Source organism: Coffea arabica, chromosome 7c (genome assembly GCF_036785885.1).
Source record: "Coffea arabica cultivar ET-39 chromosome 7c, Coffea Arabica ET-39 HiFi, whole genome shotgun sequence".
Taxonomy (NCBI): Eukaryota; Viridiplantae; Streptophyta; class Magnoliopsida; order Gentianales; family Rubiaceae; genus Coffea; species Coffea arabica.
The window spans coordinates 26,315,891-26,387,979 of record NC_092322.1 but is presented as its reverse complement, the minus strand read 5'-3'; the positions used below and the strand labels follow the sequence as shown (position 1 = coordinate 26,387,979).

The window sequence follows — 72,089 nt, the reverse complement described above, 5'->3', positions numbered from 1 at the left end:
TCCGAAGTCTTTGACGTATCACCTTTACCTTTTCATAAGCATCTTTGATCCATGGTATGGCAGTTGGGTCTAAAACTCTTCTTTCCCCTACTTCATTCCAGAATATTGGTGATCGGCATTTCCTTCCATAGAGAGTTTCATACGGTGCCATTTGTATGGAAGAATGATAGCTATTATTATATGCAAATTCAACTAAAGCCATGTATTGTCCCCAACTTCCACCAAAATCCAAAATACTTGTCCTCAAGTGTTTGGATAGTCCTCTCCGACTGTCCATCAGTTTGAGGATGATAAGTAGTACTAAAATTCAACTTGGTTCCCAAGGCTCCTTGTAATTGTTGCCAGAAGCGAGACACAAACCGCGGATCTCTATCAGAAATAATACTTACAGGGATCCCATGCAACCTCACGATCTCATCTATGTACAATTAGGCCAATTTCTCCAAAGAGTATCTCATATTTATAGGTAAGAAATGAGTAGACTTGGTCAAACCTGTCTACTATTACCCAAACGGCGTCATGCCCTTTCTGGGTACGGGGTAACCCTGATATAAAATCCATAGTAATATGTTCCCATTTCCATTTAGGGATTTCAAGAGGTAGCAAAAGACCTGAGGGTTTCTGATGTTCAGCTTTCACTTGTTGGCACACTAAATATTTTTGGACAAACTGAGCAATTTCCTTCTTCACTTTATCCCACCAATATATTCTCCTCAAATCTTGGTACATTTTACTGCTTCCAGGATGTACTATATATTTGGATCGATGTGCCTCTTCTAAAATATTCCTTTTTATCACTTCATCTTGCGGTTGTCGCGCCCCATTTTTTGATGAAATGAATAAATGGTTTTGAAGAATTGTGTTTTGATTTGAAAAAATGAATTTTTGATTTGAAAGAAAAGTGAGCCTCAATGGGGTTTTGAAAATGCGACGATTTGACCCAAAATTATAGTTTAAAAAGGGTTTTTGAAATGAATAACGGAGTCGCCACTTGGTAATGAGTTAAGGTGTACCAAGTCACCTAAAAAATGAATTTTTTAAGAAAAATGAGAAAAAATTAGTAAGAAACCCCTTTTAAACGACTCCTAGTCCACGTAAACCAAGAAAAAAGGTTCGGGAGTCACATTTGACAAAGGGGAAGGCAAGGATACAATCCAAGGCACCCCTTTGACCTAGCCAGGGCTAGTTGCGTGATTTAATCAAAGATTTTCTTGTTTTAACCAAAGAATTTATTACATTTGGATGTGCTACATGAAATGCAAAACCCTAGATTCTAAGATGTCTCTTGTAAGGTTTTTGGTCCCAACCACATGAATTGTGGCGGCCAATGAAAGAAAACCTTATAGAGGTCGATTAATGCAAATGATGATTCAAGTGCAAGTGTACAAGTGTATAAAAAGGTGCATGTGTGCAATTGTATGGAAATCCAAGTGTTTGTGTGCAAGTGTATGAAATATAGTGATAAGTGTATATAGGTAGGTGTAATTAAGTGCAATTTTGTGAAGTAGAAATCAAATTGAACAATAAGGAAAGGAAAAGTGATGAGGAAATGTGAATTGGAAAAAAATGAGTAAGTGATAAATGAGAATGAATGAACCTAAAGGAATGCATCAGGTCGGGTATGGGAATGACTCCTAACTTTTTCGACTTCGATTTTCCCTTTGATTAGAAAGCAAAACTAGCGTGCTAAGGCTATCGAGTAGCCACACTCGCTCGTTTCCCTTATCAGAAGGGGATTTTCACGCAAATGAACCCTAACTAGCATGAGATGCAAGTCCTAAAGTGAAGGGAAAGGGGTTTGAGGAACATACCAAATGATAAACTAAGGAAAAATGCATGATATGTGGTGATCATGCACTTAATGAAAAAGGGAAAAAAGAACCTATTGGGTCTAGCATTGGACTAGCCCATCCTATGAATTCCGACTAGCGTTGGACTAGTGGAAACGATAAAAGAAGCCACAACTAGCGTTGGACTAGTGTGGTGACGTACATTCATCCATCACATTCATTCATGACTATAAGAAGCGAGTAGGCATGCGAATCACTTATAAACACGTAGCACATAACACTTAGCATGCTTGACTAGATGCAAGGACCTAATAAAGCGATTAAACACGTAACACGTAGGCATGCAACCAAGCTAATGAACCTATTACATTCACTAACTAAAACAAAAAGGGGAAAGGGAAAATGGACCAAATTGCTCGCCACAGCCCTATCTATTACAAGCCAAGAGGTGTACACATACCCCATTAAAAGAATAACTTAATGAAAACAAAAAGTAAATGACATAAGTAAAAGGAACTAAAGAAAAGCTAGGAAAGCAAAGTAGACATGCAATTCACTTAGCACGTTGAGTCACATAGGAGAGACACAAAGAGGGATAAAAGAAATTATACCGCCCCCTTGAATTGATGCTCTAAATGGAGTGAAACCACTTATTTACCCTCCAAAAATAATAAACGAGTCAAGGCATCGCTTTATTTAACAAATAATCATAAAAAATAAAATGGTAAACTTGAAATTGAATCAATTGAATCATGTCAACAACCCACATTTAAGAAGTCAAGAGAAGAAAGGACTTGATTGCAAAGATTGGCAAAATTTTGGGGCCAAAATTAAAGAAAAATAAAGTTCAAGGACTTATTTGCAATTAAAGTAAGGACCGAATTGAAAGTAGTTGAAAATATCTAGGGCCACAGTGAAATTAAAGAAAAGTACAGGGACTGATCTGCAAATGCATTCTCTGGTTTCTTAATGGACCAGGCCATGGGGCCATTTATTATTTGTTTGGGCCAAAGCTTCCCAACCCAATGGAAATTCAGAACAAAAAGGAAATGGGCCATTTTATTTGTTCGTTTGGGCCAAACTCTTCCTAGCCCAACCGAAAACTCAAGCAAAAATAGATGGGTTAGCTTAACTCTTTTGACCCAAAATTAGCCAACCAAACAGATGGGTCATGATCCTCTGGCCCAAACCAAAACCCAAGATAATAACTTCTCAGCCCAAATCACCTTTCCACAAGCATCCCAACATGATAAAATCAATAAAAATTATTAAGCCACAGTTACATCCTAAAAACAAGAATTAATCTAGTTAAAGGACTGCTCATGCTTATTAGAAGATGATTTAAAATCTAAAGGGAGAAACAAGTTCACTTTTCCCAATTTTCCAGGTCATATCAAAACAAAGGGGTGACTTGAGGGGTTCCAGTGCAATAACAACAGGGACTTGATTGAAAGAATTATGAAAGATTTAAGGTCAAATTGTAAAGGCCTAAAACCTTGGGGCTAAATTACGAAGAAGGAGACAACAAAGGGTCTGATTTAGTAATTTTGGAGAAATTAACATCTTCTTCACCGAATTATCATCCATTACCATTTCCGTTCTTTCCAATTGGCAATACCAGATTTTTTAACTTCAATTGCAATCATTCCCAACAGTCTAAACAAAGCTTCATCCCCTAGCATTAATTCGTAGTGAAACGACAAACCAAAAACAAAACTGCAAAAACACTAATTCACAGGACTTCTCAAATGCAAGGAAGGAGCCCACGGACTTGCAAAAAATGCCGGCCAATTGTCTTTCAATTAAAACTTTCACTCGGACACTTTAACAAACAATTAATGGGCATGAAAAACTTCAGCAAATTTTGATAAATTGTCTCTAGAACCCACCCCAAAATTATCAGAAATACCCAGCAATTCAACCCAATCAATACACAAAACATGTATGTTCTGAAATTCACGAACAAACAACAAGAAAAGCAGCACGGCACAAAGGTACGGCAGACATATTCTGAAAATTTCTAGCGGCCTATGTTTGAGGGAAAACTGAATTGTAAATAAAAGGGATGACTTACAGTGACCTGCAAGTGGCGGTGCTGGATTCAGACGAGGTGGTGGTGGATTCCTCGCACGTGCAGCAGTTCGATGGCGGGGACAGTGCCGGCACCAACGGCTTCAGTGATTGCCGGCTCTGCTCGCTCCAGAGTCACCAGATAGTCTCGCTGACAGACTTATGGCCAGCCCCAGCGTCAATTGGAAGATCCTGGCACCACAGGTAGCAGGTGTACGGATTCTCCTGCCGTGCCCCTCCGCCTTGATGTGGTGGTCTTTGGGTTCTTCCTACTCTGTCCGTTTGCAGCCGTGGCCTTTTCCTCTGTTTTTCTTTTTTTCGTTCTTTGTTGCTTTGCCGACACTCCCTCTCAGCTTTCTCCTTCTGCTCCGTCTTTTAGCCCCTTTTGGTTTTTGCTCTGCTAAAAAATTCCGCCGCCACCTTTCTTCCTTTTCTCAGCCGTCCACCCCTGCCTTCCCTCCATTTCTGTTCGGACAAAACCCCTTCTCACTGGCCTTTCTTCCTGATTTCTGTTCACCGAAACCCCTTCAATTTTCCTTTTTCCTTTTCAGTCGCCCCAGTGTTTTCTCTCTCGGTGAAATTCGCAAGCAGTGGTGGCAGATTATGGTGAAGTGACGGCAGCTCCAATTCTTCCTCCGCTCCTTTGTTTTCTTCTAATTTTCCTTTTTACTTTGCAGAAACTTTCTCAAACTTCCCTTTCTGGTTTACTCCTCCGGAAAATCCCCTCTTTTCTTTCAAGCTCCGTCGCCGCCCTTTTGAATTTTCCTCCTCTGTTTTTCCCTTTTTTGTTCTCCCCCCTAGCCGCTGTTTTTCATTTTGCTTTCTGTCTCTCTCGTTTTGCCTCTCGACAGTTTCCCCAAATTTCCAGATTCAATCCCCCCCTCCTTTGTCCTTGTTCTATTTCATTTTTTAACTCCAAAAGCCTGCTCTGTTTTCCCTTTGTTCGCCGCCTCCCTGTTTTTTCTTTTGCCCTTAGCCGACCCCTTTTTTTCTTCCGTTGCAGTTTTCCTTTTTTCTTCTCTAGTCCCCCGTCCCCTCTCTCTCCATCCCCCCTCCTAAGCTAAACAAGTGTCCTCCTAAATGTTGTGTTATCAAAATAAGCAAAGGGACACTTGTCCCCAAATTCCTTAACCACTTGTCCAATGATTGTTTTGTACACTTGTTCAACATACACATTTCCACCTATTTTGCCACTTTCATTTTTCTTCAAAAATCAATTAAAAATAAATTAACAATTTTCAAACCAAATTTAAGAGAATTAAGGTCACTTTTAACATCTTACAAAAATGAAAATGATGAATCTAACCCAATTAAAAATTAAAAATAAAAATAAATAATAAATAGATAGATAAATAATAAATGATAAAAAATGAAATTAAAAATAATCAAAATTTGGTGTCTACAGCGGTACCACTATCCGTTCGCGAAATTTTAAGATACCCTCGGAACTCACATTAAAGTCTGAGATTTCCCCTTTCTGCACTTTTTCTATCCACTTTTGCATCATCTGGTCATTCTTTTGAGTTTCTTTAATTCGGTCCAACAAATCAGATCTCACCGCAATATTGCTTAAAATCACCCTCTATCGGTCCAATCGCGGGTTCCATTTACTCACCTCTTCCAATAAATTCCACTCCTTAACCATTAATCCAGCTACTTACACTTTTTGATTTAAAGCATCCGCTACAACATTGGCCTTGCTCGGGTGGTAGTTAATTGTCCAATCATAATCCTCAAGAAATTTCACCCACCGACGCTGTCTCAAATTTAACTCCTTCTGAGAGAATAGGTATTTCAAGCTCTTATGGTCGGTATACACCTCAAAAGTCATCCCATATAAGTAATGTCTCCACTACAGCGGCCAATTCTAAGTTATGAGTGGGGTAATTTCGCTCATGGGATTTTAATTTCCTAGAGGCATAGGCAATCACACTTCCATTTTTTATTAGGACACATCCCAAACCTTCCATTGAGGCATCCATATAAACAGTGAAGCTATCTTCCCTATTTGGTAAAGCTAAAACGGGTGCCGACGTTAACCATTTCTTTAATTCTCGAAAACTAGCTTCACACTTAGAATCCCAGACAAATTGACCATGCTTTTTCATCAGGTCGGTTAAAGGACCGGCTAACTTGGGGAATCTTTGATGAACCAACGGTAATACCCAGCTAAACCTAGGAAACTACGAAACTCAGTTGGGGTTTCCAGTCGTTTCTACTCAGATACGGCCTCTACTTTTATTAGATCCACAGAAATGCCATTTTTGGAAATCACATGTCCTAGAAAAGAAATTTGCTCCAACCAAAACTCACACTTGCTAAACTTAGCATATAATTGATGTTCTCTTAAAGTCTGTAAAACTATTCTCAAATACCGTTCGTGCTCCTCTCGAGTCTTAGAATACACCAAGATATCATCGATAAAACATTACGACAAATTGATCCAAATAGGGTTTAAAGACTCGATGCACCAAATTCATAAATGTGGCAGGAGCATTTGTTAAACCAAAAGGCATCACGGCGAACTCAAAATGTCCATATCTGGAATTAAAAGCAGTTTTAGGTATATCTTCTTGCCTAATTCGTAACTGATAATAACCTTGCATCAAATCCAACTTAAAGAAAACCACTGCTCCTTGCAGCTGGTCAAACAACTCATCAATGTGTGGCAAAGGATATTAATTTTTCACCGTGACATCATTTAGGCCGTGATAATCTATACAAAGTCTCAAACTACCATTCTTTTTTTTAACAAATAAAACAGCTGCTCCCCACAGTAACTCACTTTCTCGAATAAACGCTCGCTTTAATAGATCCTGTAACTGCAGTCTCAATTCCTTAAGTTCGGCAGGGGCCATTCGGTATGGTGTTTCTGCAATAGGAGTGATTCCAAGCACCATATCGATCTTAAATTCTATTTCCCTCTCTAGTGGCCTCAACTTCAACTCGTCAAGGAAGACATCGAAAAATTCATTTACTACTAACACATCCTCCAGTTTCACCTTATCTCCAAGGGTATTAATTAAGAAGGCTAAGTAATCTTGCGCCCCTATACTTAATAACTTTCTAGCTCGAATTCCCGAAACAAGTGCAGACGAGGCTAACCTACCCCTCACATCCAATCTTAGGGTTGCCTCTCTAGGTATAGAGAACTCCATGACCAGCTTTCCCAAGTTTTTTTTTCTGTTTATTAGTTTTTGAAGTTTCATCAAGAGTCCTTTAGTTTGTCAGGTTAAGCGTTTCTTTCCTTATTGAGATTTTATGCTAAACTTAAATGTATGGCCCCAAAATCTCTTTATATGTCTGCCTATGTTTTCATTACTTCCAAAATTATCGTTGCCATGTCTGCTGTAAATTCGGAGATCTAATTCACAGTAACTATGCAGGAGAACACCTGGCATCTGGTACTAATGGTATGAATAAGATTCTGGAATCAGTTTTTCATACTCAATTGTTGTTAGTTATATCCTTTCTTTTATTACCTGCCTTGGTATCTACATCTGTGATGTCAATTTCTGAGCTTAACTTTTTCTAGTATAGGTGGTGAACTTGTCCTATGGAAGTTACATTCTAATGATGCTGGAGAAACATGGAAGTTCTTGACGATATTATCGTAAGCTATCACTGATGTCATGTTTATTCCGATAGTTGACTAACTCTTGTTTCTCTTATGGATTATTTCCTTTCTATTGCTATCTCTTTTTGTGTAAAACCCACGATTTTTGGGCTCATTTTATCTTGCCCAATTTAATTAAATGGTAATTTATTATGGGTAAAAGCAAAAATAATTGCAGGTTAGGTTAAATGGTTAATTAAGGGGTAAGATGAGATAAAATAGAGTGAAAGTTCACTATAGTTAAAACTCCTATCTAAACTACCTATTAGTGGGTGGTTATTAGGATTTAGCATACTTATCAAAACAACAAAGAAAAAAAAACCTATTCCCTACCTTTCATTGTGTGACAGCCCCACCTCCCCCTAAGGTGAACCAAAGGGTTCGGCGGACCGCCTGCCCAATTCTCGCCGGGACTACGGATCTGGAACAAACGTAAACCCTACCAACCGCTCAAAAGAACTTCAAGAAGATAACATTCACTGTCCGAAAACCCAAACAAGCACAAGAACTTTATATAACCCTAGAAAAGAACATTTCCAAACCAAATCAACTCATGAACATGGTTAAACACTTTTATATACACATGGTTGCAAATTTACAATTCAAAAGGGAATTGTTTGATTAAAATACATTTATGGTTTTCCAACCATCGAGGAGCTATACAAAAAAAAAATATTAAAACTAACTCAACTCATGCTTTAAAACATCATAGTCTCCAAAAGGTGATTCCCTGTAAGGAAAACAAGGATAACGGAACGGGGTGAGCTAGAAGCTCAATGAGGTACCAAAAGTATAACAGTAGAAATCATGAGAAAACACTTATAGGACACATATACACATCACGTGAAAGAAATGAACGAACATCACAATTTAAAGGATACAGGTGGCTCTCAAGAGCCAAATCCCCGTTGCAATATTTGATCCAGTCTTGTTGACCCTCCGTCAACGTTCAAATAAAGAAACCAGTCCAGTAGAACACCACTTTAACGCCAAAATCCCATTCACCAAACATATCCCTTACCGGGCCCGAACACCAAACAGGAACAGGAATGGTAATACTCGAGTATACCGGAATCAAGAGTTTCAATACCCAAAGATTTCCCAAGAACAGGTACCCATGGATTGTCAATTATCTCGACCAAACCCTTGCTGGCTCGATTTAATTAACTCCCCATGAGATTGAGCTCAAGTTTAACAGGAAGATCGTTGGACACACTTCCAAACGATCTCATAACAAGTGCAAGTAACAAGTTCAAGTACATAACAAGTACAAGTAATAGATTCCAGTTCGTTCAGTACAGGCAAAAGAACGAGTGTGATAAAGTACACCCTCGTCTCATACAAGATAAACAGTCAGGAAAGAAATTCAAATAGCAATTTGCAAGTATAGAAAACCAGTTTAGCAATAATTCAGGGGAGTGGTGCACTCACCAGTTAAAGCAAGGATACGTCAAAAGTTTCAACCAAGGTAGGGCTCTAATCACCAAGAAACCCTAGAATAACCAAGGTAAACAATTATGGTTCCCACAGTCACAAATCCAGTAAATGGAATGCATAAATGAGACCCGACTACATGTCGTACGCCTTTCCAGGTTAAGTACTAGTACAAAAGAATAAAATATGACTTTTGAGCAAAAAGGATAACAGTTGGTCCTAGGGTTACAAACAACTCCCAAAACCCATCATTTTTACTAAGATCAGCTCAACTTGAAAGAATCGCGTAGCCCTAAAATTTTGGGCAGCATGCCCTCTGTATTTACCTATTTTTCAGCCATTTATGGCTTCATTATTTTTGTCAATCAATTCCAAAATCACACACAAAATAATCTCATTTCAATAGCCATTCAATACGCTCAAAGTGGTACAAGTACAAATTCAAGTTAGGACAATGTCCAGAAATGAAGTTTAAGTCAGAAAACAAAAGACAGATTTGACATTGTTATGCGTAACGGACACAACTGAGGCTACACTTATCGAATTGGAATGTAATTTATACCGTTTCGAAGCTAAGACAAAGGCCTACAACTTTGATGGAGACCATTCAGTCTAGTGCATAGTGTAGCTGGGTCAAAATTGCAATATACGAAACTAGAATCGCACAAATAGGTTAGCTAACTTCATTATGGTCAAACGACCATAACACAGGCTACCAAAGTCCAATTGAGGTGTATCTTATGGCGTTTTGAATCCAAGACATATACCTACATTTCTTATGAAGACCTCCAAAGCCAAATCATGCATTTTTAGGGGTAAAAATGGAAAACTCCACGAAAACAGAAATCTGGGCGCGAAATAGGGCTCATGGGCAGTCAAGGGTATTTCTGCCATTTCACATGATACAATGCTCTGATCGAGCTGAAATTTTACAGGAAGCTACTTAACACATTTTCTACAACTTTCATGTTTTAACCTAAGGCTAATTCGGCTTCTAACCTTGCCGAACAGAATCGGGCAGAACAGGGGTTAATTGAAACCCTAATCTGGAATTTCGTATCAAACCAGAAATTTTACACAACCAATCATTTCCAACATATACCAACTCCATTTTACACTATAACAAACCATCAATCCATGACTAACCAAAACTAAACATATGAAATCAGAAAAATCATGCAAAAATCAGAAATTCATCAATCTCTACCAAAAAACATGAAATCTTCCACAAAATCACCTCTTAAGCCAACACAAGTCACTAATAAACCATTATTAAGAACAAAGAATGGATTGCTAGACATGATACCTTAAAATCTCAAGAAAGGTGATGGCTTAGTCATTTCATTTCCCTTCTCTAATCACTCCACCACTACCTTCAATCTTCCTAAGCAAGTGACTTTTATGGAGGAATTTGGAATTTTAACGGTTGATTCACAAGATTGAGCAAGAAAATGGAGTTGGAGTTGAAGGCTTTCTTCTTGTTTTTCCTCCTCAAGAATTCAGCCAAGATGCTAGAAGAATGAAGATGATTTTGGTCAATTTTTGGTATTTAGTAAAGGTGATGAATATTAGGTCAAAGTCATCCTCCAATAGTTACTTGACACTTGTCCATTCCTATGCTTGATCTCATCCTTTTCTCTCTCCTTTCAAATTAATTTAACTAACATCCAATTATCTCCTAACACGTGGTAAATGAATCCCTTAATGCAAAACTTAACCTAATTGGCCGAATTAACCGCATTTAACGCACTAGTGGGTCCCACATCCGGTATATACTCTTAAAACCGCATGAACTAACTTATACTAGAAAGATAATTTAAAAACCCTATTTACTCATAAAATTATTTAGAAAATTTTTTTCCTAATAAAGAAAATGCATAAAAGGCGTTTAATCAAATAAAATAAAACCTAGAAAATAAGAAAATTCACGGGTTCTCACACATTGTCTGCCTCCCCTTAGAGCAAGAGCCGTCAGAGAGGAGAAAAGGAGAAGCAGGCAACACCGGCAATCGATCCGATGACTAGGCACCTAAACCTGTAAGTCTCGAATTCACGCAAGAAAACTTCTCTTTTAAGTTTTAGTAGTTGTATTAAGTGTTCTAGGAATTTTATGGACATATATTGTTGCTATATATATGTAGATATATATGTTTTGATATGATTCGTATTTGGATTAATGGAAATAGAGGGGTTGATTTTAATCTTGAGATTAGAGGGTGTTTGAATTTGTTTAAAAAATAAAAATAAAAATAATATATAAGGGAAAAGAAGAGCAACGGCCGCTGCCGCTGCTCTGTTTTGGCTAGGCGCTGCAACGCCACACACACACAAAAAGGAAGAGTGAGTGACCCGCCGTCACTAGCAGCAGAGAAAGGAATTGCAAGGTTGGCCGAAACAAGACCCAAACGAAAAAAAAAAAAAAAAGATGTCGCCAGCAGGCAATGGTTGGCCTTTTCGGCCAACCAATGAAGAACAAGGGGTCGCCAGAAAGTCTAGGGACCATGGTCAAAGATGGTTGGCCTTCTGGTCAACCATGGATCCCCGAGGAAGAAAAGACAGAAATAAAAAAAAATGGAGAAAAACAGTGAGAATGTGGACCAAAAATGTAATATAAAAATTTATAAATAAATTTTTAACTACAACTAGTCCATTTTTATAGTATATCGTGAATATTAAAAATCAAGACCCAATTTAAGGCAATTGTTAGAATTGAAGGGTTGGTCATGTAAAACTTATATTTAGTTAATTACGTCTAAGATAATAAAAGAAAATTTAGGATATCTTAATTTAGCCTATGAGGCTAATGTAGACGAGGTGAGATAAATTTATCATAGTCATAATAATAATAATAATAATGCTAATAATAATACTAATAATAACAACAATGATAATAATCATAGCAGTAAATAATAATGTTGACGATAACACTAATAATAATGATAATAATAATAATAGTAAATAATAAATAATAGACAATAATAGTAAGGATATTAACAATATGGACATGGAGGAAATAAATTGAGGATATGAACGAAGATAAAAATATAAATACTAGTGGGATAAACTAAGACAATAATAATTGTAATAAGCCGATATATATATATATATATATATATATATATATATATATATATATATATATATATATATATGTACATGTATGCATAAATAATAATAACGCTTACACACGCATAAAAGTAGAAATAAAAGGAAGGGTAATAGTAACTAATTAACACATATGTATATAAGTGATAATAAAGTAAATTAGCGACGACGATGACGATAATAATAATAATGAATAACTATATATTATAAATAGATAAAATAAGATAGTAGGCAAGATAATAAGCATGATTATGAATAATTATTTTCTGTTAAATTAGGAAACTTTACAAAATGAACACTTTCCAAATTAAGAAACTTTCTAAAAATAGAAACTTTCCAAAAATGGAAATCGTCCAATTTGAGGGAAATGCTAACAGGGTCCATATAATGGTTTAGATATGAATCTTGTACTTATTTAGAGGTTGTATATTTATGCATTTATAGGAAGTAGTAACTAATTAGGGAACCTATACATTTGATAGGTGCGATACAAGGACCTAAGATAGTTCCACTCGAGCAGCCAAACAGAGTCAGGTGGTACTTACCCTTCTGAGATTTAAAATGTGCAAAGTGAAATTCTTGTTTAAATCCTATTTTGTTCTATTGACTCGAAAGGTGTTTGATTAAATGTTTTGCTTGCATATTTATGAAAGTTATATTTTACTATACAAAAATGGACCATGTGACTTATTTGAAATGTTTTGATATGTTTCTTATATACAAAATGAGCTGAATCTTTTATGAAAGCAAAGATTTATGTATACGATATATGAAATGAATTTTGACAAGTAAAGCTCAGAGTAGTCATGGAATAGACGGTAGGGGCTATAGTCCTGTCTAATCGCCATGGTAGCCTGGTATAAAGCCCAATCGATTGTGAGGTCATGGTAGCTTAGTATAGAGTCCAGCCGATTGACCGATTGATAAAGTCATGGTAGCCTGGTATAAAGTCCAGTTGATTGACCAATTGATAAAGTCATGGTAGTCTGGTATAAAACCCAGCCGATTGACCCAAGAATGAAATGAGACCAATCGGTAGTCATGAAACCTATTGGTCGCCCACCTAGAGGGGGTAAAATCTCTAGGTTGAGTACTCAATAGCCGGTCATTACATGTACTTGTTATGAGATGAGCTGAAAGAAGGCTTATGAACGGATATGAAATGATTTATGAACTGTTTTCAAATTATCTATGAACGGATACGTGACGTTTTATGGGATGATTCATGAATGGATATGAAGAGATTTATGAATTGTTGCAAAGTGATTTATGACATTGCGATTTCTCATGTATGGTTGTCAATAAAGTGGTTTTAAATTCCTTGTCATTCTTTACTACTGATTTTTTTATAAATGTCGTTACTTTCAAAATTATAGAGGTGATTTATGTGCAAAGGATTTGATATGTATCTATAAAGTTATGAGTACATGGTCCAACAGAGGGGTAAATATTACCTACTGAGCGATGTGTCGCTCAACCCACTTCTTACCATTTTTGCAGATTTTGAAGAGTATGAATTGGTTTACGTAGAAGACCCTGACGATGACTTTTATTAGTTTTAAATGAATAGAAGTTGGCAGACTAGCTACTTCTAATTGTTAGTCTTGTTTACTTTTGTTTCCGCTGTTTTAATTGAAGAATAAATGTACGAACGTCTTGAATATTCGTAGACTTTCTCTTATATGTAATTCATACCGCACTTTATTTAGTTGAATTATTTAGTACTGTTAAAGTTAAATTAGTTAATGTAGCCTTGTATTCTTGAGTGAGACTTGGGAGTACGGCGGATGTCATGTGACGGGCACGTGCGGGCTCGAGGCGTGACATTTTTAGTGGTATCAGAGCTTAGGTTATATGGTTCGAAAGTATGTGAAATGGTTTTTGAGGTATTAGGGGTTTTGAGGATTGAAATGAGATGAAAGGAAAAAGAGGATTAAAGGAAATAAGAGATTCATGTGATTTTTAATGCTGTCAAAGTTTAGGTTACGTGATCTAGATGTATATTGAATGATATTGGTAATATTAGTGATTTTAGGAAATGGGAATGAGGTTGGATAGAAGATTGTGAAAGAAGAGATTTTCATAATATTTAGTGATAACAAAGCCTGAGGTATGATTTACTCTTTAGAGGAAATATACCCTAGGAAATGATTAATTGTGACTAAATAAATAGGCTTGAAAATTTGCATGTGTGAATAGTTAAAATGGTACAATTGGTGTTTTTGACGTCCTTTAATTGGATGTAATTTTGGTAGTACACTCTAAATTTAAGATGTCGGACGTGTAGGAAATATTATGTGTATTTGAAGTATTGTCTATTAGAAATTGAAAGGGAATGGGAAAAATAGATCAAAAGAAATAAGAGATTGCTATGACTTTTTAGTAGTATCAAAGCTCAAGTTGCGATAGTTGGAAGTAGTTGTAAAGATACTGAAGATATTTGTGATTTTGAGAATTGGAATGAAATGGATAAGGGATTAAAAGAAAATAAGTGACTCTATAACCTTTAATGGTATTAGAATTTTAGGTTACGAATTTACTGGAATGACTTCAGGTATTGAGATGATGATTATTTGTAGTAAGTGGTGATATATATGCATATGTTAAGTTGAAAAGGTAACTAAGCCCATCTGCCAGATATGATTGACACTTACAAAAAAAAAATTAATAAAAGGGTATTTAGGGTGTTCTTTTTGTAAGTTTTGATCTCTATAGTACATTTCAAGTTTATCATTTAGGATGTCAGATTTATGGATAATCTTATGTCTAGTTGAAGTCTAGTATAGAGATAATTGAAAATATTGAGAAAATTAGAGTGCACAATGAAAGTATGAATGATCAACAATATGATGTCATCGGAGGCAAGCAATACACGTTGGATCTTGGAATTTTGTTGACTTATTTTGAGATTTACGATAATTAGATCTTGCTCAAGCCATTTATTAAACTAGCTGATATTATTAGTTCTGGTATTATTACATCACGATCAGACAATAAATATTTTATAAATTTCTTACAATGTGCAATCTTACATACTTTTTACCTAAAAATGAATAAACGGTGAAACCAAAATTTTATTTGCACAAATAGTTTTTAATCATAATTTTAAATATGTACCTTTACCTTACAGTTGTTTGATAAATATAGTTTCTAAATATATATGTATATATCTATATAAAAAAAGAATTAATACATTGAATAATTATATCCTACAATCTTGTGCAAAATGTTCTTGTTTTTTTTATACTTATCCAATCTCAGAAAAAGCTTTAGATAAAAGTATTCTACAAAAAAAGAATTTTTTTCTTATCGTATAGAAAAATCTAACAATAATTCTTGATAAATTCTCTTTGTACTCTAAATTCTAATGCTGTAAAAAGTATAGTTAGTTGACTTATGTACTTCAAAACATTTTCAATTTCTAAACTTGTATGAGTTTGAAATTCTACACATAGATAAATATTTTACCAAAGTTATGATAAAGTTATTAATTTCCTATATGGGAATTTGGTGATAATTTGTGTATAAAATTTTATATATTTTTGTATCATCAAGAAGTTTGTGAAATGATATTTGAGATATTAATATTTTCGAAAATTGAATTGAGCTAGGAAAAAAAAATGACCAAAGGAAATAAGATTCCCATGACATTTTTAGGTTATAAGATCTGAAAATAGGAGTGATGCTATTTGAGGTACTATTGATCTCTTTGGAATTTGAAATGAGATAGATATGAAATTTGTTGGAAATAAGGGATTTCCATCACCAATTACAAATACAATGGGTAGGAACCCATATATCGAGATAAGGATTATTTTGTGATAGTTGATAAGTAAGTTGTGGTAAAATGTGTGACAAAAGAAGAAATGGTAATGTTAGAGTCTCTGGTACCTTTTCTATAGGTTGATAATTATAAAGCATTATAAGCCGATATTTAGAATGCCGGATTTGTGAGAGATATTATGTTCATCTGAGCTATATAAATATGAAGATGGAAGGTATTGAGAAAAATAAGAGTGTGCAGCAGAAGTTTGATGGAATTAAATAAGGAAATCCAATTTAGGCATTATAAGAATAATCCCAAGATGTTTTGCAAGAGCATTGAAAAATTTGTTAACTTATTTTAATGTTTGTGTCTTTTAGGTTTCGAGGACGAAACGTTTAAAGGGGGAGAGAATGTGATATCTAGTCTAAAAATGAATTGTGAAAATAGTGTCGAATTGGGATCCTAAATTCACGTCTAGATTTGATCGACATACCAAGATATTATAGGGTCTGACCAGAAATTAAGTATTGCCTTCCACCCCCAAAAGGATAGATAGTCGGAAAGGACCCTACAGACACTGGAGGACATGCTAAGAGCTTGTGTTCTAGACTTCTCGGATAATTAGAATAGGTTAGTAAAACTAATGGAATTCTCATATAACAATAGCTATCATAGCGAGATTGGCATGGCACCATTCGAGGCGTTGTATGGACGAAAGTGTGAATTTCCCTTATATTAGGATGAAATAGGTGAGAAGCTGGTCACAAGCCTCGATTTGGTGGAACGAACTTTGGAGAGAATTAAGATTATTCGAGAAAGACTAAAAGTAGCTCAGGTCCAAAATAAGAGTTGGGCGGATTCAAAAAGGAGACCTTTGGAGTTCCAATCGGGAGAAAAGATATATTTGAAGGTTTCCCCTACCAAGGGGGTGATGAGATTTGGACGAAATGGCAAGTTAAGTCCGAGATATATGGGACCTTACGAGGTACTAGATAGAGTTAGACCTCTGGCGTATCGACTGGCTCTCCCACCTGCTTTGTCAATGATACATAATGTGTTCCATGTCTCCCAACTGAGAAAGTATGTATCAGACCCGAGTCGTATTTTGGAAGACCAACCCATCGAGATGAAGGAGAACTTGTCAGTGGAGGAAGTTCCTTTTAAAATCATGGATCATAAGGATTAAGTTCCAAGGAGAAGGACCATACCCTACGTGAAGGTGCAATGGACGAACCATACACCACGAGAGGCAATGTAGGAGTTAGAAGAAAACATGCGAAATAGATATCCCTATCTTTTTATCAAGGTACATAAGTTTCGAGGACGAAACTTTTTGTAAGGAGGGTACAATGTAAAATCCATGATTTTTGGGCTCATTTTATCTTGCCCAATTTAATTAAATGGTAATTTATTATGGGTAAAAGCAAAAATAATTGCAGGTTAGGTTAAATGGTTAATTAAGGGGTAAGATGAGATAAAATAGAGTGAAAGTTCACTATAGTTAAAACTCCTATCTAAACTACCTACTAGTGGGTGGTTATTAGGGTTTAGCATACTTATCAAAACAACAAAGAAAAAAAAAAACCTATTCCCTACCTTTCATTGTCTGCCTCCCCTTAGAGCAAGAGCCGTCAGAGAGGAGAGAAGGAGAAGCAGGCGACACCGTCAATCGATCCGACGACTAGACACCTAAACCTGTAAGTCTCGAGTTCACGCAAGAAAACTTCTCTTTTAAGTTTTAGTAGTTGTATTAAGTGTTCTAGGAATTTTATGGACATATATTGTTGTTATATAGGTGTAGATATATATGTTCTGATAAGATTCGTATCTGGAGTAATAGAAATAGAGGGGTTGATTTTAATCTTGAGATTAGAGGGTGTTTGAATTTGTTTAAAAAATAAAAATAAAAATAATATATAAGGGAAAAGAAGAGCAGCGGCCGCTGCCGCTGCTCTGTTTTGGCTAGGCGTTGCTTCTGCAATGCCACACACACACACACAAAGGAAGAGTGAGTGAGCTGCCGTCACTGGCAGCAGAGAAAGGAATTGCAAAGTTGGCCGAAACAAGACCCAAATGAAAAAAAAAAAAAAAAGATGTCGCCAGCACTTGCTGGCGACAACAAGCAAAGGCAATGGTTGGCCTTTTCGGCCAACCAATGAAGAACAAGGGGTCGCCAGAAAGTCTGGCGACCATGGTCAAAGATGGTTGGCCTTCTGGCCAACCATGGGTCCCCGAGGAAGAAAAGACAGAAACAAAAAAAAAGGGAGAAAAACAATGAGGATGTTGACTAAAATGTAATATAAAAATTTATAAGTGTCTAATAAATAAATTTTTAACTACAACTACTCCATTTTTATAGTATATCGTGAATATTAAAAATCAAAACCCAATTTAAGGCAATTGTTAGAATTGAAGGGTTGGTCATGTAAAACTTATATTTAGTTAATTACGTCTAAGATAATAAAAGAAAATTTAGAATATCTTAATTTAGCCTACGAGGCTAATGTAGACGAGGTAAAATAAATTTATCATAGTTGTGAGAACCCGTAAAACCCTAATATTTTCCCTAGGGTTTATTTCCCCTTAATTGCATGTTTTCGGCATTATCTGGCTTAGAAATATTTTCTTAGTGGATTTTATGAGCAATTATGGTTTTAAGATGATTTTTCTAGCATTGGAGAATTTTTAGAAAATTAAGAGTAAATAGTGGACGTGGGACCCACTAGTGCGAAAAGTTCGAAAAAATTCGGCCAATAAGGTTAAGTTTCGGATACTGTTTAAAATTTATCGGGTGTTAAGAGATAAGTAGTGTGTGTAAAGTGATTGATGTGAGAGAGAAAAGGAATGATAAGATTGCATTTAATGTAGTGCCACTTGTCACCATGTCATTAGTCTTACTTTAAGAGTTACTATTCACCTTTTGACATTTTTTGACTTTTGACCCAAATAAGTAAATATCTTCAAAAAAATTCACCAAAAATTCTCTCATTTTCTTCCTCCATGGCCGGCCCTCCCTAAGCAAGAAGAAAGACAAAACTCTTCAATATTCTAGCCAACTCCAAGCTCAAATCAACTAAACCACTTGCTTAACTTAGTTTTTACTTCATAAATTTCTTCCTTCTAGTGCTAGCAAGTTGTTTGGTGAACTTTGTTTGAAGAGCAAAGGTGTCCTACATCCCTCTTTCTCTTGATTTCTTGGTAAGTGTTGCTTGAACACCCTACTACCTCTAATAATGGTCATATGATGCTTAGAAGTGGCATGAGTGTGTGAAAATGTGATTTATTTCTTGATTTGGCTTGTTATGGTGAAGTTTTTATTTTATTGGGAATTTTTCTGGTTTAATATGATCTTGATGTTGGGGGCTTGTATGATGAATTGTAATGGTTGGAAATGGCTCTAGTGGATGTCAAATGTGGTTAAATGCAACTAATTTTGGATTTGGATGGAAAATTGGAAAGTTAGGGTTCTTGAAGCCCCAATTCTGTCCGGTTTTAGATCACTGTGTTAGAGGCCGAATTTGACTTTGCTCAAAACATGAAAGTTGTAGGTATTGATGAGGTTGATGTGTCTGCAAAATTTCAAGTCATTTGGATTAATGTAGAATGAGTTATGACGAAATTACTGTAGCTGTTCTGCTTTGAGCAGAATGCGAAAACTGCGATAGTAATTGGCTATTTTGACTGGAATTGGTTTGGATTTTGGAGTTGGTGTCTTCTGATGAAATGTAGCTGAGTGTCTTAGCTAACATATGCCTTTGGAATTTCGGCATTTGGACTTGTAAGGACTGAGATATACTGATTACAGTTTTTTGTGTTTTGCGAACCTGTTTTAGGAATTCTGGGCTAGTATTTGGCATATTTGACCTAGTTGTGTTACGAACTGGATTGAGTGGTCTTCTACATTATTGTAGCCCTGTTTCATAGCTTCGAAACGGTGGGTCTTACACCCCCAACCGATATTTGTAGTGAGAGTTGTACCATTACCGCATAATGAGTGTAAAACAGTTTTCTATTTGGGGCCAAGACTAAGGCCATTTTCTAATTTCTGGTTTGCTATTATGCCCATTTATGCATATGAAACCCTATTAGGGTTGTGAATTGGTGTTGTTTATGGCTCGGCATGGAGTCTTATTGTATGTGTTGCATGATTCTAGGGCGTGAAGGTAGTGCACGACGGCTTGGTGATCGTGGTACATGAAATACCACTTACTTGCTTGGTGAGTATACCACTCACTAAATTGTTACTATGTGGCTTTGTTAAATGTTATGTGATGCCTTGATGGCTTATTCGAATATTGAAATTGATTAAGGTGAGGGTGTACTTGACCGCCCTCACCTCTTTTGTTATTGTCACTGAATGGCTACCGTTTTATTGCATTACTGAACTTGATATATTGGTTGATGAATTCCATTTCATGGAAACCGAATTGATGTCGTTTGGACGATGTCCAACGGCCTTACTGCATTACTGAGCTCAACCCCGTTTGGTAGTCAATTGGATCGAGCCGGCGAGGGCTTGGTCGTGAAGATTGAATCGCCACGGGGACTGTACTGGGGAACCTTGTGGTAATGAGACCCTTGGTTCCGGTAAACTCGAGTATTACCAAAAATATTACTGAATGGAGTGCGGGCCCGGTTGGGGTATGTTGGGTGGAAGGAATGGAAGTAAAGAGTTGTCTACGGTTTGGTATTTTAACATTGACGGAGAGTCAATGAGGTTGGTTCAAGATTGCAAGCGTGGAAATGGGCTCTTGAGAGCCGACCGTATCCTTTTACTATTTTGCTTCATTGCTTATTTGTGCACTTTAAATGAAGGTTCATTCTTATATGACTTTGATTGCTTATTGGGTGGTATACCACTGGGCTTTAGCTCATTCCGTGTTATTTGTTTTCCTTACAGGGTTATAATTACTTTTGAGAAGGGATTGGATAGTCAATTGCCGAATTGAGCATGTAAATGCCTTTTGTGTTGCTCTTGAAGTGAAACCCTAATGTATACCGGGTTCATTTCCTTTTGATAGGCAAATCGAATGTGTACTTCTTTATTGAATGGTTTTGGCTTGCTGTTGTGGCTTGTAAATGGCTAATGTTATGTTGTATATGTTTTTAAATGCTTGGTTGGGTTTCGGACGGGTCGGTTACCATTCATGGCCGACTCTGGAGTTCGTTTCTTTTATTTTGGGTTATTTTGCCCTTTTGCATTGTTGCGCGCGTTATAAGTTTCAAAACGTGATAGATTGCTTTATACTGCACCGTTAGTCCTGGCGAGAGCTGGGCAGGCAGTCCGCTAACCTCTTTGGTTCGCCTTAGAGGAAGGTGGGACTGTCACAGGTGGTATCAGAGCCTAGGTTTGAATTAGCCTGGGTGTAATAGAAGTGCTCGACTTGAAGGTTTTATTGATTATGGTTTTTAAGGTTATTCATGTTATTTCTTCCTTTGCTATAGGATGGATGCCAGTGGTGACCCGAGTGACCGTCCGGCAGGAGATCGTCCTCATAGCACGATGCCGCCGATTAAGTATCAACTTAGGCAGAAGGGGGCCGTGGTCCGTTGGAGCCCGGCCAGTCGAGTTCGACAGTGTGGGTGTCGTAGCAACTTTGCCTACCCAAATACACTAGTTTTATCGGTGGCAAAGGAACGCGAGGAGTTTGCTAAGGAAAATACTAAGCTTGAAGCTGTGGTTGCTGCGTTGGAAGCTGAGGTGACTCAGGCTAAGGCGACCAATGAGAAGCAAGCCTCGCGTATTAAAGAGCTAGAATATGACGTGCAAGAGGTCGAGGAAAGAGTTGATGATCTATGTGATCAGTTGAGAGATGCACGCGAGCGCGAGACTAAGCGAGCTCGTAAGGTCAGGGGTCGTGCTGAGGCGATCCTTAACCTATGCGACGACGGACTCGAGGAGTCTAGTGACGAGGCCTCGTATGCTGGGGCCGAGGCTGGGGAGGAGTCTACCCCATCGCCTGGGTCTCAGACCCCGGCAACCGACTAAGCTATGATATCTAGGCACCTTTTGGGCTAGTGGTGGTTTTTGAATATACATAGGGATAGGGATAGAGCCTTAGCTAACCGTTTTGGATGTAGAGTTAGCTACGTGTAAATCTCTTTTGATAGGCCTATCCTCAGGTGGATCTTTTGTGTACGTACGTGCTTTGGCCGTACCTGACTGACTGCTTGTATATATGTTTGGCTTGTATATATGTGTGCTTTTGATCTTGTTTGAAATGCATCGCTATGTGCTAAGTGAAAGTTTATTTGTTACTTACATGCTTTGTTACTGCTTTGGTTTAGTAATCTTGCCTAGACCAAGTATATCTTATGGAAGGAACGCGAAGTGGTCGGGGACGTGGGCGCGGTATTAGGCAACCCACACCAGTTAGGGAAACGGGAGAAGCTTCTACTGGACCGAATCCTGAACCCCAAATAGACCCTAATGTGCAAATAGCTGCTGCTATGCAGCAAATGACCAACCTACTTGCACAAGTAGTGCAACAACAGGGCCAAAACCCAAACCCTAACCCCGGAAATCCTGGTAACCACGTTGAGAGCGAGGATAGAGCTCTTGAGCGTTTTCAAAAGTTTTCCCCACCAAAGTTTATTGGGGGACCCGACCCTGACATCGCCGAGAAATGGCTGGAGAAGATGGTTGATATATTCGCGGCTTTACACTACCCGGACGAACGGCAGGTCACTTTTGTCGTGTTTCAACTGGAAGGAGCTGCCCGTTCCTGGTGGAACGTAATTAGGCAGAAATGGGAGCGAGAGCAGACACCGAGGACATGGGTGAACTTTATACGAGAGTTTAATGCCAAGTTTTTCCCTCCTCTGGTCCAGGAGAGGAAGGAAGACGAGTTTATCCGGCTCCGGCAAGGGGCTCAGACTGTGGCGGAGTATGAGAGCCAGTTTACCCGCCTGTCCAAATTTGCGCCTGAATTAATCATGACTGAGCAAAGATGAGTGAGGCGCTTCATTCAGGGCTTGAACGTTGAGATCCAGAAGGACCTCGCGGCGGCTCAAATTACCACGTTTAGCGAGGCTATGGAAAAAGCCCAACGAGTTGAGAGTGCACGGCTTCAGGTCCGAAACTTCCAGGCTAAGAAGCGTGGATTTCCTGGGAGTACGTCTGGACAAGGTGAGAAGAGCACTCCCTCCAAGTTTGGACGAGGAACTGGAGGTGGTCGTCATTCTGGACCAGGCAGAGGGACTCCGTTTAGGGGTGGACAAGCTGGGCGAGGACCAAGGGGAAGCACCCAGAGTGGCTCGGCTTCTGCACCTCGCGGTCCCTGTGGACACTGTGGGAAGACAAACCACACCGAGGACAATTGCTGGAGGAAACTGGGGAAATGTCTGCGGTGTGGAAGTGCGGACCATCAGCTGGCTACATGTCCGGTCCTGAAACAAGACGAAAAGGGGAGCCAACTACCGTCGAGAACCAATACTGGATCGGCCAAGGGAGACGGATCCAAACCAAAAGTTCCGGCTAGGGTATATTCCTTAGAGTCTCACCAGATCCCAGAGTCTTCCGAGGTGGTGGAAGGTACGATCCCTATTTTCCACCGCTTTGCCAAAGTTTTAATTGATCCTGGTGCCACTCATTCGTTTGTTAACCCTGATTTCATGTGTGGCATCGATATAAAACCTGCTAGTTTACCATATGACCTAGAAGTTAGTACACCTACGGGGAATCAACGTTTGGTGACTAGTATGGTTTATAGGGATTGCGATGTATGGGTAGGTGAAAGGAGATTTTTAGGGGACTTGATTAGCTTATCCATTAAGGGGTACGACGTGATTCTGGGTATGGACTGGTTAGCCAGATATAACGCCCAACTGGACTGTAAAACGAAAATAGTTGAATTTCGCATTCCTGGCGAGGCAACCTTAAGGTTAGATATAAGGGGTAGGTTAGCCTCATCTGCTCTCATTTCGGGCATTCGAGCTAGGAAATTGATAAGTAGAGGGGCGCAAGGATATTTGGCCTTTTTAATTAATACCCCTACGGATAAGTTAAAAGTGGAAGACGTGGCCGTAGTGAGGGAATTTCCGGATGTATTCCCTGATGAATTAGTGGCCTTACCTCCGGAAAGAGAGATAGAATTCCGTATAGACCTGTTGCCTGGAACCGCACCTATCTCGAAAACCCCTTACCGAATGGCACCTGCAGAACTAAAGGAGCTTAAGTTACAGTTACAAGATCTTTTGGAGCGGGGATTCATTCACGAGAGTGAGTCTCCTTGGGGAGCTCCTGTTCTATTCGTGAAGAAAAAGGATGGAACCTTGAGGATGTGCATTGACTATCGGGGTCTGAACAACGTGACGATCAAGAATAAATATCCACTGCCCCACATCGACGAGTTGTTTGACCAGCTGCAAGGAGCAGTGGTCTTCTCGAAGTTGGACCTCCGACAGGGATACTACCAGTTGTTGATTAGGAAGGAGGACATTCCGAAAACTGCTTTCAACTCGAGATACGGGCATTACGAGTTCGCCGTTATGCCCTTTGGACTGACTAATGCTCCCGCCGCCTTCATGGACTTAATGCATAGGGTTTTTAAACCCTACCTGGACCGATTTGTCGTTGTATTCATTGATGACATATTGGTCTACTCTAAGACACGCGAGAAGCATGAAGAGCATTTAAGAATGGTGTTGCAGACATTGAGGGAACATCAGCTATACGCCAAGTTCAGTAAATGCGAGTTTTGGTTGGAGAAAGTGGCGTTTCTAGGGCACGTGATCTCCCACGAAGGTATTGCAGTGGACCCGGCGAAGGTTGAAGCTGTGACCAATTGGAAGAGGCCAGAAACCCCCACGGAAATTCGTAGCTTTCTAGGGCTAGCTGGGTATTACCGAAGGTTTATTAAAGATTTTTCCAAACTGGCAGGACCTCTAACTGACTTGACAAAGAAGCATGGTCAGTTTATCTGGAACGGCCGATGCGAAACAAGTTTTCAGGAGTTAAAGAAAAGATTGACCATGGCTCCGGTCCTAGTGTTGCCAAATGGAGTGGACGGGTTTGCGGTGTATGCGGACGCGTCGCGAGAAGGATTGGGATGTGTTTTGATGCAGAACCGGAATGTGATTGCTTTTGCCTCTAGGAAATTGAAGCTTCACGAGCAGAACTATCCGACTCATGACCTGGAACTGGCTGCAGTTGTGTTTGCACTGAAAAAGTGGAGGCATTACCTATATGGGGTGACCTTCGAAGTGTTTTCGGATCACAAAAGCCTTAGATATCTTTTCTCCCAGAAGGAACTGAACATGAGGCAACGGCGATGGATGGAATTCCTGGAGGATTACGACTGTACGATCAATTACCATCCGGGAAAAGCGAATGTGGTAGCAGATGCCTTGAGTCGCAAGGTGCAAGTGGCAGGGCTAATGATTAAGGAGTGGGATCTACTAGAATCCGTGTGCGAGTGGAAACCCTGTCTTGGGAGTCATAAGGTGATATTTAGCAATGTCAGGGTGACCTCCACTCTACTGGAACGTATAAAAGAAGCGCAAGGCGAGGATGTGATGGTACGGAAGTGGAGAGAGAAAGTAGAAAAGGGAGAAACTACGGAATTCAATTTGAGTCCTGAGGGTATTTTGAAGTACCGAAACCGAATGGTGGTACCAAAGGACGAGTCATTGAAAGCAGAAATCCTGGAGGAAGCTCATAGGTCTAAGTACACAATCCATCCGGGTAGCAGTAAGATGTATCAAGACCTAAAAGGAACTTATTGGTGGGACAACATGAAGAAGGAAATCGCACAGTACGTGCAGAAATGTCTCATTTGCCAGCAAGTGAAGGCAGAGCATCAAAAACCATCGGGTTTGTTACAACCCTTGGAGATACCCGAGTGGAAGTGGGAAAACATCACCATGGACTTCGTTTCAGGTTTACCAAGGACGCAAAGAGGACATGATGCCGTTTGGGTGATCGTTGATCGATTAACCAAGTCGGCCCATTTCTTACCGGTGAACATGAAGTATTCAATGGACAAATTGACCCGATTGTACATGGATGAAATTGTAAGGTTACACGGCGTGCCGGTGAGCATTGTCTCAGATCGGGATCCACGGTTCGTATCTCGGTTTTGGCAGAAGTTCCAAGAAACCCTGGGGACGAAACTCAATCTGAGCACTACATATCATCCTCAGACGGATGGCCAGTCGGAACGGACGATTCAGACGCTAGAAGACATGCTACGAACCTGTATTCTGGACTTTGGAGGCAACTGGGGTCAGCACATGACCTTAGTAGAGTTCGCGTACAACAATAGCTTCCACTCGTCGATTCAAATGGCTCTGTACGAAGCTCTCTACGGACGCAAGTGTCGCTCACCGATTTACTGGGACGAAGTTGGCGAAAAGAAAGCACTGGACCCGACAACTATTCCGTGGATGGAAGAGGCTCACGAGAAGGTTAAGTTGATACGGCAACGAATCCAAACTGCCCAAAGTCGCCAAAAGAGCTACGCGGATAACCGAAGAAAAGACTTGGAGTTTGAAGTTGGGGACTACGTATTTCTCAAGATCACACCCTTACGAAGTCTTACAACGGGTAAAGGAAAGAAACTTCAACCACGGTACGTCGGACCCTACAAAATCCTTCAGAGGGTTGGAGCGGTCGCGTATCGATTGGAACTGCCATCCAGTCTATCTCGAATCCACGATGTATTTCACGTCTCGATGCTAAAGAAGTACCATCCTGACCCATCCCATGTATTACAACCGGAGGATATCGAAGTAGATGAATCACTGGCCTATGAAGAGAAACCGGTTCAAGTACTCGATCGAAAAGTCAAGGAGCTCAGAAACAAGAAGATTCCATTAGTGAAAGTGCTATGGAGAAACCACGGAGTGGAGGAAGCTACCTGGGAGATAGAAGAGGAGATGCGAAAGAAATACCCAAACCTTTTCGGGAATTAAGGTGAGAAATTTCGAGGACGAAATTCTTTTAAGGGGGGGAGAGTGTGAGAACCCGTAAAACCCTAATATTTTCCCTAGGGTTTATTTCCCCTTAATTGCATGTTTTCGGCATTATCTGGCTTAGAAATATTTTCTTAGTGGATTTTATGAGCAATTATGGTTTTAAGATGATTTTTCTAGCATTGGAGAATTTTTAGAAAATTAAGAGTAAATAGTGGACGTGGGACCCACTAGTGCGAAAAGTTCGGAAAAATTCGGCCAATAAGGTTAAGTTTCGGATACTGTTTAAAATTTATCGGGTGTTAAGAGATAAGTAGTGTGTGTAAAGTGATTGATGTGAGAGAGAAAAGGAATGATAAGATTGCATTTAATGTAGTGCCACTTGTCACCATGTCATTAGTCTTACTTTAAGAGTTACTATTCACCTTTTGACATTTTTTGACTTTTGACCCAAATAAGTAAATATCTTCAAAAAAATTCACCAAAATTCTCTCATTTTCTTCCTCCATGGCCGGCCCTCCCTAAGCAAGAAGAAAGACAAAACTCTTCAATATTCTAGCCAACTCCAAGCTCAAATCAACTAAACCACTTGCTTAACTTAGTTTTTACTCCATAAATTTCTTCCTTCTAGTGCTAGCAAGTTGTTTGGTGAACTTTGTTTGAAGAGCAAAGGTGTCCTACATCCCTCTTTCTCTTGATTTCTTGGTAAGTGTTGCTTGAACACCCTACTACCTCTAATAATGGTCATATGATGCTTAGAAGTGGCATGAGTGTGTGAAAATGTGATTTATTTCTTGATTTGGCTTGTTATGGTGAAGTTTTTATTTTATTGGGAATTTTTCTGGTTTAATATGATCTTGATGTTGGGGGCTTGTATGATGAATTGTAATGGTTGGAAATGGCTCTAGTGGATGTCAAATGTGGTTAAATGCAACTAATTTTGGATTTGGATGGAAAATTGGAAAGTTAGGGTTCTTGAAGCCCCAATTCTGTCCGGTTTTAGATCACTGTGTTAGAGGCCGAATTTGACTTTGCTCAAAACATGAAAGTTGTAGGTATTGATGAGGTTGATGTGTCTGCAAAATTTCAGGTCATTTGGATTAATGTAGAATGAGTTATGACGAAATTACTGTAGCTGTTCTGCTTTGAGCAGAATGCGAAAACTGCGATAGTAATTGGCTATTTTGACTGGAATTGGTTTGGATTTTGGAGTTGGTGTCTTCTGATGAAATGTAGCTGAGTGTCTTAGCTAACATATGCCTTTGGAATTTCGGCATTTGGACTTGTAAGGACTGAGATATACTGATTACAGTTTTTTGTGTTTTGCGAACCTGTTTTAGGAATTCTGGGCTAGTATTTGGCATATTTGACCTAGTTGTGTTACGAACTGGATTGAGTGGTCTTCTACATTATTGTAGCCCTGTTTCATAGCTTCGAAACGGTGGGTCTTACACCCCCAACCGATATTTGTAGTGAGAGTTGTACCATTACCGCATAATGAGTGTAAAACAGTTTTCTATTTGGGGCCAAGACTAAGGCCATTTTCTAATTTCTGGTTTGCTATTATGCCCATTTATGCATATGAAACCCTATTAGGGTTGTGAATTGGTGTTGTTTATGGCTCGGCATGGAGTCTTATTGTATGTGTTGCATGATTCTAGGGCGTGAAGGTAGTGCACGACGGCTTGGTGATCGTGGTACATGAAATACCACTTACTTGCTTGGTGAGTATACCACTCACTAAATTGTTACTATGTGGCTTTGTTAAATGTTATGTGATGCCTTGATGGCTTATTCGAATATTGAAATTGATTAAGGTGAGGGTGTACTTGACCGCCCTCACCTCTTTTGTTATTGTCACTGAATGGCTACCGTTTTATTGCATTACTGAACTTGATATATTGGTTGATGAATTCCATTTCATGGAAACCGAATTGATGTCGTTTGGACGATGTCCAACGGCCTTACTGCATTACTGAGCTCAACCCCGTTTGGTAGTCAATTGGATCGAGCCGGCGAGGGCTTGGTCGTGAAGATTGAATCGCCACGGGGACTGTACTGGGGAACCTTGTGGTAATGAGACCCTTGGTTCCGGTAAACTCGAGTATTACCAAAAATATTACTGAATGGAGTGCGGGCCCGGTTGGGGTATGTTGGGTGGAAGGAATGGAAGTAAAGAGTTGTCTACGGTTTGGTATTTTAACATTGACGGAGAGTCAATGAGGTTGGTTCAAGATTGCAAGCGTGGAAATGGGCTCTTGAGAGCCGACCGTATCCTTTTACTGTTTTGCTTCATTGCTTATTTGTGCACTTTAAATGAAGGTTCATTCTTATATGACTTTGATTGCTTATTGGGTGGTATACCACTGGGCTTTAGCTCATTCCGTGTTATTTGTTTTCCTTACAGGGTTATAATTACTTTTGAGAAGGGATTGGATAGTCAATTGCCGAATTGAGCATGTAAATGCCTTTTGTGTTGCTCTTGAAGTGAAACCCTAATGTATACCGGGTTCATTTCCTTTTGATAGGCAAATCGAATGTGTACTTCTTTATTGAATGGTTTTGGCTTGCCGTTGTGGCTTGTAAATGGCTAATGTTATGTTGTATATGTTTTTAAATGCTTGGTTGGGTTTCGGACGGGTCGGTTACCATTCATGGCCGACTCTGGAGTTCGTTTCTTTTATTTTGGGTTATTTTGCCCTTTTGCATTGTTGCGCGCGTTATAAGTTTCAAAACGTGATAGATTGCTTTATACTGCACCGTTAGTCCTGGCGAGAGCTGGGCAGGCAGTCCGCTAACCTCTTTGGTTCGCCTTAGAGGAAGGTGGGGCTGTCACAATAGTCATAATAATAATAATAATAATAATGCTAATAATAATACTAATAATAACAACAATGATAATAATCATAGTAGTAAATAATAATGTTGACGATAACACTAATAATAATGATAATAATAATAATAATAAATAATAGACAATAATAGTAAGGATATTAACAATATGGACATGGAGGAAATAAACTGGGGATATGAACGAAGATAAAAATATAAATACTAGTGGGATAAACTAAGACAATAATAATTGTAATAAGCTGATATATATATATATATATGTACATATGTACTTAAATAATAATAACGCTTACACGCGCATAAAAGTAGAAATAAAAGGAAAGGTAATAGTAACTAATTAACACATATGTATATAAGTGGTAATAAAGTAAATTAGCGACGACAATGACGATAATAATAATAATGAATAACTATATATTATAAATAGATAAAATAAGATAGTAGGCAAGATAATAAGCATGATTATTAATAATTATTTTCTGTTAAATTAGGAAACTTTACAAAATGAACACTTTCCAAATTAAGAAACTTTCTAAAAATAGAAACTTTCAAAATTAGGAAACTTTCCAAAAATGGAAATAATCCAATTTGAGGGAAATGCTATCAGGGTCCATATAATGGTTTAGATATGAATCTTGTGACAGCCCCACCCCCCTAAGGCGAACCAAAGGGTTCGGTGGACCTCCTGCCCAACTCTCGCCGGGACTACGGATCCGAAACGAGCGTAAACCCTACCAACCGCTCAAAAGAACTTCGAGAAGATAACATTCACTATCCGAAACCCAAACAAGCACAACAACTTTAGATATCCCTAGAAAAGAACATTTCCAAACCCAATCAATTTAGGAACATGGTTAAACACTTTTATATACACATGGTTGCAAATTTACAATTCAAAAGGCAATTGTTTAGTTAAAAATACAGTTAAGGTGTTCCAACCATCGAGGAGCTATACAAAAGAATACTAAAACTAGCTCAACTCATGCTTCAAAATATCAGAGTCTCCAAAAGATGGTTTCCTGTAAGGAAAACAAGGATAATGAAACGGGGTGAGCTAAAAGCTCAATGAGGTACCAACAGTATAAACAGTAGAATCAGTAGAATTCATGAGAAAGCACTTTGGAGGTACATATCCACGTCAAATACGAGAAATGAATGAATATCACAATGTAAAGGATACAGGTGGCTCTCAGGAGCCAAATCCCCGTTGCTATACTTGATCCAGTCTCGTTGACCCTCCGCCAACGTTCGAATAAAGAAACCAATCCAGTAGAACACCACTTTAATGCCAAAACCCCGTTCACCAAACATACCCCTTACCGGGTCCGAACGCCAAACAGGAACAGGAATGGTAATACTCGAGTATACCGGAATCAAGAGTCTCAATACCCAAAGATTCCCCAGGAACAGGTACCCATAGCTTGTCAATTATCTCGACCAAGCCCTTGCTAGCTCGATTTAATTAACTCCCCATGAGGTTGAGCTCAAGTTTAACAGGACGATCGTTGGACACACTTCCAAACGATCTCATAACAAGTGCAAGTAACAAGTTCAAGTTCATAACAAGTACGAGTAATAGATTTTAGTTGGTACAACACAGGCAAGAGAACGAGTGTGATAAAGTACACCCTCGTCTCAATCAAACTAAACAGGATTCATAGTCATTCAAGTCATAGATTTCAAGTACAGATAACTCAAATAGCAACAATGCAAGGGAGTGGTACACTCACCAGTTCAAATAAGGATAACTTCAAAAGCTTCCTTCCCAAGTGTGGCTTTAATCGTCGGCACCTCCTAGAACAATCAAGGCAAACACTTAAGACTTGACTTCAAGACCTAGTACGGAATTCGCAAGTGAGATTCGGTTACGAGCCATATGCCTAGTCAAAAGAGCCATTAATGCAAAACAAAGAGGTGACCTCGGAGTGAAAAGGTAACAATTAGTCTTAAAGGCATGAACAACCTCAAAACCCTACCTACAATGACTGACCAACTCCAAATTTGAAGTAGAAAATGAAAGTGAAGTCGATACTAGGAAAACAGGATTTTCCAGTTTCGTGCAACCCAATATGAAAAATCATATCTCAAGTTTTGTAAATCCAAAATTAGCAAAAGTTATACCGTTGGAAAATACATTCAAAGGGCTATAACTTTCCAGAGAACACCCTCATAAGATTCAGAATGCAAGTCAGTCAAATTCAAGCATCAAGTTGCTGCTTTATCCAGTGAAAGATAGAACAGATACAATATTTCAGTCAATTTTGAAAAATCACCATAAATGGTATAGACATAAACAGGGTCTGAAATTTACATGGTTTATAGCCCTATGAATCTAGTTTAAAACGCAACAAACAGAACTCAATTCTGACATTCCTACATCAAGATATATCAAATTTCCCGAGACTGTGCAGAAGCTCCGCGAAAATTTTGACAGCATTTCCCTTGTCTTTCTTTACTTTTCCAACCAAACCTCAACACCCAATCACAAACTATCAAACACCTTTAATTAGAGCCACAATACCCTTCAAAACAACCAAATGGTAGCTCAACAAAGAAACCCTAGAAAAGCCCCAATTATAAACCCTAAAACCAAAAGACAGGTTTGATGTCATTTCGCGGAACGGACACAACTGGAGCTACACTTATTGGATTGTGATGAAATTTATACTTTTTTGAAGCTAAGATAGAGAGCTATAACTTTCATGAAGACCACTCAGTCCAGTTCTCACCCTAACTAGGTCAAATTTACCAAAACAACTCCAGAATTTCCAATTCGAAGTTTACTGTGGCAGTCCTGATTCATTCAGTCATATCTCAGCATATACAACTCCAATTCAAGTGATTCCAAAGCCATTTGAAAGCTAAGATACAAGGATTTAAGTCTTAAGAAGACATCGACAACCAAATTAGTAGTATTCCTGGTCACAACAACCAATTACAGAAGCTGATTAGCATGTTCGGATAGAAACAGGGCAGCAAGGGTATTTCGATCTTTTCATAGGCTACGTTGCTCCGATTGAGCCAAAATTTTGCAGGAAACTATAAAACATCATCCTATACAAGTTTCATGTTTTAACCTAAGGCTAATTCGGCCTCTAACTATGGGTAACAGTACCAGGCAGAAGGGAAAAAAAATGGAAACCCTAATCTGGAAATTTTTGCTTCAAACCAAAAATTTTCCACTAATCATTACAATTATCATACCAAAGCTTCATTCTAACCCATACTAGACCATCATCCATGGCCACACAATATTAATCATATGAAAACAGAAAAATCATGAATAAATATGAAAATTCACCAATTTCCACCACAAGGCATGAAACAACACCTAAAACCATCTATTTAACTCTCATAAGCCATCAATTGAACATTAACAAGATTAAAGGAAAGGTTCCTTGGTCACTTACCTTGCAAACCCAAGAAAAGAAGCAACTTGGTACCTTACCCTTCCAAACCACTTCACAACCAACCTTAATACCACTAAACTAAGAGGTTTTATGGAGTAATTTGAAGATTAACCGATTGGAATGAAAGATTGAGTAGAAGAAATTTGATAGCTTTTCTTTCTTTTGCTCTCCAAGAAATTCGGCCAAGAGAGGGAAAAATAAGAGGATTTTTGGCCAATTTTTGGTATTTATTTGGTAAAGGTGATAAGATGGTCTTATGGTCAAAATGTAAGAATTAATCAACAAGTGACACTTGTCACTTCAATTAATACATGGTTATCCTTTTGTCTCTCCACTCTCATCCATATAACAACCTCTAATTATCTCTTAGCACCTGGTAAAATAAACTTGATATCCAAAACTTAACCTAGCTGGCCAAATTTTTCCGAACTTGCTGCACTAGCGGGTCCCACATCCAGTATATGCTCTTAATTTCTCAAAAACCAACCGATACTAGAAAAATCATCTAAAAACAATATTTACTCATAAAAATTATTTAGAAAATTTTCCTAATAAAGAAAATGCATAAAAGGCGTACAATTAAATAAAATAAAGCCTAGAAAATTGGAAAATTTACGGGTTCTCACAAATCTTGTACTTACTTAGAGGTTGTATATTTATGCATTTATAGGAAGTGGCAACTAATTAGGGAACATATACATTTGATAGGTGCGATACAAGGACCTAAGGTAGTTCCACTCGAGCAGCCAAACAGAGGTAGGTGGTACTTACCCTTCTGAGATTTTAAATGTGCAAAGTGAAATTCTTGTTTAAATCCTATTTTGTTGTGTTGACTCGAAAGGTGTTTGATTAAATGCTTTGCTTGGATATTTATGAAAGTTATATTTTACTATACAAAAATGGACCATGTGACTTATTTGAAATGTTTTGATATGTTTCTTATATACAAAATGAGATGAATCTTTTATGAAAGCAAAAATTTATGTATACGATATATGAAATGAATTTGGACAAGTAAAGCTCAGAGCAGTCATGGAATAGACGGCAGGGGCTATAGTCCTGTCTAATCGCCATGGTAACCTGGTATAAAGCCCAACCGATTGGTGAGGTCATGGTAGCCTGGTATAGCCCAGCCGATTGACCGATTGATAAAGTCATGGTAGCCTGGTATAAAGCCCAGCCGATTGACCAATTGAGAAAGTCATGGTAGTCTGGTATAAAGCCCAGCCGATTGACCCAAGAATGAAATGAGACCAATCTGTAGTCATGAAACCTATTGGTCACCCACCTAGAAGGGGTAAAATCTCTAGACTGAGTACTCAATAGCCGGTCATTACATGTACTTGTTTTGAGCAGAACTGAAAGAAGGTTTATGAATGGATATGAAATGATTTATGAACTGTTTTGAAATGATCTATGAACGGATATGGGATGATTCATGAATGGATATGAAGAGATTTATGAATTGTTGCAAAGTGATTTATGACATTGCGATTTCTCATGTATGGTTGTCAATAAAGTGGTTTTAAATTCCTTGTCATTCTTTACTACTGATTGTTTTATAAATGTCGTTACTTTCAAAATTATAGAGGTGATTTATGTGCAAAGGATTTGATATGTATCTATAAAGTTACGAGTACATGGTCCAACAGAGGGGTAAATATTACCCACTGAGCGATGTGTCGCTCAACCCACTTCTTACCATTTTTGCAGATTTTGAAGAGTATAAATTGGTTTACGTAGAAGACCCTGACGATGACTTTTATTAGTTTTAAATGAATAGAAGTTGGCAGACTAGCTACTTCTAGTTGTTAGTCTTGTTTGCTTTTGTTTCCGCTGTTTTAATTGGAGAATAAATGTACGAACGTCTTGAATATTCGTAGACTTTCTCTTATATGTAATTCGTACCATACTTTATTTAGTTGAATTATTTAGTATTGTTAAAGTTAAATTAGTTAATGTAGCCTTGTATTCTTGAGTGAGACTTGGGAGTACGGCGGATGTCATCTGACGGGCACGTGCGGGCTCGGGGCGTGATATTTTGTGACTTATAATTAATTTGAACCCTTCAGGGTGTATAATGGGTGGTGGGAGAATGGGAGTGTTCAATTTTATGTTTGACCTTACATTAGCCAGTTTGACGAATGCCTGGGTGCAATGTGTTAAAATAACTATGTACATGTGAATGTACTACGCAGCGGAAATTTAAATATACTTACCTCTAACCATTGTTGTCGAGCACAAGTTGATATCTTCTTGTATCTTTGATTTCTTCTTGTCTATTCTAACAATATAAAATATGTAGAAGAAGGAAAAGTAGAAAGAGAATTTAGATTAAGGATCTTCTAGCCTATGTCTAACCCAAAAGTGTACAATTGATGGAATACCACAGGCTATTTATAGGATAGGCTAGGGACCCTTACTGGCAAATACAAAAATCCCTAGGGTTTCCTTCCATCAAGGAAATCTTGCCAAAATTCATAACTGAAATTAATATTTTCTGACCAATTGGTTGATTAACTGATTGAATAAGATATCAATTAACAATAGATATCAATCAATCACTAACAAATGGAATATACTAATTAATTATTGACAAAATGTCAATCAATTAATCAGGATACCAATCACCAATCATTGCCTAATGGGAGATACCAATTAATTGTCAATCAATTAATTAGAATATCAATCAATCATGTGGGTCATAATTTGCCTCTAAAGGAGGTAAGTCTTACATTCTCCCACTTGACCCACATGCCATAGTCAGATAACTTATGAGTGACTAACTAGTTAAAAATGGCCATAAATCTTGTTTGTCACTCACCAAATTCAGCAGTTATGTAACAATTGCTTAATTAGAAAATAATAATACACGAATCATGGCGGGTATGCTCTTATGGCAAACACTTCCTTCCATGTATTACAATGTATTATACTTCCTAATCAAGTGCCTTTAAAAAAACTTTATGAATAACTTCATATAAGTTATTCAGGGTCTAACTTTATGGATCACATGATCCTTACTTTATACATGAACAACAATGTGCACAAAATCATATAAATATCTCGAGTGTCTAGACAATAACAATAGTTTGAGAATAAAAGCAAAATACGAAATGAACTATTGAGTTCCATGTGAGTTATTTGATCATTAACAATTCAGCCGGCAATCTTTAGTTGTTTGATCAATAATAATAACTCTTTACTGTATACTCAATAGTTACTTTTTGCTTTTCAAATAATTATTGTATACTTTATGTCGACTTGCCTATTTTGACTCCCACTCTTTCATGTATACATAATGAAAGGGTATAGTCAAATCAAATAACCATAATGGCTATAATACAATATCGACAAACTTTATGCCAAATAGTAGATGCTTGTGGTATAACTTCATAGCATCTTTCGTGAATTTATATTCATTCCAATGCATGATGTGAACATTATGCAATTGTTCACTATTATTACTTAAAAGTAATCAAAGAATTCTTGCATGAACGTCTTAAGATAGATTAACTATCTTTTACATTCTATTTTGTGAATATCAATGATAGAAGGATTTCACAAATATCATGATTGAGAAAAACTCTCATAGTATTACTCCCACTAACCTTAATGTATATTAATTTACTAGAAAAAATTCTTCTAAGATCAAATGAAGAATACTATTGGGAAAAAAATTTAAATTGCATTCTCTACAAATGTATTATGGTGACACATGTGTACACCTAATTATCAAGAGTCATGTTAAGGATATTTGTTTTCATATTTAATGTAACTCTAATAGTGAGTTATTAGTGTCATAATTACCCTAAATAAAATCTCTCAAACTTGGTAGAGATTTTGTGGTAATTTGTGACATTATTCCTGAATATGGAGATTTCTCCATTTGCACCTTATGAAAACATTACCCAATTCATCCTTAAACTCTTGTAGGTATACAACATAGTAACCAGAAAACTTCAATTCTCTATAGAGAACATTTTGCCTCCCACTGCGTCAAAGATAACTTAACCAGTAGGTTAAAAGTGGATTTATCTTTATGTGTTTGTTTGACAAGGAGTTTTTCAGTTGATTGCTTATCTAAAATAATTAAATAATTATTTTGAGAAAAGCTATCAATTTTTCATATGCAAAGGAGTCAATATGAATCCTTACCATTTCAAAACTCCATTCGAGAGTCAAAACACTTCCACTTACTTCATGTTCTTAAGAAATTTAAACCTCCAATTCTAATAATTCTTGAAGTGTAAAGGAATCTAAATTTCTTGAAGTAAAATAGCCTTATTTCCTTTGTACAGTTTATTTATGTGTAGGTTGATTAGCCTCACAAAACTGAACATAATATTTTAAACTTAATTTCCATCCATACCAAAATCAAAGTGGTGTTTAAACAACATTGGAGGAAATTGTTTAAGTATATACTTCAATTTCAAGGCATTACTCACAAGATATAAAGATTGTCAAAATACTATATCCACAACTATCTCATTATTTCCTTAAGATACATCATTTTGGATGTAACTAATCAAGCATTGTTTTACTCATTAGCAATGCTTCATAATTAAGGAATTTGTAAAATGAGCACATATAGGATTGTCCTCTAATTTTGTGTGCCTTCATTTTCTATCTCTCAAATTTCAAATTTCCTTTCTCGTTTGAACACTTACAAAGGTATCAAATATTGATCCTTTATCAAATAAGAAAGGAACTTTATATTTGATGAATGGTTACCTAATAATGAGATAAATATCTCTCACCAATCAAAAATGATAGAAAATAATTCACAAAATTTTAGTGTTATAAAGAAACTCTTATGGCATCCATAATGGTTGAATAGTCTGCTTTACTTATGCAGCCTACCTGAAATATTATAGTCAATAAATCTAAAATCTTTAAAGATTTATGATTTATCAACTCTTTTATTTCCTTATAGAGATGTATCTCAATCTCTTATGCCAAAATTTAAGGAGTTTCTCCAGTGATAAACATACTTGCTGCCAATATAATTATTATGATCAAGTGCAGTTTATTGCTCAATTCAAAGGATAGTACTAGAAACTTTAGAATTAATAACTTTACTATTTTCAAAATCTACTACTGGATAATGAGATTCATAATCATACCCAATAGTAATTAATTTGAAAATAGAAATTCTAAAGTAACAAGAAAATAATGTTTTTGAAAAAACAAATTTTCTTAAATGAGCAATAACACATCACTTATCTTTATGTGAACATTTTTTATTTTTAGTTTCTATAAAGAAACTTTTGTTCACTTTTCATATAATCAGAAATTTATTATACTGGCAGCGTAAATTGACAGTTTTAGTCAATTCACCAAATATATCACAATTTATAACACTCAACAATTGAGATTTTCTTTTGAGTTACTTTCTCTCAAAGTAGAGTATCAAATATCATTCTCTTACAAACAACGTTGGTCTTTATCGCTGTTTGATTTAATGAGAACAAAAATACCTTTCTTTCAATTTCTTCTTTCATGAAGGTTAAGTTTCTCTTATTTCTTAACATCTTTATCCTTTCTTAATACACATGGTTAAAACAAGTAATTAACCATATAGCTTTATGTGTATTATAAAGGTTTGAATGGTTAAGAAATTCTGCATGAAAGAATCAAGATTGAAATGCGATAGAAATTACTCAATCTCAATTTGAGGGGACCTTAATTAATGATATAGCAAAATTCTCAACTCTAAGGAATGAGCTAAAATACACTTCAATATTTAAGTGTCACAAAAGAAAGCCTTCTAATGGTGCTAGTTAAAACTTGCAACAATTTCTTTTATGGCTTTCATGCAAGATTTAACTATAAATAATTAGGGTTTGAACCCTATTTTATATGAATATGAGACAAAATGAGCAAACTATTAAATTGCTTCTAATTCTCATACTCAACCTCTATATTAGCAAATATATTCACATTATGAGAATGGTTTGTTCATTCTCATGGAAGTGCTAATTTAAAACTTGCACCAAAACAAAAGAGAATGAATTTAAAAATCAAGCTAATAAGAACCATAAAATCATTGGAATGAAACACTGAATTAACAATCAATAACTATATCAGAAAAAAAAAAGCTATGAAATTTGTACCTTGATTTGAATCAACCTTATGTCAATTCAAACCTTTCTGTGGACAAAGGTTGCAAATATGCATAGAATTTACTTTACTTAATCATAAGATTAGTAATCTAGAACAATGAATTAAAGAAATAATTCGTACCTGTGGGCATAGAAATATCTCTTAATTGACTGTGTAATTTACCATCTTATGTCAATTAATCTCATCAAAATAATTACCTTCATGTGGGGCCGGATAACTATCTCAATGAATTAATTGCAACTTGATATAGATGCCATTTTTTTTTAATTTCTTTAATCACTCAACAATATGTGAATAAGAAATGCAAAATTTCTCCAAGCACCAATATACTTAAGATGCTGTGGCTACTCCTAAGTATACGGCATTATAAGAAAAATTGTCAACTAGTCAATATGTTGACTAAAAATTCATAATTTCAATCACCAAACTATATGTGATGAAAAACTTTTCTCATCAAATATTTGAGATGCTGTGGCTATTCCCAAATAGTAATGTAAAAGTGAAATTCTTAACATGGCATCTTGTTATTTATCAATAGTAAAAAAACTTTATATTGACTGAATTTCATTGAATTTTCCTTTCCTTTTATAATCACTCAATCTTGTGTGATTAAAGTTATTTACACCATATATTTGAGATGCTGTGGCTACTCCCAAATATATGATGTAAGAAAACTTTTAATGAAAATTCATAGAAAATCAGTAGTCAATTTGACCAAAAAATCCTTGCTTTTGATCACAAAACCATATGTGATCAAAATTGTAGTACATCAATGTTTGAGATGATATGGCTACTCTCAAACATAAAGTGTACTAGACTTTATAAGGATATCAAAATAGTCAAAAGTCTGTATTTTGACAAAAGAATTTCATAATTTCCTTTTTTTTTATATTCATTTTTAACCACCAGCCTTTATGTGGTTAAAATACTTCATGTATCAAATAACTGAGATGCAAAACACACTTTATAAAGGAAATTCTCTGAAATTTAAATGTAATCAATCATACTAATGTTGACCTTATAATATGAGATAAATGGACATAAGTGTAGTGCATAAAATACTACATAATTCCAAATAACAATAGAAACATGGAGGCAAACTCATATTGAAATCATACCTTCAGATGTTTATCTCATAATAAGGTAGCAAAGATTCAATAAACCACTAGATCCATTCATATAAAGTCAACCAATTATCTTGCATAGATTAATATGATATTAATCTTTTGATTGTTGAATATAACAACTCTTTATATGTTTCTCGAATTGTTATATTGTATTGATAATAACAATCAATACATATAACCCTTACAATCACAAATATGTAAGTCCAAGAAACATTCAAATTACTTGCAATCATACCAGATTATTGGAGAAAATCTGGATGAATTGCATAACCAAATAAGGTATCATATGAATGATACATATACATAGGATTAGTCAATAAATCTCAATTATTGAGAAAATAGACCATAGATCCCATGGCAAATTAAATTCGATTCGTTTAAACTTGATACGAATCTCTAAAACTTTTATCAGATTGCCAATAAACCATGAAATTATAAGCTAAACAACATGGTTAGAGGTTGACTCTGATACCACATGTTAAACTAACTATGTACATGTGAATGTACTACGCAGCGGAAATTTAAATATACTTACCTCTAACTGTGGCGACCCCACTTCCCCCTAAGGCGAACCAGAGGGTTGGCGGGCCGTCTGCCCAGCTCTCGCCAGGACTCACACAAGCAACTAGCAAAAGTCCTTCCGAAGTATAACCTAATCTATTACAACATCGTTTCCCTCCAAATAGGCCGGTTTCTAGAATCACATTAACTTCAGAGATAACAGTGCCTTAAGATAGCCAACGTCGATTCTTAAAATACCTTCCCGATTACAACCCTAGAAACAAAACATATAATTCAAATACATCCTTATAAGCCAAGTAACAAATTTCATACAAGCCACATACAAATTCAAGGGTTACACTTTTCCAGCTTCAAGTGGTAACCCGAAACAAAAGCTACATTGTTTAATTCAAACTACATGCTTAAAGTACAAGTAGATCTCAAGTCTTCCTCAGTTGTCAGAACCTGTAAAAGAAAACCACAACGTGGGATGAGCTACACAGCCCAGTGAGGTTCCAAGTCGCTCTAACAGTTCAAAATAAGTCAAGTAAGTTGTGCATATCATATGCATGATTCTAGATTACACAATGACAAGTTACTATGAGGTGATAATCATTACACGGGTAATTGCTACTTTGAAAACACATGTAGAACTAGTACTTTTGGAATGAATGGCCATATAAATATATTTTCATAAATTTTCAGTCAAACAAATAGCGGCTCGTCCGACTAGAAGGACATTACAAGGATTGCTTCATCTCAGAGGTTAATGCTCATGAGGAGTCTTATCCGAGAATGCCAACTAGGAGAGCAATAACATTATTAATAGCAAAGCAAACACAAAAGGATACGGTGTTCCAGTGAAACTTTGTCGGTCATCTGCACCTTATAACTCCCGGATCTCCACGGTTGACTGGCCATCACCTTATCCCTCCAGTGGTAATACTCGAGTATACCGAAACGGTTGTCCAGGGTTCCAACCTACCCGACCGAGCCCAGTCCTGGCTCGAGTAGGTCAGTAACCGAGGCGGGGCCCAAGTTCAGCTTATAGCTTACAACATGCACAGGTAACAAAGTAATTCGACAAAAGTAAAATTCATCATTTGAATAGGTCGAGGGAGGTAAAGTACACACTCGCCTAACAATGATGGACAACTTCATATGAGCATATAATTTATGATAATCAAGAAATCAGTAACCACATATATTAGAAAACGGTAAGTAAACACGGTAGACGGTAAACGATAAACGGTAAACGGTAAATGGTAAACGGTGGTAATTACGGTTAATTGGTAGACATATGTCATTTTAATAGGCCGCCATTGGCCGTTTTGCACTTTTACCACGTAAGAGTCGAGGAGATTCACCCCAACGACGCAACCACATTTAGATTCACAGATTCATTAGTTATGGTAGTTGATTCACGAGTCGAGGGATTCACCCAACGACGCAACCACATTTAGATTCACAGATTCATTAGAAAATATTTCACACACTTCACCACTCGAACGGCTAGTGTGATAAAGTACACACTGCGCACTTCGATGGATCGGAACTCATTTTCCAAATTGTCACATAACGAGTTACAAGAGCACTTTAACCGAATAAGCATAAAATAAGCAGGCTAAGCACATATTGAGTTTACAAGATTATTTGATAGGGTTAATCATTTAACCAATTCATGTCGATATGCAATGCATATATATATTTCTTAAATAGGCACGAGTATGGTAAATACTTAACGATCATGAAATGAGCATGTCCTAGACTTACTCAATTACGTATTCCTATATGGAACACTCACCTAGTCAAACAAGGGCAATAGGTTCAATTTGAAGTTCAAGCGTCATCTGTCGGATCCTCTTAAAGGTCCTCGCGTGCGCCTGAACGAATAGTAATAGTCTATCATATACAATCCCTACTATTGCTGAAAATCGTGTCATAGTACAAACTTAGGAAAAATCTCGTGAACAAGTCTTAATTATCCTAAATCTAAATTCTCAAGCGGGGTTTCAAAGTACAAGAGAAATTAAGTCTACATCATGAAATTCAAGGATAAGACATTTGAATATTATCGAAGGAATAAGGAGTACTTGAAAAAACTCCATTTCCTTGGAATACGGAAAATTTCAGTTTTGATGCAATACTTTGAAAAATCGTAGCTCACCTTTTACATGTCAAAGATTGGAAAACTGGCTACCGTTGGAAACTTCCTTCAAAATGCTAAAAGTTCCTAGAATACACTTTTTCATGATTCTAAATGGAAGATAGTCAAAATGGGCTCAAAGTTACTGTTTTGGTTCATAAGGCAGATTTAAGTTAGTTTTTGGCCAACTTTAGAAATTCGGAAAAATTCACTTGTTTGGAAATAGCTTTTGAAATTTGCAACTCTATTAGTGTTGTAATTCAAGAGTATAACAAAACAAACGGAATGAGGAACGGAGTTTTGAGCACCAAGATACGGTAGCTCAAAGTTACTAAAATTTTCTTGTTAAACAAGGGTTTTCCAAAATCAAGTCTCGAACTTTGGTAATTTATTTGACCCATGAATCGGTCTCGGAATAACACCATAATTAGCAGTATAATACTACCATATAAGGGTTGTTCCTCTACCAAATTTCATGGAAAAATAACTTCGGAAAGGTGGTCAATCAAACACCTAAAATTTCGCAAATACTAAGACAAAACTGCCTTGAACCTTTTGTTTTTCCATTTCAGACATTTGGTCAAAGAAAATTCCTCCAAACCTGGTTCATTTGTTTAGGAAAAACTTAAAGAACGTTCATGGTGCATTTGGTAAGTGTTTAGCATCAAAATATTCAGTTAGCAAGTCTTTGCCAAACCTTGCATCAAATCTGTCTAAAAAATCAGGGTTTTCAAGGACAGAGCAGGTTTCATATTTTGATCACAGATCACTCAAATTAGCTTGGAATTTGGCATGGTTTAAGGTGTTGGAAAACACCTTCATAGAGCTATAATTTCACAGAAGAAATCATTTTGAAATTCGGCACACAACTAGCTCGAATTCGAGTCACAAGTTACAGCCTCAGCATTTTGTTCTTGTAAAGCAGAGAAACAGAACAGCCGACTTAAAATAGTTGGTTTGGCTCACATATATGGAACCAGAATGTGAATTTTATATCGTCGGAAAGGTTGGAATATCTAGTTTCAAATGCCACTAACGGCACTCGATTTCGACATCGGAGTTCAAAATTATGGCCGAAATACGAAAGCTGGTCAGAGCATTTCGGAAATAGTTCCAGATTTACTAGCTTTGTTAAATCGATTTATTTGACCAACCAAACCTCGATATTTTTCAATGAAACTTTGTACACCATATATTCAACATATCAACATGATATACAAGTCATGAAACTCTCAAAATTTTGCAAAAAGGGTTGCGATTAAAACAGGGCAAATCTGAACATTTTTGAACGATGCATCTTTTGGAGTCTAGACTAGCTAGGTATCATTAATCTACCTATTTAAACACTAAACTAGCATTATATCCATCATCAATCCAAGGGTGGGAGTTCATAGAGCCCACCATCAAAATTTTCCGACATGAAATAAAACAAATAACATGTAATTTTGGCAAATAATTCCACCACAATAAATCTGTCATCGGCTAAACAGAATTTCCAGTAGCTAATTGGTCATAAAACCAACTTTTTACTCGGCTAATACATGATATTAAGTACTCAAATCCGACAAGCAAATACTTGACTAGCTAATTAGATCATCCAAGTCATTGTGGGAATTCATAGAGCCCACTCACCAAGTTTCCATTAAAACTCAAAAGAGCCACCATCGGCTAAGCTGGAAAAATTGCAGCAAATAGATAGTTTGGTATACGAACCTTTCCCTAACAAAATTCATTACTTTGTTCACCCAAACTCAGCATGCATACAGTGATTATTGTGTTATGAGTATATTGAACTACAATACGAAATTTTGCAGCCCAGGTTTGAAGAGAAAAACTGGAAATTCTTTCTTTCCCTCTCTCGGCCAACTCAACAGATTTCCAGCAATTAGATTGGTCATAAATCCAACTTTTCCTTTGGTTAATTCATGGTATTAGGTGCTAAAATTTAACATGCAAATACTTAACTAGCTAATCAATATTTCTAGTTCAAAATCGGATTCAAACAACAGCCATAACCATCCAAGAAAACCAGAAATTCTGTTTGCTACCTTCGGTTGAGCTTGCATGCGGCCAGATTGTTTTTCATTCTTATTTTTCTAGCATAACCGATCCAAGGGGCTGCATGCAGAGCTTAATTACCTTGATCTTAATTAGTTAAACGCATCTATCAGCTCACACTACTACAAAGAGACAGAATTAAATCTACATTTCCCAAATCAGTTCCTCGGCAGAAATGTTTTGCCCAACAGAATTTTCTACTGCTTTGGGTTTCATCATCTGATTACACAAATTAACACATGCAAGGCCATGGCTGACTTAAAATACCTCTGATCATCCACAATTTTATTCCAGAAAATTTACCTCAAAGCAAGCTAAGCTCACACACGAAAATCTGAAAAATTTCTGCTCCCTCTCGGCTCTCACACACACTGGTTGGTCCTGTGCTCGGTTTGCAGCTGGAAATGGTGTTGTGGTCAAGATGGTTGCAACTGGGAAATGTTGGTCTGGAATGAACGAAGATGGTGATGATCAGCAGCTTCGCCGACTTCCACTTGCCCTCCCCTCTCTATCCTCTAGCTCGGACAGAACCAGAAATGGTTGCAGCTCGCGGCTTCTTCCCTCGATCGTGAAGTGCGACTCTCCCTCCCTCTCTCCCTTTGTCGACAATGGTAAGGCAGAGTGAAATGTAGTTGTGGTTTGAAATGTGAAGTGGAAAAGAAATGAAGAGGGTGCCGTGGTTTAGGAGATGGTTGAGTGTGGAAGTTGGTTTACGTATAGAATTGGTGAGGTTTTGATTGGTCAATTGGGGCGGTACTGAATTGGTGAGGTTGTGATTGGTCAATAGAAATGAGATGATGCAGAGAATGAAATGAATCTGTGGTCTTAAGCCGTGAAATAGATTGGACGTATGGTGGTGCCGTAGTTTGTGAGAGTGGTTTACATGTGAAAATGGATTGCGTATCGAAATGGTTAATAGTAATTGTGATTTGATTTGTGTCAGACGTCTTTGTTTGGTTTGCATGGAAAGGTAAGGGTATTTTAGTCTTTTCACTTTGCTTTCTAATCTCAGCTTAATTTCTCGCATCCGACTTAATTCTAAAAATTATCTCCAAGTGCAATTCAAACGCCTAACAATACCCTAATATACCTAAACCATTTTTTTATCGAGCAATTATCGATTAAACGTGAATATTAAGGTTCCTAAAAACTCTTATATTATTTAGCGATTAAATTAGTTATAAGTATTTCCAATTATTATTTCTCAAGAATTAGCGTTAGTCTAACGCGAAATTTATCGATTTAGTGATATAAAGGCAAGTGAAATAATTATTTAATCCAATGGTGTCAATTTGCACGTATAAATTATTTTTACTCACTTATTTGAAAACAAAGAAAGATAAGGATATATTTATTGAATTTTTACACATTAAGTATGTTTAGTATATTAGAATCATATTTATCTAAAATTCATTGGTTTTCATTTTAACGCGGAAATTCTTATTAACATTTAATGTTAGCAACTAATTGGAATTAATTATTGAAATTCAAGAAATTTTATATAATTAATCTACTCAGGTAGTATTAATTTTAACATAGAGAAGACTAAGTATTTTAGCATTTTATGTTAAGGCGATAAATTATTCTAACTCCAAAGATTTTAATTTAGTCTAACAAAACCAAGAAATTTCATAACTTAGGAAAATTATATTATTTCTCACATGAAAAGTGTTTTTACGAACTTATTTGGAAACAAGTGAAAGTAATGCTAGAAATTATTAAAGAATTAAATAAAATGCAAATGAAATATGCACAGGTTTATATATATATTTTTGGGGTCCTCACACTAACCATTGTTGTCGAGCACAAGTTGATCTCTTCTTGTATCTTTGATTTCTTCTTGTCTATTCTAACAATATAAAATATGTAGAAGAAGGAAAAGTAGAAAGAGAATTTAGAGTAAGGATCTTCTAGCCTATGCCTAACCCAAAAGTGTACAATTAATGGAATACCACAGGCTATTTATAGGTAAGTCTACTCTTCATTTTTATTTTAATCACAAGTATCTTATCAGCTTGTTTCTAGATATGATAGATTAGCATTTTTTCCCCTGTACTCTTGTCCTTAAGATTACATGTGAAATTGCATACTTATTTGGACATTAATCATGGTCATTGATACGTTTTTCATTTAACAGGGCTGTACCTTTTGTCTAACTAAACCTTTTTTTTTTTTTGTCAACGTTTAGACCTGCTTTGATGCTTCCTGGTGCCAGCAAACCTGTTGTGGCAGTGCGGTTCTGCCCTGTGAGATTTAGCTTGCGAGGATTAAAGTCATGTAAATTTTTGTTAAAATCATATTCTAGATCCTTTTCAGTGTACCGTATGGCTTCTATATTTGATGAGAAATCCACTTGGTAATTGTACAGCTGACTTCTTTAGGCTCCCTTATCGCCTTATCTTTGCGCTGGCCACTTTGAACTCTTTATATATCTATGATACGGAGGGTATTGAACCAATAGCAATCCTGGCTGGACTTCATTATGCAGCTATAATTGACATTGCCTGGTACTTTTAGTTGTTCTATTTAGGTTTAGTGCTGCTCTTATCAGCAGCAATGCTGATAGAAGTAAATCCTGAACTTTGGTTGCTTACTGTTTATACTTTTTTGATGTGAACAGGTCACCAAATGGCAAATATTTGGCATTGTCCTCACAAGATGGCTATTGTACTCTCCTAGAATTTCAAAATCAGGAGCTGGGATCATCGGTCCCTGTTTCAGGTTTATTTTTGAACTTATACTGACAAATGCATCTCACAAAGTCTTCCAATCATGATTGTCATTTTCTGATCAGCCATGATTCATCTTGCAGAAGAGAGAAACATCGTGGATGACCGTAAAACTCTGCAGCAGGCGCAAGGGGCTTCTTTCACAAAAGCTGAGCCTGACAACAGCCTTGATGGTGCAGAAAGTGAGAAGGCTGAAGCTCATAATGACGAAAAGCAAGCTTCCACAGCTACATTGGCCACTCCCACAGCAAATAACCCAGCCAAAAGGCGTATAACTCCTATTGTCATTGACTGACTGTAATGTTCCTATCTGTATAGAATGACACCTGTACAGGAGTCATCTACACTTCGCGTTGCGTAATTGAGGACTCCATCATTGTTTGCAAAAGCTATGCTACACTTAAACTCTCCCAAGTATTTTGTGCCAGCATGAGTGGGAATTTGATTCATGTGCTAGTTCGTGCTTTTCGAACCTTTGACCTTCTTCTTATACTTTCTTTTCTCTTACTTTGTTCCAACGTCTTTCTTCTTTTTGACCTGGTTGATTAGAAATTTCAATGAGTTGAATTGTTTATCCCTTTGGTGTGTATTCTTTTTGCAATATCTTGAACACAATAAACCTGTGAAAAATGACAAGAAATTTTTTAGGAAAACAATAATGCCACTCTTTAATTTCGTATTTCTTTTGTACTATTACCCAAAATTTTAGACGAAGAATTGTAACATGTAAATTTACAAGAAGTAAATCCTTGGAATCACGTAACAGCATAAACTGGACTAACTAGGACAAGGGTCTCATTGAGTAGTTCGTCTAAGAAAATTTCGTCAACAAATGAAAAAGGAAATTAGATATTGAACGAAGGAAAAGGAAGTGTGGGAATGGAAACTTGTCCATCGATATTGGAAATTGAACGAAGGATTCCAAAAACTGCGACAAGATTTCCTTTCCATAGTATGGTAAGTCGGTTCTCCACTTTTTGGCAACCTGCAGTGTCTGCTGCAGTTTCCCATATTGCACCATTCAGATCCCTATATAATCTCAGTTGGAGTCAAGAATCAATCATTCTTCACGCAAGAGACGATTGAAGTTCAGTTTCTTTGGAAGTCAAGAATCAATCTTCAGGCAAATACATAATCGAAGTTCACTTTCTTGGATTTCCATCTTCCAGGGGGAAGGAAAGTGCTTCATGGAAGACATGGACTGCAACAACAATCCCAGTTGGAAAGAATCATCTTATGGCCGTGATGATGATGATGATGAAGCAGAAGAATCATGTTATCGTCTTCTCCTGATTGGCTTTTGCATGTTCACAACTTGGATGGCAGTAAACGCTGCAATAATGGGAGCCACCAACTGCATTCAGTTGGTTAGCCAGGAGCCTGTTGGCAGTTCTGGGCGGGCATACCACATTGGCCTTGCCGCTTTTATGATTCCCATTGGCGTAATTTATCTTGTTATATGTGCTGCTTTTCTTTTTGTGCTTCTTGCTGATTGCTTCTCAATGTTAGAGAGAATTTTCATCGGAGGCAAGGCAGTAAAATCATCCCCGTCCTCTTTTTGTCCCGATGAGGACTCCGACATTGAAAAGGGCGTTCAAAGTGAAGAAAACATCAAGAAGCGAAGGTATGGGGTAGTCAAGATATACAACATATGAGTTCGTGATGCACGGATACCAATCACTTTGGAACTCTAATAATGAAATCAAGTACTAATGGTGAAGCTACTCCCTTCTAAGTTGCAACAATATATTTGTTTGTTTATTTTTGGTTTACAGTTATCAAAGTAGGAAGAGGGATTCCAAGAAAATTATGTTTTGAAAGGGTGGTTTTCTTTAGTAGAATATTTTCTTGCAACGAGGAATTTGAGGATCAAGCAGATTCCTTAGAAAGAAATGTTAAAGGTTTTCTTTAGTTTTAACATTGGCAACTTCTTATGTTCCATGATATTAACAAGTTAGTCGATGGTTATTTATTGTAATCGTATTCTTCAATCTTTCGCGTTTCCTTTTTGCTTTTCTCTGGGAAATATTCTTGTTTTAGATGATTGATTGCTTTTTCACCTAGCTATATCATATAATATATATATATATATGCGGTGGTGCTTCAGATTTTTTATCTTGAACTTTCTCTGCCACTGAAAAATGAAAAATAGATATTTGATCCCTAAGTGTTTAATGGGGCCTATCAATTGGGATATATGAGTCAGATTTTGACGCGCTAAAATCTAACTCACACAAAATATCAATCTTTTGAATTCAAACTCAACTCAATTAGACTTATATTGTTTTGTAGCTCATGTTCCACTCACCAAAAAAGTAGGGTATTGAAACGAATTCGGATTGGCCCAAACTCAAGTCATGTATTTTTTCAATTAATAAATGAAATAACCAACCAATCTATAGATGTTTTTCTAATATCTTGAATTTTATGATATAAAAATAATATAGCTCACCAATCGCTGAAATCGATCTAATGGCCAGAGGAGGGTTTTAGAGTCTTCTCCATTGCTAAATTGAACGTTCGAATTTTGTGCCTCACAGTTAGGGGTGGAATGATTTTGCGCCTAACAATTAGGGGTGAAATGTTAAAAAAAAAAAAAACAAGAAGAAGAAGAAAAACCTTCATAGTTTGTCATCTAAAATTCAACCATTTAACTAGATTTGTTTAGGCAAAATATTTCATTCCAAACTCAATTCAATTCATATTGCATAAGGCTCAACCCAAAAAATTGTAGGCCGAACAACTAGTGTTCAGGCTAGCTCATCCCAATTGATTGGCCTATGTCGCACCACACCCCGAAAAAAAAAAACTTGAAATGGGAATTGCGCTACAATATATATATATATTTTTCATCACCGTGGGTATCCGGGTCTACACCCGACTAATCCCACAGCGCTCCCGCAAAGCGGGCTCGACCGATGTTGAAGAAGATAATAACTGGGTTGCTGCCCAGGATCGAACCCAGGTGGAACTCACCTAAGGAAGCTACTTCCACCAGCAGACCAACCCAGCGCGGGGGGGAATTGCGCAACAAATGAGCTAATTTTCAATGGATGGGCTATTCATCCTTTGTATAACACTGAAAAATGTGTGTCCCATTGTTGTTATTTTCCTCTTTTAATTGAAACAAAAGATGCGATAGTTTTATCGTTATTTTCATAATCTTTGTCTTTATGTTTTTTTTCTTCACTTGTGTTAATATTGATACCAGATGTTAAATGCAATTTGTCAACATTTATACTTATCATTATTGGGGTGTTTGCAGCTAATGTGTGATTATGTGCGAAAGAGAAAATTTACGTAAAAATAATGGATGAGTGACTATTATTATCACTATATGTGGCTGTCTTCGATCACTTTCTCTGATAGAGTTTCTACTTTCATTGGCTCCCCCTCCCCCTAAATTAGGATAGATTAGATTATAGGAATGTTAAGTTGCGACCAAAAAAAAAAAAAGATTGCCATTGTACTAGTGTCTATTGACAATGCGTGGCTTAAGGATTTTGTACGGTTTCCTTCAAAAAAAAAAAAAAAGGATTTTGTTCGGCATTTTAGGTACTCATCGACACACATGAACTTAATATATTTTCTCTACTTTATATTTCTTGAGTTTCACTTTTTGAAAGCAAAATCAATACGTGAAATACTATTTGACTAGTGGCTCTCTGAATATCTGAGACAAATCCAAAAAATAAATGGGTTATAGTTAAATCGCAAATTGGGTTATACTTTCAATTTGATTTTAATTTAAGTTGTCAATTGTAACTATAGATTTAAAGGAGGGGTTCTAGTGCATCTATGCCAATTATATATATATATATATATATATATATATGTACACGTGTGTGTTTGCATATATGTATGTATGTGAGACAGTTTTACACTGTCAGTTTATATGAATTTTTTTTTTTACTTGTTTTGCTGTGTGGTTTAGTAAGCTCTATGCTTATTTATACTTTTATCTTGAATTAGTGCTTAATGATAATATTTAACTTCAAACAATTTAATATCCCTTTTTAGGTCTAGTCAATTTACTTTCCTCATTTTTATCTTGATTTTGAATTTTGGAAGGTCAAATTCTAATCAAAATTATATTTTCACGATTTCTTACCATATGTAAGTCGATTTGATTTGATCTTCTAAATCTCTGTCTTTAGAAATGTTCGAATTCGTCCTTATTTTAAATTTCAACAACTTATCAAGATCATTTTCAGCGAAGATCTTGTCCAAATTCTTCCAAATAGCCACTTGCCTTTTCTAGTCAAACTGACCCTTGCCTTCTTCACTCGGAAGTCCTTTAGGTTTGGCTGTGAATTGAGCTTCTTTTTTTTTTTTTTTGTGAAGTTATGATCAGCTCAAACTTAGGCCCAGAAAAAAATTTAATTGGTGGGCTTAGATTCGGCTTGCTCGGATTTGAACTATTTTGGCTCTTTTAATTTATTGCACTTCCAGTTTCGGACTTAAAATTAGGCTGACTAAAATTCTAAAATTTTGCCCTTTAAAATTATAGTTTAATAGAAGTATAAAATGTTAAGTAAATAAAAAAATTTAGATAGTTAATAGTATTATAAAATTCTTGAACAATATTAAATATTAGAACAATGAATAATACATAGCATAAATGTTAGTATAATACAACATATATATGTGTGTGTGTGTGCACGCGCGGGGGCTTAAATTACGTTAAGCTTAGTTTTTCTTAAAATCAATGCATTTTAACTTTGTTGCATATTTTAAAAACCCACACTCAACCTAACCTATACTAGCAAGTAAGGTATTTTTTTTTTTATAACCATGATAGAGTATTTACATTGTCATTTTGTAAGAGATTTTCTATTTATTTTGTGGTGTGTGATTTATTAAGTTCCATCACTTTGTTGTTTATACATTTATCTCTTGCATTAGTACATTATCATCATATCTATTGTTTAGACAATTTAATTTCGTTACATTAAAGAAAAGTAAACTTTTATATATAAAACTATGGAATTTGCAAAACTACCAACCAAATAAAATTACAAAGGTAAAATCATCAAGACCTTTTAGGTTAAAATTTCTTAACTAATTAAAATAGTTCAAACTATTTTAAATACGCTAATTGCCAATTCTCCCATAGAGAAGAAATAAATAAATAAATGAATATTAGTTTATAAACAGTCTTGGGACAATTTTACATAACATACCGCTTTCTACTTCCTACTTTCCAAATTCTTATTCTTTCCGAATTGTCGTACTTAAACTCAACTGCCCGTTGCTTCAATTCTTCTCCGCAAAACTCACGCCTGCTTCAATTCTCGTATGCAAGCATGGAGAAGAAGGCACTGAAGAGTTCGAAGTTGTAATGAAACAAAGAATAGGAAGAAGAAGGCGTGAAGTACAAATAGTGGAAAGCGTGATCAGGAGCGGAGTGGGATGAAAAAAGTCGTGAGTTAAGCAGATCAGTCATCAGCATTGCATCAGGGGGATAAAGGCGTGAAAGTAAGGAAGGGAAAGGCGCTGTAGACACCAAATTTTTGGTGTAATTTCATTTACTTTTTATTTTTAGTTTTTTATTTGTAGTTTTAGTTTTATTCGTTTTTTAGTTTTTAGTTTTTAGTTTTTAGTTTCTAGTTTCTAGTTTTATTTTTATTTTTAAGTTTTTAGCATAGAATTTCTTGAAAAAGGGAAAAAAGAAAAAGAAAAAGCATTCAAAAAATATGATTTAGTCGTTTATAATTTAAATTCAATGCTTTCTTGAAAGTGAAAAAAAAAGTGAAAAATGATGAAAAATGAAAAATGAAAGAAAAAGATTGAAAAATGGCAATTTTGTTGTTTTAGTTTGTTTATTTTGATGTAAAATTGTTGTTTTTTATTACTTAGTTTTTATTATCATTTTTGTTAAATTAATCTTCAAAAAAAAAGAAAAAAAGGATTACGCGACAGACAGCTACGTTTTTTCGCAGCTTGCAAAGAAAGGTTCGTGAGCCCCTTATCTGCAAATATAGTAGAGATTGTTGAGAGTTTAGGGTTGATGATGCCCCATATAAATAGAAATGAAAGGAGAGCCGCAAAGGGAGGGGAGGTGGTAACCACGGCTGAGAGGTTTTGACGGAAAATGAGAGAAACAAAAAGGCTCATGAGCGGTTGAAGGCTGAAAAAAAAAGGCTTGAGGGAAAAGGGAACAACAAAACGGAGGGATAGAAAAATCAAGAGAGCATCAAGGGAGCAGCGGATAGAGTAGAGGGGCAGGGGAGAGCAAAGAATGAGTGGGTAACGACTGACGGCTAGAGAAAAACTGAAAGAGAAGAGCTACGGGGGGGAATCTGGCTGATGGCTAAGCAAAAAGTCTGGAGTTTAGCTGAAAGGAAATCTGAAAGAAAGAGAGAGCTGACGGCTGAGCAGAGGGAAACAGAGAAATCCAAGAGCGGAGTTAGAGCGGTCCTCCTTGCCGACATCATTGTTGCCGTCTGACTTTGCCGAACAAACCGCTCCCAAAGCTGTCGCTTTCTGTCGTTCATCTGCGTTTAGGTACGTCGGAGTTGCTTACTCTCCCCAGAATTCGTTTAGTTGCCTTTCCTAGAGTTTGTTCTTATGATGTACTGTGCTTGTTGGTTGTTCGATTGATATGAATTCGTTGCAAGTTTCTTTCTTTATGTCTCCATAGCATTCCTTATCTTCTATCGTATGTTGCAGCCGTTGGTAATCAGTGGCGGCGCTGAGATAATCTTAATAACATTCGATAGCTAAAACGTCTGGGTTTTCTGGTTTTTGGGTAATGAATCGGTGGGTTTTGTGGGAATTATTGCATGAATATATTTAGCCGAGTGAGAAAATTGAAGAAAGCTTTCAACTTTGTGTGACTGGTATCTGATTTTTTGTGTGAGAAGTATAGTTGTTCATGCCCTATTTTCTTTAGGACTGGTAACAAGTATAGCTAGTTGGTCCTTTTTCTGAACCTGGGTTTGGAGTGAAGTCCGTGAGCAGAGTGTTGTTTTATTGGTTCATTTAGACAAAACAAGACAGGTTTGCAAAGAAAATTTCCAGACTGGGATACTCCTGTGTTTTGATTTTTGGGATGTTCAAACAAGTTGTAAGTCGATAGCAGAAAAATTGCAGCAGCAATGAGTCGGTCTTTGTTCCATCTCGTTGCATGAAGTCATGAGTCCCATGTTAGCTGCAACCAACTGTTTGCAGCTCATGAAGGCTGTAGTTTTGGGAGCCATTGCACGGCAACCCACCAATTCTACACATAGATGTGTTACAGCTTGCTTGATTGTCTTGTTGATTGCAGAAATCATGTCGGCTGAGATTTTGCTGAAGTTTAAGTTTCATAACTTGAATGAATTGCTTCCAATAAAGTGCTTTTTTTTTTTTTAAGAGATGTCTAGTCATGCTTAGTTGAATTTAGCTCATGTGTGTTGCGTGAGATCCCCTGCCGAAATTTGCAGAATGCATGAGTTTCTTCATGACTTTTTGCATCAGTTCCTTCTATGTTTTTTGCTTGTTTGGATGTCAAATTAGCATTATGTGTTGTTTATTGTTAAAGCTTGGGTGCTGGATGTTGGATTTGAACTCGGTGTTTGAAGTTAGAATAAGAATGCAGTAGTCCGTTTGTTTTAGTTGCTGAAATGTTTAGTTGCAGAAAGCTTTCAGCAGAAATGTTCTTGTTGCAGACAATATTTCCGTAGCTTTGCATGGATTTTTGCATGGAAAATGATCCAGAATTTGCACTTTAACCCCTCAAGTTCCCCTTTATGCTACTATGACCCAACCAATTGAATAATGTCCTCAATTTGGTCCTTGGCAGCATTAATTTTGCAATTTTCATTGCTTGTTTGCTTCAAATAATTACTATGTTTTGTTTCAATTGCACTTAAGTCATGACTTTAGGGGCTTTGCGATCAAGTGAGCTTTGTTTTGCACATTTCTTTAATTTTTCTTAATAAATTGGTACCTTGACCATTTCTTTTATTTTGGAGGATAAATAAGTGACTTCACCCCATTAGAGCTCCAACTCAAGGGAGGTATAACTTCTTTTATCTTTTTTGTCTCTCCTATGTGATCCAACGTGCTACGTGAAAATTGCATGTTTACTTGCTTCCCTTGTTTTTCTTTAATTCCTTTCATTTACTTCATTTACTTTTGCTTTTTTATTTAAGTTATTCTTTATGGGGTATGTGTACACCTCTTGGCTTGTAATAGATAGGGCTTGGAAAGCACTTGATGAAGACCTATTGAAGACGTGTGCCTAGCTAGCAAATGTAATAGGTCCATTAGTTTGATTGCTTGCTTTTGTGGCTATGTGTTAATTTGCTTTATTAGACTTTTGCATCTAGTCGAGCATGCTAAGTGTTATGTGCTATGTGTTTATAGGTGATTTGCATGTCTACTTGCTTTCCATAGCCATGAATGAATGTGATGGATGAATGTACGTTTCCACTAGTCCAACGCTAGTAGGAATTCATAGAATGGGCTAGTCAAACGCTAGACCCAATAGGCCGTCCCCCTTTCGTTAGTGCATACTTGCATGCTCACTACATTTCATGCATTTTCCTTAGTTTTATCATTTGGCATGCTCCTCCAATCCTTTTCCCCTCATTTTAGATTTTTTGCACCTCATGCTAGTTATAGAATACATTTGCTTGAAGAGTCCCCTTTCGATAAGGGAAACGAGCGAGTGTGGCTACAAAATAGCCTTAGCACGCTAGTTCTCCTTTCTAATCAAAGGGAAAATTGAAGTCACAAAGTTAGGAGTCCTTCCCGTGCCCAACTTGATGCATTCCCTTAGGGTCATACACTTGTATTCTTTTTATATCACCTCTTCACCTTTTAACCACATTTTCTCACTTTCTCAATCCACACTTTCTCAACATCTTTTTATCACTTATTTATTTCTCATCTCACAAATGACACTCAAAATTGCACTGATATGTATCTATTATTCTATTTTTTCATCTATTTACACACGAACACCTTTATTTTATCACATTTGCACAGTTGCACTTACCTTGTTTTTACATTTCGCATCCTTCATACATTTTCACACTTGCACATATTTGAGTTTTCATTTGTATTTTCCTATGACCTCTGTGAGATTCTTCCTATTGGCCTTTACAAACCCATGTGATTGGGACCAAAAATCTCATAAGAGACATTTTAGATTTAGGTTTGCATTTTTCTTTCCATTTTGCATCCATTAGTCATATCCAACATGCGATACATACCTTGGGTAGAAAAATTAGGAAAATTGGGGCTAAGTCACGCAACTAGCTTTGGCTAGGGTAAGGGAGTGCCTTGGGCTCCGCCTTTGCCTTCTCCCTTATCAAATGTGACCCCCGATCCCTTTCTTTGGTTACGAAGACCTAAAAGTTCTTTAAAAGGGTTTTGTTTACTTTTTGATTCAAAAACAAAAATCATTTTTGGGTGACTTGGTACACCCTAACTCTATACCAAGTGGCGACTCCATTTTTCATACAAAAAACCCTTTTGAACATTACTTGACCAAACCGTCGCATTTCACAATCCCACGGTCTTTTCTTTTCACTATCACACACGTTCATATACACTATCTCACACACCACTTTCACACACACCATCATCAAAAAGTGGGGCACGACAACTTGGCGACTCCACTGGGGATATCCTAAGTGGGTCCAAGCATTTGATTTAGCCATTCTTTTCCTTTTTCTACCCTTTTTATGCATAGCATGTGGATATTAGGGTTGCATTTTTCATTTTAGGTCTTTTGGCCTCGTACACATATCAAACTATTCCCTCGCTCACGAATGTATGATTGGTTGATTGGATGTATGTTTACTTATTTATCTCGCGCTTGCATTGCATTTTGGGTGGGGGACATCACCCTAGAGCCTCGCATTGGTTCTTGATCCCTCCCCTCCAAACGAGCACTAGCATACGTGCATACGCTTTAATTTTTCACCCCTCATTTATTTTTCTTTTAGTGGCTTGTCACGCCACTCCACCCTATTAGGATTTTAGGCGACCCACTTGGACATGTGATCGTGACACGACGTGTGCGTAGCATGATCCGAGGGGTCACTTAATCTTCCGCTTTAAGCTTTGGGTTAATAGCCTGTAGCTTTTAGTCGAAGATTGAGGATTTTTGATAGATTCACTCAGACATGTGGCCGTGACACGATGTGTGCGTAGCAATGTCTGGGGAATCGCTCGAGCCATCGACAAGGAACCTTGGGAGTGATGACCTTTGATTTCCAAGTCTGAAGGCTCGGGGACCTGAGCTTATCGAGTCTAGATGCATTAGTGAGCCAAACCTCATGCATCCATTTTAGAATTGCCTAGGGTAGAGTCGACCTTACCCTATTAGGGACACCATTCGCGAGGGGAGGGTTCCCACCCTCTTTCCTTATTGCTTTGTTGCTTTTATATCATCTAATTGTCCAACGTGTTATGTGATTATGTGTTGAACTAACGTTTCCTTGTTTCTTATCTTTCGCATTCACAAACGTTAGGAAATAAGAGGTCTGGCATGACCTTCTTTTAGAACCTACCCTTGTAGATAGGTTATTGCACGTTTAAAAATTTTGGTATATTGCATTCATAGATTAATAATTGCATAACATTCTAAGCCTACCTTGGCGTATAAAAGGTCCCTTTAGGTCATAATATCATGTTTTATCGCTTTAATAAACTGGCATCATGCATAAACCCTAGAAAGGGAATGCCATTTAGGGGATCCCGTATTAGGAATAAACCACCTCGTGTCTCGGATACTTAATCCAAGGAGACTTGCACGTTTACATTTTGTACCATCCAAAGGGGTAGTGCACGAGGTAAGGTAGGATCCGATCATTTTCAAGAGCGATCTTTAGAATATGAGTGTTTAATAATCACTTTTTGGCCATTTTATCAAATTGGTAAAATTCCCTTGCGTAAAAGGACATTAATTTGAAGAGAATTCACAAATGATTCCTCCTATTGAGACGATAAATAAATTGAGGCCAAAATTTGATTTTAGAAGGCTCATAGGCTAATGCATCGCAATAAAATTTTGAAACTACCAATGGGTAGACAATTCAACCCATATTTGAATAAACCATCAATTCCATTCAATTCATTTGATCAAGTTATTTATCAATTTCATCCAACCTGTTCTGTCATTTTTTTTAATCATCAATTTCATTCAATTCATTTGACCAATTTACCCTTTTTAGGGTCATCCGGTCGATTTTTGAATAAATCATCAATTCATTTGACCAACTTACCCTTTTTAGGGTCATCCGGTTGATTTTTGAATAAATCTTCATGTCATTTGGCCAATTCACTCATTTTTAGGGCAATCTAGTCGATTTTTGAATAAATCACCAATTTCATTCAATTCATTCGATTAGTTAGGGCAATTTTGTCGATTTTCGATAAATCATCAATTTCGTCCGATTCATTTGACCAATTTACCCTTTTTGGGCGATCTAGTCAATTTTGAATAAATTCTCGATTTCATTCAATTCATTTGACCAATCTCATTTTTTAGGAGGATCCGGTCCGTTTTGAATAAAGTTCTCAATTTCAGTCAATCAAGTTCCTTTTTTAGAATGATTCGGTCAATTTTGAGTAAGTTTTTAAATTTTACTCAATTCATTTGACCCGTTTCCCTTTTTAGGGTGATGCGGTCGATTTTAAATAAATTTCATTCAACCCGTTTGACCAATTAGGGTTTCAATGTCGAATTTAAAATAGGGAAACCTAGTCAATTTTGAGAAAACCATTCATTGCATCCAGACATTTGATCAGTTGGAGTTTTGACCCGTGCTTCACTGAGAAAATTTTATCAAACGAATTCCAGTCTTTTCAATAGGAAGTTCGTCAAGGTCAAAACCCGTGCGTTTTTGCAAATTTTTGTATCGATCAAGAGTGATCAATCCATTCAGATGTTGACCTCTTTTTGACAAAGTGTCTTTCGTCATTCCAGTTGACCAATTTTTTTCAAATTTATTTTTCACTCAATGAGTTGATCAGATCCATCAGGTATGGTATAGTGCCTACCCTAGAGGATTGCATTTTCATGTTAGGCCTACCCTTGGCACTAAAAGGGTCCCCCAATAGGACATGCATACCGATTTTATAGTGTTGCTTACTAACTCATGGTTTTTTTTCTTTCTTTTGTTTTCCCCCTTCCCTTGCATTCATAAAGATGTTTCAATAAGGTGAAAATATTTTTCTATATCTGATGATAATTTGGATCTAATAAAGTGTCAAAATTGCAAGTATTGTGTGATTTTTGGGCAGATCCTACAATAAAAACATGAATGACTTATCTGGAAGCTCTACGCTAAAGCCTCTGAGAGATTTTGTAATTATTTTCCAAAGGAAAATTCTGTTTATTTGATTTGTTAGTATATTTTGTTCCAAAAGAAAATGAGACAAAAGTGTATCATAATTGAATGAGAAATTTTGTTTCAAACTTTTTCAGCAATAAAAATTTTGGACAATTATTGTTTTGTGTATATTTATGTACATTTCATTCTTTATTCTTACTCATTGGAGATTTCATGATGAATTTTGAGAAATAAGACCCAATTTGAGATTTTTCAACCTATAGCCTGAATTTCACAAGTGTATGCTTTCCTCGTGTACACTAGGTTGGTAATCCGAGCTACACAATAAGAGTGCTCAGAATTAAAAGAGGTCACTCAGAAGGCCCATGAGATACCTTTCTCCTTCACTTAACCCCAAAAATAAAAATCAGTCACATTGATTGATAAGTTGCAAATTGGGGCAACTTTTTGCTTGCAAATGTTCATTGTGTCTAATCTAGTTCAATCCACATCTAAGTGAAAGCAAAAAATGTGCGTTATTCTTGTTTGTTTTGAAAATTTGGAATGATACTTCAAGCGTTCGTTTCTCTACCTATACACATTTTATCATTTGCTCTCCCATTTGAGCCTTTGAAAGAATAATTTCGTTTCAAATAAGAGCCCTAATGATCACTACCATATATTGGAAAATTTTCAAATATCAAAAAGGGGAATGGATTTTCAATGACCATTTCGTTACTTTGGTTGTCATGAGATGTAAGAATGATACTTTGGCCGTCGTTTCTACAACCTAAACACTGATCATCCCTTGCATCCTCATTTGAGCCAAAAAATTGGTGGTTCTTTTCAAAGCACTCACGATCGCACCCCATATTGGGGGAAGGAGATTGGGGAGATTTGATTTTTACTCGGGCTTCAATTTTGAAAATAAAAAAGAAAAGAAAAAAGAAGAAAAGGGGGAAAAGAAAGAAGGGTTGTCCGGCGGATTCTCTATGTTTCACGGATATGGACGAACAGAAGGCATCCTCAGTCAGTTAATTCAGATACATGTCAGAAATTTCCCATTAATGAAAGTTTCCTTTCAGAGTTATTGTAAGGAACGGAATGAAAAGTCAGGCCCTCTTCTTTTTCAATCAAACATTCTATCCCTAGTTATCCCTTTTGAGCCTTCAGAATAAAAAACTTCATTTGGCAACCCCTGAGAATCGCAAACCCCACACTGGGGGCAAGTTTGAGTTGAAAAGGGGAAAATTTCAAGAAGTGAAGAAGTGATAATGCCGCAAAATCAAAAGAAAAGAGAAAAGAGAACCTCAGTTCAAAAGTAAACTGGGGCAAATTTTCTGAAAGTTCAAAAGAATGGCAGAAGGCCGAAAAATGAAAAAAGAAAGAAAATGAAAGAGAAAAAGCCTCAATTGAGCACAAGCTCTGGCAAATTCTGATTTAACCCTAAAATAGGGTTGACGTAACAATGCGATCTCAGATTACCTAAACCACTCTTGAAATCTGTCTTCGAGCCTTAACTTTTCTAAACACCCCACCAGACCCCATTACAAAAGCTAAAAGTCCTGACTTCTGTTCTTTGCAATGGCCCTGTCAAGAAAATTTCTGATGCCGGAAAATTTTAGCTGTATTTCTGAATTGTTTGGGTATGGGGTTGACGCTACTTACCATGTGAAAACCCACCAAGTTGAGGGAAAGAAAAAAAAAAGAAAAAAAAAGAGAGGCAAAAAGCAAAGCAAGAAAAGTAAATGCAAGAAAATGCAGAAAAATTCGACGCTGGAGTCCCTGGTGAATGATGAAAAAATGCAAACAAAGGCCAAGATCTTTGAGTTCAAAATAGGGGTAATTTTGGAAAATGCGATCTTCGGTGCAATATCCCTGAAAGTCTTATTCTTTAACTATCGTTTTCAAGCTAACAAAGTCTATCGTTGACTTATTCCTTCATGACAATCCAAAGTGAGGATTATGCTCGTAAGAAATCCATCAATCATTTGTGATCATGGGGGTATAACCATTTTTCACAGGTTTAGCTATCGCTTCTACCCATTTTGTTGCAAGCCTATAAAGCTTATATGTGGACTCAGTTTTCTTAAGAAATAAGGGTGATAAACTATTTGCTTTCACTAAGATGTGACATTGAATGGATTACATACAATTGGGGCACAAAAAATGAGACAGATTCTGACCTCCCATTTCCTTAGCCAAATCAAAAATAAAGTCACTTGATTGGTCCTGAAAGATGAACCAACCAGAAATAGTGACCTATCACCCAAAGCATTGATGCTAAAGTGGGGAAGAAATCTTTCGTAATTTGGCATTATTTTGAAAAATTCATCATGAAATGTGCTATATGAGTTTAAGCAAGACATTCAATTTTTTTCACATGATATGTTAGGAAAAGCAATTGCTTACTTTGTTCAAATAATTGGAGAGCCATCCAAACAAGTTTTTGCAATTAAATGGCCCATACTGGGGCAAATTTTTTGTTATGAAAATTCGTGAGAATAAGCCCACACAGGGGCAAATATTTTTGTAGTTCAATTGAGGATTTCGTTCAAAGAATCAAATAATGCATTTTTCAAATCAATCACGCTACTCTTTTCATGGAAATTTGAGTGCATGTCATATTTTGGTAAGCCCCTATGCAGGTATTCATAGTTGAAATCGACGAAAGAGCATTTGGTGATGTGGAAGGCCGATGCCGAAAAAAGAGAAGAAAGAAAGGAAAAGGGCCCTACACCGGGGCAAATTATTTTGAAAAAGATTCTCTCGAAAAATCAGAAAAATTCAAAAAAATTCAAAAGTCAAAAATCAAGTTCAAATTCTTGTTTCTTAGAAAATCAAATTTAATTGCTTGCTTCTTGACAAATCAAATTCAATTTCTTGTTCACAAGATCCCGTTGGGCCTGGATTTCGTGCCGCCAACTTCACAACATCCCGTTGGGCCTGGACTTCGTGCCGCCAACTTCACAACATCCCGCTGACCGCTGACCGCTTATATCACGTTGGAGTTGGGTTTTATCCCGCCAACCTCGGCAGAACTGGGTTCTATCCCGCTGACCGCTTATATCACGTTGGAGCTGGGTTTTATCCCGCCAACCTCGGCAGAACTGGGTTCTATCCCGCTGACCGCTTATATCACGTTGGAGCTGGGTTTTATCCTGCCAACCTCGGCAGAACTGGGTTCTATCCCGCTGATCGCTTATATCACGTTGGAGCTGGGTTTTATCCCGCCAACCTCGGCAGAACTGAGTTCTATCCCGCTGACCGCTTATATCACGTTGGAGTTGGGTTTCATCCCGCCAACCTCGGTAGAGTTGGGTTCTATCCCACTGACCAATCAGCCACTGGAGCGTGAGGTTAGTCGTGCCAGTGAGTATTTCATTTTCACAGCCACTGGAGCGTGAGGTTAGTCCCGCCAGTGTGCATTTCATTTTCACAACCATTGGAGCATGAGGTTAGTCCCGCCAGTGCGCCTTTCATTTTACCCCGCCGCTAGCCGTGGGTCAGTCCCACTAGCGTGTATCCCATGATTTTAAAACTTATTCGGGTCAGTCCCATGATTTTAAATTTTATTCGGGTCAGTCCCATGATTTTAAATTCCAGTTCGGGTCAGTCCCGTTTAAACTTCTGTTCGGGTCAGTCCCGTTTTAAATTCCTGTTCGGGTTAGTCCCGTTTAAATTTCTGTTCGGGTCAGCCCCGTTTAAATTCCTGTTCGGGTCAGTCCTGTTTTAAATTTCTGTTCGGGTCAGTCCCGTTTAAATTTCCTGTTCGGGTCAGTCCCGTTTTAAATTTCCTGCTCGGGTCAGTCCCGTTTTAAATTCCTGTTCGGGCCAGTCCCATTTTAAATTTCCTGTCTCGGGTCAGTCCCGATTAAATTTTCTGTTTAATTTTCTTGTCGGGGTCAATCCCATTTCACAGTTTGATAAAGGGGTCAGTCCCCGTTTCTAAAGCGTCCATTTGTTTGAGACGTTTTCACCGCCAAATAACACAGGTAAGTATTTGGTGTCTACTTTTTTGTCTCAAGTTTTTTCAAAACTCAGACAAAGAGGGGCAAACTGTAGACACCAAATTTTTGGTGTAATTTCATTTACTTTTTATTTTTAGTTTTTTATTTGTAGTGTTAGTTTTATTCGTTTTTTAGTTTTTAGTTTTTAGTTTCTAGTTTTATTTTTATTTTTAAGTTTTTAGCATAGAATTTCTTGAAAAAGGGAAAAAAGAAAAAGAAAAAGCATTCAAAAAATATGATTTAGTCGTTTATAATTTAAATTCAATGCTTTCTTGAAAGTGAAAAAAAAAATGAAAAATGATGAAAAATGAAAAATGAAAGAAAAACATTGAAAAATGGCAATTTTGTTGTTTTAGTTTGTTTATTTTGATGTAAAATTGTTGTTTTTTATTACTTAGTTTTTATTATCATTTTTGTTAAATTAATCTTCAAAAAAAAAAAGAAAAAAGGATTACGCGACAGCAAGCTACGTTTTTTCGCAGCTTGCAAAGAAAGGTTCGTGAGCCCCTTATCTGCAAATATAGTAGAGATTGTTGACACTTTAGGGTTGATGATGCCCCATATAAATAGAAAAGAAAGGAGAGCCGCAAAGGGAGGGGAGGTGGTAACCACGGCTGAGAGGTTTTGACGGAAAAGGACAGAAACAAAAAGGCTCATGAGCGGTTGAAGGCTGAAAAAAAAAAGGCTTGAGGGAAAAGGGAACAACAAAACGGAGGGATAGAAAAATCAAGAGAGCATCAAGGGAGCAGCGGATAGAGTAGAGGGGCAGGGGAGAGCAAAGAATGAGTGGGTAACGACTGACGGCTAGAGAAAAACTGAAAGAGAAGAGCTACGGGGGGGGGGGGGGAATCTGGCTGATGGCTAAGCAAAAAGTCTGGAGTTTAGCTGAAAGGAAATCTGAAAGAAAGAGAGAGCTGACGGCTGAGCAGAGGGAAACAGAGAAATCCAAGAGCGGAGTTAGAGCGGTCCTCCTTGCCGACATCATTGTTGCCGTCTGACTTTGCCGAACAAACCGCTCCCAAAGTGTCGCTTTCTGTCGTTCATCTGCGTTTAGGTACGTCGGAGTTGCTTACTCTCCCCAGAATTCGTTTAGTTGCCTTTCCTAGAGTTTGTTCTTATGATGTACTGTGCTTGCTGGTTGTTCGATTGACATGAATTCGTTGCAAGTTTCTTTCTTTATGTCTCCATAGCATTCCTTATCTTCTATCGTATGTTGCAGCCGTTGGTAATCAGCGGCGGCGCTGAGATAATCTTAATAACATTCGATAGCTAAAACGTCTGGGTTTTTTGGTTTTTGGGTAATGAATCGGTGGGTTTTGTGGGAATTATTGCATGAATATATTTAGCCGAGTGAGAAAATTGAAGAAAGCTTTCAACTTTGTGTGACTGGTATCTGATTTTTTGTGTGAGAAGTATAGTTGTTCATGTCCTATTTTCTTTAGGACTGGTAACAAGTATAGCTAGTTGGTCCTTTTTCTGAACCTGGGTTTGGAGTGAAGTCCGTGAGCAGAGTGTTGTTTTATTGGTTCATTTAGACAAAACAAGACTGGTTTGCAAAGAAAATTTCCAGACTGGGATACTCCTGTGTTTTGATTTTTGGGATGTTCAAACAAGTTGTAAGTCGATAGCAGAAAAATTGCAGCAGCAATGAGTCGGTCTTTGTTCCATCTCGTTGCATGAAGTCATGAGTCCCATGTTAGCTGCAACCAACTGTTTGCAGCTCATGAAGGCTGTAGTTTTGGGAGCCATTGCACGGCAACCCACCAATTCTACACATAGATGTGTTACAGCTTGCTTGATTGTCTTGTTGATTGCAGAAATCATGTTGGCTGAGATTTTACTGAAGTTTAAGTTTCATAACTTGAATGAATTGCTTCCAATAAAGTGCTTTTTTTTTTTAAGAGATGTCTAGTCATGCTTAGTTGAATTTAGCTCATGTGTGTTGCGTGAGATCCCCTGCCGAAATTTGCAGAATGCATGAGTTTCTTCATGACTTTTTGCATCAGTTCCTTCTATGTTTCTTGCTTGTTTGGATGTCAAATTAGCATTATGTGTTGTTTATTGTTAAAGCTTGGGTGCTGGATGTTGGATTTGAACTCGGTGTTTGAAGTTAGAATAAGAATGCAGTAGTCCGTTTGTTTTAGTTGCTGAAATGTTTAGTTGCAGAAAGCTTTCAGCAGAAATGTTCTTGTTGCAGACAATATTTCCGTAGCTTTGCATGGATTTTTGCATGGAAAATGATCCAGAATTTGCACTTTAACCCCTCAAGTTCCCCTTTATGCTACTATGACCCAACCAATTGAATAATGTCCTCAATTTGGTCCTTGGCAGCATTAATTTTGCAATTTTCATTGCTTGTTTGCTTCAAATAATTACTATGTTTTGTTTCAATTGCACTTAAATCATGACTTTAGGGGCTTTGCGATCAAGTGAGCTTTGTTTTGCACATTTCTTTAATTTTTCTTAATAAATTGGTACCTTGACCATTTCTTTTATTTTGGAGGATAAATAAGTGACTTCACCCCATTAGAGCTCCAACTCAAGGGAGGTATAACTTCTTTTATCTTTTTTGTCTCTCCTATGTGATCCAACGTGCTACGTGAAAATTGCATGTTGACTTGCTTCCCTTGTTTTTCTTTAATTCCTTTCATTTACTTCATTTACTTTTGTTTTTTTATTTAAGTTATTCTTTATGGGGTATGTGTACACCTCTTGGCTTGTAATAGATAGGGCTTGGAAAGCACTTGATGAAGACCTATTGAAGACGTGTGCCTAGCTAGCAAATGTAATAGGTCCATTAGTTTGATTGCTTGCTTTTGTGGCTATGTGTTAATTTGCTTTATTAGACTTTTGCATCTAGTCGAGCATGCTAAGTGTTATGTGCTATGTGTTTATAGGTGATTTGCATGTCTACTTGCTTTCCATAGCCATGAATGAATGTGATGGATGAATGTACGTTTCCACTAGTCCAACGCTAGTAGGAATTCATAGAATGGGCTAGTCCAACGCTAGACCCAATAGGCCGTCCCCCTTTCATTAGTGCATACTTGCATGTTCACTACATTTCATGCATTTTCCTTAGTTTTATCATTTGGCATGCTCCTCCAATCCTTTTCCCCTCATTTTAGGCTTTTTGCACCTCATGCTAGTTATAGGATACATTTGCTTGAAGAGTCCCCTTTCGATAAGGGAAACGAGCGAGTGTGGCTACAAAATAGCCTTAGCACGCTAGTTCTCCTTTCTAATCAAAGGGAAAATTGAAGTCACAAAGTTAGGAGTCCTTCCCGTGCCCAACTTGATGCATCCCCTTAGGGTCATACACTTGCATTCTTTTTATATCACCTCTTCACCTTTTAACCACATTTTCTCACTTTTCTCAATCCACACTTTCTCAACATCTTTTTATCACTTATTTATTTCTCATCTCACAAATGGCACTCAAAATTGCACTGATATATATCTACTATTCTATTTTTTCATCCATTTACACACGAACACCTTTATTTTATCACATTTGCACACTTGCACTTACCTTGTTTTTACATTTCGCATCCTTCATACATTTTCACACATGCACATATTTGAGTCTTCATTTGCATTTTCCTATGACCTCTGTGAGATTCTTCCTATTGGCCTTTACAAACCCATGTGATTGGGACCAAAAATCTCATAAGAGACATTTTAGATTTAGGTTTGCATTTTTCTTTCCATTTTGCATCCATTAGTCATATCCAACATGCGATACATACCTTGGGTAGAAAAATTAGGAAAATTGGGGCTAAGTCACGCAACTAGCTTTGGCTAGGGTAAGGGAATGCCTTGGGCTCCGCCTTTGCCTTCTCCCTTATCAAATGTGACCCCCGATCCCTTTCTTTGGTTACGAAGACCTAAAAGTTCTTTAAAAGGGTTTTGTTTACTTTTTCATTCAAAAACAAAAATTATTTTTGGGTGACTTGGTACACCCTAACTCTATACCAAGTGGCGACTCCATTTTTCATACAAAAAACCCTTTTGAACTTTACTTGATCAAACCGTCGCATTTCACAATCCCACGGTCTTTTCTTTTCACTATCACACACGTTCATATACACGATCTCACACACCACTTTCACACACACCATCATCAAAAAGTGGGGCGCGACAGGCGCAAGGGAAGCGAGAGGCGTGGACTGGAAAGCACGCCTTTTCTGGGTTCATGCCATCCTTGCTGTGATTGCACCAGACATTCCAGAAGATTCCTCCTCACATGCATTACCGTTTCATTAGCAAGTGGGAAGAGTTAGTTAGATTAAGCTTTCTATAAATTAGGAAAATCATGTAATTGAGGGGATCGAATCCTATTTGAATTTTGTAACCAGAAAGGAGAATATCCTTGTTTCTTCCCCAAGTTCTTCCTGCACTCTTTTTTCCCCTTCTACCCCTTTCCCGCCATTTTCCCTTTTCTGTAATTTTTGAAGTTTCACCAATATACGAGAAATTGATTTATGAATTCAACTTAGCTTGTGTTCAGATCTTATTCTCAGAATTAATTCCAGTTATTTCCAGTTCCTGCATCATTTCTCCAGTTCTGTACCACAACAGTGGTATCAGAGCTCGATTACGAGCCATAGGGATGACAAAAAATCAGGATGAAGCGTTGAGGAGAGACGTGGTGGAGTTAGGAAGTGTGGTCAGGACTTTTTCCAACAAAAATGATGGAATGGAACAGGCCATCAGGACAATGGAATTCAGACAGGATGCTACTGAAAAGCTGCTCAAAGGACTGGATCAGAAGTATGAGGGAATGATGAATATGATGGCTCAATTAATGGCCAAAGTCAGCGATCGAGGAAAGGAGCTGGAAGGAAGTAGCAGCTCAAAGGGAGAGGATAGGCCAAACGAGTCCAGGATGGATTTGCAGAAGGAAACAGTCAGTAAAAGAGATAACAGAATTAGTGGAAGACTGCCTAAAATGGATTTGCCAACTTTCGAGGGAAATAACCCCAGAGAGTGGATCAGGAAGGCTGATAAATATTTCAAAATACACGAGATAGAGGAGAACATGAAAGCTGAGATAGCTGAACTCTATTTCAGGGACAGAGCTGATATATGGTTCCATGGGGTCTTCCATGGGAGAGAGACCATTTCCTGGACAGAGTTGTCTACTGCTATGAGTATCAGATTTGGAGAGGGGAGTCCAGAGGAGGCCATTGAAGAATTCAACAAGCTGGTGCAGACTGGATCCGTGGCTAACTACCTTGAAAGATTTGAAATGCTAAAAGCCCTGGTAATGCCATCCTTACCTCACTTGTCTGATTCATATTACAAAGCATGCTTCATGAGTGGTCTAAAAGAGGTGATAGTTAATATGGTTAAAATGTCCAAACCTGAGACCTTAGCTGCTGCTATTGAAATAGCAAAACTCCAAGAGAAAAACCTCAAAGCTATCCAGAAAATTCAGAAACCTGCCACCCCCAACTTCAGCAACCATAGACCTCCCACTAAAATAACCTCAGCCCCCAGATGGAACCAAAACCACCCAAAACACCCCAACCAGAACCAAGACCAGAAAACATCCAACCAGAACCAATTCAAAAGAATATCACCTACAGAATTTAACCTGAGAAGGGAGAAGGGGCTATGTTATAAATGTGCTGAACCCTATACCATGGGCCATGTATGCAAACAATCACATGTGCATTTCCTGTTAGCTGAGGAGACTGAGACTAGGGAAGAGGCCAGAGAGCCAGAAAAGGAAGTTTACTGTGATTGCATTAATGGGGAACTGACAGATGAACACATAGAAGTATCTATTCATGCTTTGGCTGGGGAAACAAGTCACAGGACTATGAAATTAAAGGGTCTGGTAAAAGGGAGATTGGTCACTGCATTAGTAGATAGTGGAAGTACCCACTGTTTTGTGGATGAGCAACTGGCAAGGGATCTTAAACTGGGTACTCAAGGACCAAACCTGGTTGTCAATGTGGCTAATGGAGAGAAGGTGGATTCCAAGGGACTGGATAAGCCCCTGCAGTGGGAAATGCAGGGACACCAGTTCCAACATGCCTTCAACACATTAAGATTGGGGGGTTGTGACATGATCCTTGGGGTGGATTGGTTGGCCAAACATAGTCCTATAGAGTTCAATTTTAGAGAACTCAGCATGAAAATCCACCAGGGGAGACAAGAAGTGGTGCTAAAATGGGAGGGTGTCATCACCAAACTGAAAGGGCTCAATGGAGGAAGGTTGGCAAAATGGTTGAGAAAACAGCCATATGGGGTGGTGGCTCAGCTGGTGGCAGTAGAAGAAGAAGGAAGTGCAACACAGCTGCCTGCTGAAATCAGACAGATATTAGAGCAATACAAGGATGTCTTCGAGGAACCTAAAGGAATGCCTCCAGTCAGGGGCCATGAACACCAGATTGACCTCAAGGAAGGAGCCAAGCCTTTTCAAGTAAGACCTTACAGGTGCCCCTACATCCAGAAAACAGAAATTGAGAGACTGGTAAAGGAGATGTTAGAACTAGGCATCATACAGCCTAGCAGTAGTCCTTTTGCCTCACCAGTACTACTAGTTAAGAAGAAAGATGGGACATGGAGGTTCTGTGTTGATTATAGACAGCTAAATGAACTTACAATAAAAAACAAGTTTCCTATGCCTCTGATTGAAGAGCTGATAGACGAATTACATGGAGCCAAGTTTTTTACCAAAATTGACCTGAGGGCAGGTTACTTTCAAATCAGAGTCAAAGAGGAGAACATTTCAAAAACAGCTTTCAGAACTCATCAAGGGCTCTATGAGTTCAAGGTTATGCCATTTGGCTTAACCAATGCCCCAGCAACTTTTCAAAGCTTGATGAACCAGGTCTTCCAGGATCAAATGAGGAAGCATGTGCTGGTGTTTTTTGATGACATACTGGTTTACAGCTCAACACTAGAGGAGCATGTAAAGCATGTGGAAGAGGTGATGAGTATCTTAAGACGGCATCAGTTATATGCTAAAATGAGCAAATGCTCGTTTGCTCAACTGCAGGTGGAATACCTGGGGCATATAATAACAGCAGAAGGAGTTCAGGCTGATCCCAGAAAGATAGAATGCATGGAAAAATGGCCCAACCCAACCAATATCAAACAGCTAAGGGGATTTCTGGGGTTGACAGGATATTACAGAAGGTTTGTTAGAGGCTATGGTGCCATAGCAAGGCCACTAACTGATCTGTTGAAGAAGGACAACTTTCACTGGAATAAGGACTCAGAACAGGCTTTCCAAACACTAAAGAAGGCCATGTGTACCACCCCTGTTCTAGCAGTGCCTGATTTCACTCAACCATTCATAATTGAGACAGATGCTTGCTACTCTGGCATAGGGGCTGTACTCATGCAAAACAGGAGACCAATTTCCTACCTCAGTCAAGCTCTGGGACAAAAGAACATGGGGCTATCCATCTATGAGAAGTAATTACTAGCATTAGTAACAGCAGTAACCAAATGGAGACACTACCTAGAAGGGCATCATTTCATCATACACACGGATCATCAGAGCTTAAAATACTTACTGGATCAGAGGATTACTACCCCTCCCCAACAGAAATGGCTCACTAAGCTGCTAGGATTGAGCTACGAAATCCACTACAAGAAGGGAAGGGATAACCTGGCTGCAGATGCACTATCTAGACAGGGCAGAGAGGAAGGGGGAGAGTGCACTACCATTTCCTGTGCAGTACCTGAATAGATCAAAGAAGTAATGGAGAGCTATAAGGGTGACGAGTGGGCTCAGAAGACCATATCCCTGGTGCTTCTGACCCCTACACAAGCCCCAGATTACTCCTATCAGGATGGTATACTGAGATACAAGAAGAGACTAGCCATAGGGGGACAAGGTGACACCAGGAATAAACTCATTACTGCACTGCATGACTCCCAACTGGGAGGTCATTCAGGAATCCAAGCCAGCTACCTGAGGGCCAAACAGCTATTTTACTGGCCAGGGATGTACAGGGAGATCAAGAAGGCAGTTCTAGAGTGTGACACATACAGAAAGTGCAAGGATGAACATGTAGCCTACCCAGGGTTACTCCAGCCACTCCCTATCCCTCAATACTCCTGGAGCCATGTTACCATGGATTTTATTGAAGGGCTACCACAGTCTGAAGGAAAAGATACCATAATGGTTGTAGTAGACA

General features: G+C 37.4%; 2 protein-coding genes and 1 long non-coding RNA gene across 3 annotated transcripts; 2 read left to right on the top strand and 1 right to left on the bottom strand.

The window, feature by feature from the left end:
• Nucleotides 1-40,837: 40,837 nt before the first annotated feature.
• Nucleotides 40,838-45,688, bottom strand: LOC140010169 (uncharacterized). The gene is made up of 3 exons (XR_011817432.1): nucleotides 45,220-45,688; nucleotides 42,517-42,595; nucleotides 40,838-41,177 (listed from the first exon to the last, which is right to left on the bottom strand). It is a non-coding gene; the product is annotated as an uncharacterized lncRNA (long non-coding RNA).
• Nucleotides 45,689-47,099: 1,411 nt separating this feature from the next.
• Nucleotides 47,100-47,966, top strand: LOC140010154 (chromatin assembly factor 1 subunit FAS2-like). The gene is made up of 4 exons (XM_072056615.1): nucleotides 47,100-47,193; nucleotides 47,285-47,423; nucleotides 47,537-47,637; nucleotides 47,729-47,966. Exons 1-4 carry the CDS (start codon nucleotides 47,115-47,117, stop codon nucleotides 47,938-47,940), a joined length of 531 nt encoding a protein of 176 aa, XP_071912716.1. The 5' UTR covers nucleotides 47,100-47,114; the 3' UTR covers nucleotides 47,941-47,966.
• An 875-nt stretch (nucleotides 47,967-48,841) lies between these two features.
• Nucleotides 48,842-71,365, top strand: LOC140010632 (uncharacterized). The gene is made up of 2 exons (XM_072057937.1): nucleotides 48,842-49,269; nucleotides 68,473-71,365. Exons 1-2 carry the CDS (start codon nucleotides 48,842-48,844, stop codon nucleotides 71,363-71,365), a joined length of 3,321 nt encoding a protein of 1,106 aa, XP_071914038.1.
• The last annotated feature ends 724 nt before the right edge of the window (nucleotides 71,366-72,089 follow it).

Excerpts from the sequence above, each read along its gene's own strand:
- LOC140010154 (XM_072056615.1), top strand. The coding sequence starts at position 47,115 with ATGCTTCCTGGTGCCAGCAAACCTGTTGTGGCAGTGCGGTTCTGCCCT. Across the intron at positions 47,424-47,536 it reads GCTATAATTGACATTGCCTG|GTCACCAAATGGCAAATATT; the intron begins GTACTTTTAGTT and ends TGATGTGAACAG. Across the intron at positions 47,638-47,728 it reads ATCATCGGTCCCTGTTTCAG|AAGAGAGAAACATCGTGGAT; the intron begins GTTTATTTTTGA and ends TTCATCTTGCAG.
- LOC140010632 (XM_072057937.1), top strand. The coding sequence starts at position 48,842 with ATGGACTGCAACAACAATCCCAGTTGGAAAGAATCATCTTATGGCCGT. Across the intron at positions 49,270-68,472 it reads GAAAACATCAAGAAGCGAAG|TTCCTGCATCATTTCTCCAG; the intron begins GTATGGGGTAGT and ends AGTTATTTCCAG.